Below are 71,013 nucleotides of genomic sequence, written 5' to 3'. Positions count from 1 at the left end.
CAGGCGGAAGGCATGACCAGCCGTTGAGAAATGCTTGTTGAAGTTTTCGATAATCATGGATTTATCGGTGGTGACCGTGTTACCTAGCCTCATTGCAGTGGGCAGCTGGGAGGAGGTGCTCTTGTTCTCTATGGACTTCACAGTGTCCCAGAACCTTTTGGAGTTGGAGCTACAGGATGCAAACTTCTGCCTGAAGAAGCTGGCCTTAGCTTTCCTGACTGACTGCGTGTATTGGTTCCTGACTTACCTGAACAATTGCATATCGCGGGGACTATTCGATGCTATTGCAGTCCGCCACAGGATGTTTTTGTGCTGGTCGAGGGCAGTCAGGTCTGGAGTGAACCAAGGGCTATATCTGTTCTTAGTTTTGCATTTTTTGTACGGAGCATGCTTATCTAAAATGGTGAGGAAGTTACTTTTAAAGAATGACCAGGCATCCTCAACTGACGGGATGAGGTCAATGTCCTTCCAGGATACCCGGGCCAGGTCGATTAGAAAGGCCTGCTCACAGAAGTGTTTTAGGGAGCGTTTGACAGTGATGAGGGGTGGTCGTTTGACTGCAGGCAATGAGGCAGTGATTGCTGAGATCCTGGTTGAAGACAGCGGAGGTGTATTTGGAGGGCCAGTTGGTCAGGATGACATCTATGAGGCTGCCCTTGTTTACAGATTTAGGGTTGTACCTGGTGGGTTCCTTGATGATTTGTGTGAGATTGAGGGCATCTAGCTTAGATTGTAGGACTGCCGGGGTGTTAAGAATATCCCAGTTTAGGATGTATATAGAGCTATTTTTATTTCTATTGTTGTTGTTGTTGTTGTTTTATTACCCCTTTTATTGCTTTTTTTCCACATAGTCCTGCATGTTGGAGCTCGGAGGACAGGAGTTTCACTGTACCCTGAAAACACACCTGCAACCCTGTACATGTGAATCTGAGTGTGAAAAGAGGGGGAGATGAACACAGAGAGAAGCAGGAAGTTGTTTGAGGAAGATAGAGTTTAAATAGAGATACCAAATGAAAAGCTGCTTGTTGAAATGCTATCTGGGTAGCATCTTCACTCAATAATTACCACTCAGCCAGTCTCTCTTTCTCTTGTCTTTCCCCCTCTGTCTCTCTCTCTCTCTCTCTCCCTTTTCTCTCTCTGTCATTGTTTCTGTCTCTCTCTCTCTCTCTCTCTCTCCTTTTTCTCTCTGTCATTGTTTCTGTCTCTCTTTCACACGCACATACCACACAGACAGACAGACAGACACACACACACACAGATCATCGCCCTTTGCCTGCACGTCCTCACAGTAACGCTACCCTCACAGAAGCATGTGTGTGGCACACTCTCCATGAATCATTAACCATCTGCTGGCTAGGAGGAACAAGGGAGGGGAGGAGAGAGAGGAGGAGAGAGAGACAGGGAAGGAGAAGATAGTAACGAGAACAAAGTCTTCCTTTTGTTTGGCATGTCTTTGACCCATAACAAAGGGTATGTTACGCTGCCTGCAGGAGGACAGCACAGGGTGGCTGGGGGGGGGGAACTGCAACACAATTAGACTGAACCAAATCATGAGAAAACAAAAAGAGATTTACTTGACACATTGGAAAGAATGAACAAAAAATCAGAGCAAACTAGAATGCTATTTGAGAGTACGCAACGGCAGAATACCTGACCACTGTGACTGACCCAAACTTAAGGAAAGCTTAGACTATGTACAGACTCAGTGAGCAGAGCCTTGCTATTGAGAAAGGCCACCGTAGGCAGACCTGGCTTTCAAGAGAAGACAGGCTATGTGCTCACTGCCCACAAAATGAGGTGGAAACTGAGCTGCACTTCCTAGCCTCCTGCCCAATGTATGACCATACTAGAGACACATATTTCCCTCAGATTACACAGATCCACAAAGAATTCGAAAACAAATCCAATTTTGATAAACTCCCATATCTACTGGGTGAAATTCCACAGTGTGCCATCACAGCAGCAAGATTTGTGACCTGTTGCCACAAGAAAAGGTCAACCAGTGAAGGACAAACACCATTATAAATACAACCCATATTTATTTTCCCTTTTGTACTTTAACCATTTGTACATCGTTGCAACACTGCAAATATATACATAATATGACATTTGAAATGTCTTTATTTTTTAGGAACATATGTGAGTGTAATGTTTACTGTTAATTTGTTTTGTTTATTTCACTTTTGTATATTATCTACTTCACTGCTTTGGCAATGTTAACGCATGTTTCCCATAATAATAATGATAATAAAGCACAGTAAGCACATCCATCCAGTGGATACAGCTGCTCTCCTTGGCCTGGCCACTCGTCCTTGCCATCAGGGATCCTTGGAACACCCAAGTCTGACGTCACCCAATTCGAGTTGACATTTAAAATGGTTACGGTAAGGGTTTGTTAAGGGTTTAGGGTAAGGATGTCCCAAGGATACTCAATAGCACTAACCCTGGCCACTCCCCACTGACCACCCAAGGCCTGGCCCTCACAATCTGCCAAACAGCTGTTTCAATTACCCACCAGGTTAGTCAGCACAACCAGCACACACACACACACACACGCACACACACACACCAGTGGCGGTCAGTGCCGTTTATGATGAGGAAGGACAATGTTTTGTTCATGAGCATGGCCTTATTTCTATTACAGCATGTTGGATGACTGTCATTCATATTCCATTCACCCAGTTCAATGTAACATCGGTAGGTTTAGGCTACTACATGATACTCTAATTTTCCCTACACCCATCATGAAGTTGATACAACCTAGCCTATGAATGAAAGTTTGCAACGTAGGTGCACACAGGTAGAGACGAATTTGAGGTGACAGTGACACATGGACAGACAGTGACATTCAATACTGTCTTGCACACTCTTGCCTACATCTAGCTGATATAGGGTGTAATCATTAGTCCAACAGTTGCAAACAAGAGTTTCTATTGTACAAATTCAGGTATGTTTAGCCCCGTTTTGTTCTGTTTGCTTCCGTTTAAGAAACGTTTTTCAACAGATTCGTCAGAATGAATACACCCCTGATCACGAGTAAACACAGTTCACTTTCATAGCAGCCACATTGTATTAATTCTCGCATCTATGAGTCTCCTCCTCTCACCTCTTCCCTTCGCTTGTGGACTTCAATGCACAACACATCAGCTGTATGTGACCAGGCAAAAAAAAATATTTTCAAGCCAAACCTCTACAAACAACCTACATCATTGTCACCATATTAGCTAAAGTAATGCCATAGTCAGCATAGCTAATTGAACTAATGTGTTAGTAAAACCACTACTTTCATACAGTAACGTTACAGGGTACAGTCAGTAAGTGGTTACACCGGCCGTCCCCGGTGGCATTAAATTAGTCAAGTCAAAAGCTTACCTTGACATGGAAGAGTTCCAGTGTTGTGTTGGAAGTCATAGCCAGCTGGCTAACATCGCATCCCTCTGTTTGACCAGGGTGTTCCAGTAGGCTAAACTAGCTAGCTGCATTTGCTAGCTAAGTAACGTTAAATGAAACTGAAGGTGAAAAAAAGAGGAAATCTCTCTCTTTATTTCTCTCTTGCTTCTTTTTCATTTTGGAAGAAATTAATTTGTTAAAAACTGTTCATCTACTGTCTTTCTCTCTCTTTGAGTCAACTACTCACCACACGTTATGCACTACTGCAGTGCTAGCTAGCTGTAGCTTATGATTTCAGTACTAGATTCATTCTCTGATCCTTTGATTGGGTGGACAACTGTCAGTTCATGCTGCAAGAGCTCTGATAGATTGGAGGATGTCCTCCGGACGTTGTCATAATTACTGTGTAAGTCCATGAAAGGGGGTGAGAACAATGAGCCTCTTAGGATTTGTATTGAAGTAAATGTACCCAGAGGAGGATGGAAGATAGCTGTCCTCCGGCTACACCATGGTGCTGCCCTACAGAGTGCTGCTAAGACTACTGCTGAGACTACTCTTTGCAAAATAGTGTGTTTTAATCAATTATTTGGTCATATGTGATTGTATTTAGCATAGTTTTATCTAAAAATAATAACTTTTTAAATGTTGAACCATTTAAAAAAATCATTCCATAACGAGGATGGTCCTCCCCTTCCTCCTCTAAGGAGCATCCACTGACACAAGAAGGCTGGCTGGCGGTCAAACCCAGCCAGTCCTGACAGCCTAAGTTGGTTGACCACGTTCATAGTTCACTATGGCTGGCCACAGGCAAGTTGTATTCTGGTTAATTGTTGGCTAAAACCGAGAGTCTAATGAATGGTGTTTTAAACTATTATTCTATGCATGTGTGCTGGTGTTATTATACCCTCGAATATTATCTAAGGATTTATCTAAACTCATGAGGAGTCCATGGCGAGTCTATGGCAATGTGTTACAATGTGTCATTGTGAACCCGCAAATAAAGCTTTGAGCTGAGTGTGTGAGGCAGTGTGTGACAGTGTGTGGCAGTATGTTTAGTGGTGGGGGGTAGAGGCTGGTGCATAGCTGCAAGCTGTTACACTCCTGGCTTAAAGAAGCAGCCTGCGGACTCCTTCCAACAACACACAGCGGCACACACTCACACTCTCACACACTCTTACACACTCACACACATACTCACACACACAGTGGCTGAAGGAGCCCATTGTTGCAGCAGGCAGCCAGTCTGGGTGGAAGGAAAAGCACACACACACACACACACACACACATCCTCCAATGGAGTCCATTGTCGAGGGAAGAGAGACAAACACAACAAAGAAAGACTGGGACAAAGAGAGGAGCGGAGAGGGCCACTGAGAAAGCAGAAGAAAAGAGAATGGAGAGAATTAGAAAGCGAGAGATGAGAAAGAGAACAGAGGGGGTGTTGTGATGGACAGGTGGAAGGATGCAGGGAGGGAGGGAGGGGTGAAGCAGTCTGTGTACTATGTGTACTGTGTACTGGTATATTGAATGAATGTCTGGCTATGTGTCTTTCTCTGCTTTATAAGTGGAGAGGGCTTTCATATGTTGTCATTTAGCATATATGTAATGGACCACTGATCCTTACTAATGTGATGTATTTCTATAGTGATGTATTGACTGTCTATAGATTGATCACTTGCAGCTTGGGATCAGGGTTAAGAAACGGTTCTACACCTATATCCTCATGACACCCCCCAGAACAGTATTGCGGATGGCTAATACTTCCCCATGCACTCTCAGATACCTAGGCTGGCCTATGGGCGCTGGTCAAAGTAGCTGACTAATAGAATAGGGTGTTGTTTGGCACGCAGCCCTATTGTAGTCATAGGAAAGCAGCAGCTGGGGGTAGCACAGGATTAGAGCTATTTAAGGACCTGCACGTCTGGCTATCTGACTCCAGGCCCAGGCACTTTGTAAAGCACACGCACACGCATGAACGCACGCACTCATAAACACAAACACACACAAACGACAAACACACACACGACACACGACACACACACAACCATCCCCCCCTCCTATAGCTGTAGTGTTCATAGAAGAAGAGGTCAGTGAGTGCAGTAGCCCAAGGCCCAGATGATTCTACTTCCCTCTACCATGGAGGATGATGTTATATAACCTAGCCCAGAAGACCAGGCCTGTCTGTCTTCCTGCCTAGCCTAGATAGAGAATAGAAAGTGAAGGACACAGAGAGAGAGAGAGAGAGAGAGAGAGAGAGAGAGAGAGAGAGAGAGAGAGAGAGAGAGAGAGAGAGAGAGAGAGAGAGAGAGAGAGAGAGAGAGAGAGAGAGAGAGAGAGAGAGAGAGAGAGAGAGAGAGAGAGAATGAGAGGAGGAGAAGAGTGAGTTCCACAGGCAGGGGAGGGAGAGAGAGAGAGAAAGAGACAGAGAGAGCTTTAATTCCATAAGTGTTTCAGTCTCACAAATCACCTGTAAGCGATGATGAGGTAGAATTGCTGGACATGTTCTCACGAAATATCCCAAATCCTGTTTAACTACAGGAATTCTCCTCGGCACATCTGGTTGGGGTGGGGAGAGGGAGAGAGGGGGAGAGAGGGAGAGGGAGAGAGGGGGAGAGGGGGAGAGGGAGAGAGGGGAGGGAAAGAGGGGGATGGGTACTATTGAGTAATGGAGGGATGACAGTCTGATGTGTGTCCTTGTATCGAGGTTAACACAATGTCTGTTGGACATAAGCTGTAGTTCTGACTGAAGCATGCAGAATGGAGATGTCTGTCTGTCTGGTCTGTCTGCTTCTCTCTGTTTAAAAGAAACACACTGCACAGCAGACACGTACACTGTGCTTGATTGAGCTTGTCTGGCCCAATGAGCCAATGGAATAGTACCAAAATTGCAAACCCAGCTCATCGAGCTCACCAGGGCAGGTTCAAGCAAACTCGCAGTATTTGACAGAGTTGGAATAGGGAACTCAGGTCTGCCACACAGCCTTCCTCCCATGGGACCCTGGCTCTTCCTTTCCCTGACACCCAAGTTAATTATGTAGCTTAGAGGGTTTCTCCCTTTGGGGATTCAAACCTCTTTCAACATGCTTTTAAAAAGACTTCACTTGCAGAACTTCACTTGCAGGATGAGAAGCAGACTGTGCGTGTATCTCTCCATCTTTCAATTTATCTCTGCTACATATGAGCTGGGGTTTGACAGTTTGACAGGTCTGATCTGTGAAAGGGGTCACGGCGTAGCCTTGCTGTGTTTTGATGCTGTCATCCTGCCTGCCGCCTCACGCTGCTACGGCTTCAGACCATCACCAGTGAGACTCCTGCTATGTTTCTATAGCAGGCAGCTTTTCTGTTGGGGCCATTGAGCACCTAAAGCTGGAGAGCTGCTGGTAGGAAAATAGCCTTGTAGAAAGCAGTGTGAGTGCAAAGGACTCTTCATTTGTGCCTTCCAGTCCTGTCTCTCCCAGTAATTACCTAACCACAACGCCACAGAGACTGGGGCTGAGACTGTGCATTATGCAAAACGTTTTGCTACATTTAGATTTTTGCTACACTATTTGCTTGCCCTAATGAACACAACCATGCTCTGTTTGGTAGCAGGACTGAGGAAGAACACATTCAGCCTGGCCCAGGGCTGAGGCCCATCATTAATGACCTCCCTCCCTTCTTCAGCCTGGCCGAGGCCTGGCCCAGGGAAGGGAGCTGGGAGCTGACACTGAGGCAATCTGTCGCTTGTTTGTGCCTGTGACATCTGCTCCCATGGGGACCAGGATTAGTTCTCTCCCTGAGAGAGAGAGAGACAGCGAGAGAGACAGAGAGAGAGAGCGCACAGGCACATAAACAGCGACAGTGTACACAAACAGGCATGTACACATACATACAGTGCCTTGCGAAAGTATTCGGCCCCCTTGAACTTTGCGACCTTTTGCCACATTTCAGGCTTCAAACATAAATATATAAAACTGTATTTTTTTTGTGAAGAATCAACAACAAGTGGGACACAATCATGAAGTGGAACGACATTTATTGGATATTTCAAACTTTTTTAACAAATCAAAAACTGAAAAATTGGGCGTGCAAAATTATTCAGCCCCCTTAAGTTAATACTTTGTAGCGCCACCTTTTGCTTGGGGTATGTCTCTATCAGTTTTGCACATAGAGAGACTGAAATGTTTTCCCATTCCTCCTTGCAAAACAGCTCGAGCTCAGTGAGGTTGGATGGAGAGAATTTGTGAACAGCAGTTTTCAGTTCTTTCCACAGATTCTCGATTGGATTCAGGTCTGGACTTTGACTTGGCCATTCTAACACCTGGATATGTTTATTTTTGAACCATTCCATTGTAGATTTTGCTTTATGTTTTGGATCATTGTCTTGTTGGAAGACAAATCTCCATCCCAGTCTCAGGTCTTTTGCAGACTCCATCAGGTTTTCTTACAGAATGGTCCTGTATTTGGCTCCATCCATCTTCCCATCAATTTGAACCATCTTCCCTGTCCCTGCTGAAGAAAAGCAGGCCCAAACCATGATGCTGTCACCACCATGTTTGACAGTGGGGATGGTGTGTTCAAGGTGATGCGCTGTGTTGCTTTTACGCCAAACATAACGTTTTGCATTGTTGCCAAAAAGTTCAATTTTGGTTTCATCTGACCAGAGCACCTTCTTCCACATGTTTGGTGTGTCTCCCAGGTGGCTTGTGGCAAACTTTAAACAACACTTTTTATGGGTATCTTTAAGAAATGGCTTTCTTCTTGCCACTCTTCCATAAAGGCCAGATTTGTGCAATCTACGACTGATTGTTGTCCTATGGACAGAGTCTCCCACCTCGGCTGTAGATCTCTGCAGTTCATCCAGAGTGATCATGGGCCTCTTGGCTGCATCTCTGATCAGTCTTCTCCTTGTATGAGCTGAAAGTTTAGAGGGACGGCCAGGTCTTGGTAGATTTGCAGTGGTCTGATACTCCTTCCAAAGTAAAGGGGCTGAATAATTTTGCACGCCCAATTTTTCAGTTTTTGATTTGTTAAAAAAGTTTGAAATATCCAATAAATGTTGTTCCACTTCATGATTATGTCCCACTTGTTGTTGATTCTTCACAAAGAAATACCTGAAAAAATGCCTGAAATGTGGCAAAAGGTCGCAAAGTTCAAGGGGGCCGAATACTTTCGCAAGGCACTTTACTCACACCAACATATTGTATGTATTCGTTGGAGAGGTTGATATCCTTATGGCCTCTGTAAAGGTCTTGTGGAGACCTGATCATTCATAACAAGGCACAACACCACACAGGGACAGTGCAGTTTGCCATGTATAGCAGCTCTGAGAGAGAGGAGTAGAGGGAGAAAGAGAGAGAGAGAGAGAGAGAGAGAGAGAGAGAGAGAGAGAGAGAGAGAGAGAGAGAGAGAGAGAGAGAGAGAATGAGAGGAGGAGAAGAGTGAGTTCCACAGGCAGGGGAATATGTGTTTTTCCTGAGTTAAAAAGGTTAGCGTGCATATTGGTTTTTCAGTATTCATCACACGTCGACACAGCAGTTCTATGTCCTTAATCACGACTTAAACACAGTCAGCTATATAACACTGTCATGGCTACCCATCCATAGAGAGACAGAGACCGAGAGAGAGAGAGACCTAGAAAGAGATAGAGGGGGGAGAGTTTGATAGAGAGAGAAAGAGGAGGGAGAGAGAGGGAGAGAAATGCTATGTCATGATAGCATAGGAAGACCCTACTGCTGGTTATGATGAGACCAAACCATTGCCTCACTTCCCATTGATGTGAAACACATCAGCTCTCCAAACAGACTGGTCAGTTCTGGAGCTGTCCAGTGTCCCTTGGCCTGCTTGCTGAGTCCCAGCTTGCTGGGTGCATGTTAAGCTGCTCAGAACAGCTCTGATGACACACAAGATACAGGACTGTGTCACGATGCTGAGAGGGAGTTGAGTAAGGGGCATGTCTCTCTCACACACACGTAAAAGACGTCACGCTGCTTGCTTAGCAAGCACCACATGCTCCTGATTCGGCTCACACCAAGACTTGAACAGAGGACCTCTGCTGTGCTAGCACACGTAACCACCCTCCTGAAGCACCTTACCAGTCACGCCACGTGAAAAGCTAGCGACTCACTGGCACAAGTGGTGCCACTTCAGGCTGAGGAGAACGTTTTACATCTCCCCATGTGCTACACACACACTTATCTCTCTCTCTCTGTCTTGTTTTTCCTAGCAAGCAGAATACATTTTGTTCCACGGTGTTGTGCTACGTTCGTAAGACTTGCCACTAGTTCTTAGAACTGAAACAAACAGACTTAGGACACAGATATTGTGTTCTCCCTTTTTCATCTCTTTCTCCCCTCCTCTGGCTCTATTTTCTCTTGCTGTTAGCTCTGAGAGAAACAAAACATTCTCAACATTCCAGACGTTCTGATTGGACAGTGTGGACGCAGCTGGCCTCATTCATAACTATCCCAATCTTCATCACAATCATCATCATTGTCATCATAATTTCTAAAACATAACACCCTGAACTGAAAAAACAACACAATACACCCTACTAACCGTAATGGTTCTGGAAGTATAAACAATATCAGGTGTGTTGCAAGATCCCGAGTAACCTTCACTCCGACGAGTGTCGGAGCCGGTGTAGTATGATTCAATCTTAGCGTCAATACAGGGCTAAGATTAAATCATACTACACCGGCTCCGATGCTTGTCGGATGTGGCAGGGCTTGCAAACTATTACAGACTACAAAGGGAAGGACAGCCACGAGCTGCCCAGTGACACGAGCCTACCAGACAAGCTAAATCCCTTCTATGCTCACTTCGAGGCAAGCAACACTGAGGCATGCATGAGAGCATCAGCTGTTCCGGATGACTGTGTGCTCACGCTGTCCGTAGCTGACGTGAGTAAGACCTTTAAACAGGTCAACATACACAAGGCTGCCACACACATCTGCCACACTGATCCTCAACACTGGAGCTCCCCAGGGGTGCGTGCACAGTCCCCTCCTGTACTCCCTGTTCACCCACGACTGCATGGCCAGGCGCGACTCCAACACCATCATAAAGTTTGCAGACGACACAACAGTGGTAGGCCTGATTACCGACAACATTGAGACAGCCTATAGGGAGGAGGTCAGAGACCTGGCCGGGTGGTGCCAGAATAACAGCCTATCCCTCAACGTAACCAAGACTAAGGAGATGGTTGTGGACTACAGGAAAAGGAGCACCGAGCACGTCCCCATTCTCATCGACGGGGCTGTAGTGGAGCAGGTTGAGAGCTTCAAATTCCTTGGTGTCTACATCAACAACAAACTAGAATGGTCCAAACACACCAAGACAGTCGTAAAGAGGGCATGACGAAGCCTATTCCCCTCAGGAAACTAATAAGATTTGGCATGGGTCCTGAGATCCTCAAAAGGTTCTACAGCTGCAACATTGTGAGCATCCTGACCGGTTGCATCACTGCCTGGTACAGCAATTGTTCGGCCTCTGACCGCAAGGCACTTCAGATGGTCGTGTGTACGGCCCAATACATCACTGGGGCAAAGCTGCCTGCCACCCAGGACCTCTACACCAGGCAATGTCAGAGGAAGGCCCTAAAAATTGTCAAAGACCCCAGCCACCCCAGTCATAGACTGTTCTCTCTACTACCGCATGGCAAGTGATACCGGAGTGCCAAGTCTAGGACAAAAAGGCTTCTCAACAGTTTTTACCCCCAAGCCATAAGACTTCTGAACACGGACTATCTGCATTGTGTCCCACCTCCCGCCAACCCCTCCTTTTACGCTACTTTTACTCTCTGTTCATCATATATGCATAGTCAATTTAACCATACCTACATGTACAGTGGGGCAAAAAAGTATTTAGTCAGCCACCAATTGTGCAAGTTCTCCCACTTAAAAAGATGAGAGAGACCTGTAATTTTCATCATAGGTACACATCAACTATGACAGACAAAATGAGGGAAAAAAATCCAGAAAATCACATTGTAGGATTTTTATGAATTTATTTGCAAATTATGGTGGGAAAAAAGTATTGTGGTGGGAGAACTTGCACAATTGGTGGCTGACTAAATACTTTTTTGCCCCACTGTACATACTACCTCAATAAGCCTGACTAACCGGTGTCTGTATATAGCCTTGCTTCTCTTATTTTCAAATGTATTTTTACTGTTGTTTTATTTCTTTACTTACCTACACACACACAGACACACATACATACCTTATTTTCCGCACTATTGGTTAGAGCCTGTAAGTAAGCATTTCACTCTACACCTGTTGTATTCGGCGCACGTGACAAATAAACTTGGATTTTATTTTATTTGAACTCCAGTTATATTCCAGCTATTTGACTTGGCATATTGCGTTCTCGACTGCCGGGTGACAAAAAAGTGAGTTACTGCATCTTTATTCGATGTACACAAAGGTCCATAGAAGGTTGACTTTTTTTGTCACAAACAAGATTGAAGTCCGGCAACATGGCAGTACCCGTGAAGTGTTGAGTCTACATGGTTACTACATACTACACGCCTGTCCCACACAGCCAACCGATTACTGTAGAAAGGCACAGATCATATGGGTTGTGAACTGTAGATGTAGCTTAGACCTTACACAAGAGTACAATTTTACCTCATTCAATGAAACGTTTTGTAATGTTAAGCATGTACTATGGCGCAAAGTGTTCATGAATCTGTCAGATAGCTTATGTTTCATGAGGCTTCTAAGGATTCATGTCACTTGTTCTTCAGTACAGCTGTGACTCATTGTTACCATTGTGCCTATGCAAACATCCTTCTCCGTCTCTCTTGCCCACTCTCTTTAAAACACACACACACACACACACACACACACACACACACACACACACACACACACACACACACACACACACACACACACACACACACACACACACACACACACACACACACACACAGTGAAGCTAGAACACTCCCCCCACTGCTGCCCTTGTTTGAAACATATATCCTGCCTAATTCACTGTTATATAAGACACAATTATACAAGCAATTCACGGGGCTCCTCAAAGACCCCGCCCGCCTAGCGTCACAAGGGCACTTCAAACACATAGCAGGGAAAGGAAGGGGGCAGGGGAGAGAGAGAGATATAGGAGATAGAGTGTGGGGGGAGAGCAAGAGAGAGAGGGGATAAACTATATTGAGGAAAAAAATGGTGGGGGGGTAGGGATTCAAACCATTAAAGAAATGGAATAGAGCTAGAGATCCCTCACAGAGAAAAGGGAAACAAGGGAGGAGAGGGAGGTGGATATAGGGTGCTAGACTAGTAACCATTAATCATTACAGTTTATGGAATATTTTTCTTCTCTATATAGCTGCACTCTTCCATTCCTCTCCTGCTCCTCCAGATATGAGTGTCTACATAGTGGCAAGGCAGCAATGCTGTGTCCAAAAGGCTTTTGCTTCCTCTTTGCAATTCTGTACACTGATGACTGTGTGTCCGGCCTTCTCACACCAGCCTAACATTCCAGTAAACATGTGACTGATCCTCCTCTCCCTAGTACCTTCCCTACCCCCGACCATGTGACCGCAAGCCTCAGCTAGCCATCGACAAAGTTGATAAGGAATCGGATATAAGCAAATGAGTTAGGGCAGTGCCAAAACTATTATTATGAATCATAGCTACCACCGCCTGCCTGCCTGCCCACACACACACACACACACACACACACACACACACACACACACACACACACACACACACACACACACACACACACACACACACACATCCCCAAATGGACAGACATATTGGTTTGCATGTCTGTCACCACTAAAGACAGCAAATCAAACATCTGTTGAAGACTGTCCAATCATCTGGCCTGGCCATCATGTCTAGGAAGGTCACTAATACAGCCAGCGGTTGGAATTTACCCACACACACATCTGCCTCTCACAGAGAAATAGTAGTCCTGTGTGGGTCAATTGGTAAAAGTGTGATGCTATCAACGCCAAGGTTGTGGGTTTGATTCCTACAAGAGTCATATACAAAATGGATGCACATACTGTAGCCTACTATAAGACCTCTATACCAGGTGGTGTTAGAGGAAGGCCATAAATTGTCAAAGACTCCAGCCACCCAAGTCACAGACTGTTCTCTCCAGTACTGAGGCGCCAAGTCTTGGACAAAAAGGCTTCTAGACATAAGACTGCTGAACAGTTCATCAAATGGCCACCTACTTGCATTGACCCCCTTATTTATTACTATTTTTTGCACTGACTCTCTTGCACAGGCTCGGTGTACACTCACTGGACTCTACCCACACACTCATAAATACTACACTGACACTCCAACACACACACACACACACACACACACACACACACACTCACATTCCTTCACATACGCTGCTGCTACTCTCTGTTTATTATCTATGCATAGTCACTGCCCCTACCTACATATACATATTACCTAAATTACCTGGACTAACCCATATCCTGCACACTGACTCAGTACCGGTAGCCCTTGTATATCGTCTCGTTATTATTCTTTAATGTGTTACTATTGTTCTTTCAGTTTAGCAACATTTTCTTACATTTTTAAACTCTGCATTGTTGGTTAGGGGCTCGTACAAGTACAATTTGATTTGTATGTTGCTTTGTATAAATGTCTCTGCTAAATGGCATATATCAGGAAGATACATCAACCAACCAGTAGATATACAGTAGAACCAATAGGATTTACACTATGTAAGTTCAACAGGGAATGACATGAAGGATACATTGGGATAGTATAATACAATATGTGAAACCTGCAGCTCGTGTATGCACCATTATACTGTACTGCCAAGGTCATAGTGGAATATATAGGTTAGGAAGATCTCACACAAAGTAACATCCTAGAAGATTTTATGGGATTTGTTTTTCAGCATGAATATGTTTTTGTCCCTCTCTTTTCCTTTCCCCTCACCAGCTGTATCATGTTGTTCTGTTGGACCAGGAAGACACCCAACCAGCTGTATCATGTTGTTCTGTTGGGCCAGGAAGACACCCAACCAGCTGTATCATGTTGTTCTGTTGGGCCAGGAAGACACCCAACCAGCTGTATCATGTTGTTCTGTTGGGCCAGGAAGACACCCAACCAGCTGTATCATGTTGTTCTGTTGGGCCAGGAAGACACCCAACCAGCTGTATCATGTTGTTCTGTTGGGCCAGGAAGACACCCAACCAGCTGTATCATGTTGTTCTGTTGGGCCAGGAAGACACCCAACCAGCTGCATCATGCTGTTCTGTTGGGCCAGGAAGACACCCAACCAGCTGCATCACATTGTTCTGTTGGGCCAGGAAGACACCCAACCAGCTGCATCATGTTGTTCTGTTGGACCAGGAAGACACCCAACCAGCTGCATCACATTGTTCTGTTGGGCCAGGAAGACACCCAACCAGCTGCATCACGTTGTTCTGTTGGGCCAGGAAGACACCCAACCAGCTGCATCACGTTGTTTTGTTGGGCCAGGAAGACACCCAACCAGCTGCATCACATTGTTCTGTTGGGCCAGGAAGACACCCAACCAGCTGCATCACATTGTTCTGTTGGACCAGGAAGACACCCAACCAGCTGTATCACATTGTTCTGTTGGGCCAGGAAGACACCCAACCAGCTGCATCACATTGTTCTGTTGGGCCAGGAAGACACCCAACCAGCTGTATCATGTTGTTCTGTTGGGCCAGGAAGACACCCAACCAGCTGCATCATGCTGTTCTGTTGGGCCAGAAAGACACCCAACCAGCTGCATCACATTGTTCTGTTGGACCAGGAAGACACCCAACCAGCTGTATCACATTGTTCTGTTGGGCCAGGAAGACACCCAACCAGCTGCATCACGTTGTTCTGTTGGGCCAGGAAGACACCCAACCAGCTGTATCACGTTGTTCTGTTGGGCCAGGAAGACACCTAACCAGCTGCATCACGTTGTTCTGTTGGGCCAGGAAGACACCCAACCAGCTGCATTACGTTGTTCTGTTGGGCCAGGAATACACCCAACCAGCTGCATCACGTTGTTCTGTTGGGCCAGGAAGACACCCAACCAGCTGCATCACATTGTTCTGTTGGGCCAGGAAGACACCCAACCAGCTGCATCACGTTGTTCTGTTGGGCCAGGAAGACACCCAACCAGTTGCATCATGTTGTTCTGTTGGGCCAGGAAGACACCCAACCAGCTGCATCACGTTGTTCTGTTGGGCCAGGAAGACACCCAACCAGCTGCATCATGTTGTTCTGTTGGGCCAGGAAGACACCCAACCAGCTGCATCATGTTGTTCTGTTGGACCAGGAAGACAGCCAACCAGCTGCATCACGTTGTTCTGACCATGAAACAGTCATATGCTGGCCTTTCCATCCCCCTCTTTTCAGCCTGTGATATAGATATGAATGAGATGTGTGGGGGATGAGGCTTTAAATATTATCACTGTGTCCTTGTCCTCTCTCTCTCCCCACTCCTCTCCCTCTCATCGCTCCCCACCCTCACTGCCTCTCTCTCCATGGCAGCAACAGTAGTTTGATTCATGATTTGTGTTATCTGTTCTCCAGGAACCACCAAGCCCAGCTGTTCCAACAGTCACCGTGGAGCAGAAGGCTAAATGTAATTAGCCAATGGATGGGAGAGTGGGAGACGGGGCCTGGGTTTGGCTGTGTGTGTGTGTGTGTGTGTGTGTGTGTGTGTGTGTGTGTGTGACACTCCAACATGACAGCGCGATATCGCACCATGTATAAACCCCCTGGTCGAATGTCATCCTCTCAGAATAATCAAATGAGATAAAAGTCACAGTGAGTGGAGGAGAACAGCCCCAAACACCCACACACACACCCTTAACACACACACACACACACACACACACACACACACACACACACACACACACACACACACACACAGCCATGACTATTAACTGGGTTTTGGTTGTTCTGATGTTGATGAGATAACATGTGTGGATACATGTGGCTGTCCTCCTGACTTGGGACCCTAGGGAGATAGCTGTAGATTAGAAAGTGAGAGAAAGATTGAAAGAGAGAGAGAAAGACAGTGAGAGAGAGCAAGAACACATAGTCTTCACTACCCTTCCCCCCTCACACACATACTCACTCCATCAGCCTGGTCAGTGGTATGCTCTGAGCATGCCAAGGTAATCCACACCAACATTAAAGAGCCTCCACTAGGTCTGACCCCTACCTTTATTACAACCCAGCCTGACCCGAAGATATTACTCTCTTTTCCCACCCCCTATGTTGTTACCTGCACTTTCCAGTCTCCAGCCTCATATATCAGGCAGGGAGGTTTTCATGAATGATTGAGAAAGGGATGAAACCCTGTTCTTTTCTTTTATCACACAAGGCATATGGGACTTAGGCCTAGTACACCATGTGGTTAATCAGCTGCCATGCTGCTTTTCCATTTCTAACCAGAGGAAATGGCTTGTGGAGGAGGCAGGCAGCCAATCAGCCAGTCACACTGTGGGAGTTTAATGAGATCATTGCCATGGTCAGATTCCATATTAAAATGGACTCATTAGGCGTTACTTCCCAGAGACAGGGGCCTGATGATAATATTCACTATCGTGGGATGACTGTTTCTGGACTAAAGGAATCATTTAGCCCTAGGAAGTGCTGTGGTCGTCACCCCTCTGGTCCGGTCGTCAGTCAGACACTCTAATACTCAATGCCCAGGGTTGTGTTCAATATAGATTAACGTTCCAAAACGGGGAGGTATTACCTGAACACATATTTTCATTGTCTGTTGCTAAATGTTTTCCTACTGTGTGCCATATTGGAATATTGAAGATAACCCTGCTCTCCTGTATATTGGCCAGTGGCGACCCGTCATTCAGGGCAGGTGGGACAGAGTCCCACCTATTTTGAGCTCCACCTGTTAGCAAAAAATTAATGGAAATGTCATGTAATTCTGGCATTATTACGTGTCACATATCAGTTTGCAAACAACGTATTTTTTTTTAGTAATAATTGAGTTAAATAAAGCTGCATACCAACATGGTCTCTTTTTTGCTTTCTTCAATAAGGCAGCTCCAAAATGCAGGTGTTTGAGCCTAGCTCCGTGTTTTCTGTGGTAGTGGGGCAGCCAGCGGAAAATACAGCGCGTAGGGGTTGGTAATGTTCTCTAGTTGTGCCATGATTGGCTCAGTGTTCGGTCACTCATGGGGACGCTACGTCACCGCAAATTCTACGGGGAGAGCTAAAAAATTCAAGCACCTAGGTTGCTGCCATAGAAGTGCCCATCCATGAAGGCTCAAGGTCATTGGCCAGATAAAATTATGTTCACGTTATATATCACGTTATATCTACCATAGCTTTGATTGGTCAGATCATATCAACATCATACTTTCAGAATCTTAGCTAGCAAGCATGCAATCATCATCATGAATCAAGTCGGCTATCTACTGGCAAATTCTTTTCAATCCTTGTCATTTGAAGAGAAATTATAGATCAAACATATCGGTGCTCATCGACCATAAACGTCACACAATAAGTTAGAAATCACAAATTCAACAATGAGTGGTTTGGAAGGAATCAGTGACTAACTGCAAGTATTGCAAAACAATCACTAGCCTACTATTCAGTGGAGTGGCTGTGTGGTCCAAATCTGGGTTTAAAGGTTTATTTTCAATCCAGCATGACTTCTGCCACGTTAAAAACAACTGGAAACTTCAAACTGGGAAACCTCAGACTTCAGTGAGTTCAAGACAACTTGGAACTCTGAAAAAACTAGCTCTGACTGGGAAAATACGTTTTCAAAAGTCATCCAACTTGGAATTGCAAGTTGGGAACTCGAGCCTCTTTCTAGAGCTCTGACCTGAAGATCACTGATGTCATGATTCAACCTTGTTTCTTTTCAGAGTTCCCAGTTGTTTTGAAAGCACCATAATTCCAGAGAATGCCAGACTTTGATGACAAAGTCTGATGACAGAATTTGCCCATGAAGGACCGCCATACCCCCTTCCTGTTCAAGTGAGCACAGCACAACAAGGTGAGTACAACAATGTATTGTATGTTGCTGCATAAATGATATGCTGTACCTAAGAAAGTAATACTAAGCGTATGTTGTGTAAGCTGCTGGTAGCCCATGTGCCTCACCCTAATCATTTGGTCCTAACAGTCCATGTGCCTCACCCTATAATTTAGTCCCTTTTCCTTTCATAATTTAGCCTACTGTTCTGACTTGGTGGTGGACATGTAGCCTTTAGCCTGTTTTAGAGAAATTTCATAAAATATTTAAAAATATTGTCAGCTTATATGCCCCCTTTACTTATCCTAACGTTCTGACTTGGTGTACAGGGAAAATACTGTAAGAATGGCTCATGTTCTGAATTCTGTCTCTGTACATTTCAAAAGAGCTGAACAAATAGTTACAATGCATTCGGAAAGTATTCAGACCCCTTGACTTTTTCCACACTTTGTTAAGTTACAGCCATATTTTTTTATTTATTTAACAAATGTTTTCCTCATTGATCTACACACAATACCCCATAATGACAAAGCGAAAACAGGTTTTTAGAAATGTTTGCAAATAAAGCACTAAGCCTAATTTATTTACTTCAAGTGACTGATTTCGTTGTATGAACTGAAACTCAGTTAAATCTTTGAAACTGTTAGATGTTTATATTTTTGTTCAGTAACATTCCCCCATAGTAGAACGGTGTACGTATTCTATTGGTCAGTATGTCGAAAAAGAAATAACTCAAACAGACTATGGGACAGTGGTGGGAAGATAGATCCCAAATTCATATAACCAGTAGGCCTAGGCTACATAAAAACATGTTTAAAATGATTAAATCTGATGCAACAGATCAGAACGTTTAGCTTAACATTTTGAGAAACTATTATTTCTTAACATTGTTAGCACATCAATGCGCACACGGCAGTAGGCTACGCGCAAATCTGCATTTGGCTACCGGACAATGAAAGAAAGTTGAAAACCAAAGAACATGAGAGAAATAGGCTACTGGTTCCAATGCATGTGGAAGTCTTACAAAATAATTGCCTCTTCTGATATGGACGAATTTTGTCTAGGCTACCTTGAGGCAAGGTAAAACATGCCTCATCATTTGTAGTAAAACATTCAGGTTACAAACAATTAAGTAGCTATATGTTTTCAAAATGCGAACTGCCTCCAGATCATTGCAAAGTGGTGTGTGAAGCGCGGATGAAGTCTGCCTTCCGTTGTCTATTCATTTGAACGGCGAATGGGAAGCTTGCTTCAATTAATTACCAGTTGTGAAATAAAAAGAGTAGCTCTTTTGAATCTTGCATTTAGAACTGTTGCGCAATGATTGGGCTTATAAAAGCGCTGTCGGACAGGCTCTGTATCTGTATGCTGTGAAAGTGTGATAAATAAGATACATAACGAATATACGCACGCACCAATTGAATTCCACTGAATTATGCAAATTAACTCATAGACCAACTTCCACTTCTATTTCCATCAATGAATAGGCTGAAAAGCATTATTTCTAAATTGTTTTTTTTTTTCCTTCTCCCAGTGTGAATTTTATTTATCTGCATTTGAACAACATAAAATGTACCTGCTAAGGGAAATGCACACACACACACACACACACACACACACACACACGGAGCCCGTGCGTTGGAGTGGAGGACAGCATGTAAGTGTAGTGCTCCTATGAATTACTATGAGTCAGAAGGAGATCGTGTAAGATGCACCACTCTGTCCTACGCAGGAAGCTCTACAAGTGGACGGTTTGTTTTGGAGTTTGCTACATGAGGGTGACCTTTGTCTGTTCAACTACACTGAACTGAAACTCACCCTAAAACATGTGCTTTTACTTCCCCCATAAATTATATTAGCCACTCCTGCTGTACCCTGATAAACTGCCTGCATGCTTGGAAGCACATCAACATGTCACTGGCAAGAAACCATATTGATATACTGTAGCAATGCTCCAAGAAACACACAAACTCCAAAAGGACTCACATAGAATAGAGAACTATTTGTTCAAACTGGCTGCTTGTTCATCAGCCCCATACAAAACTAAGGGTGTAATCATACTGATACATAAGAAACTCAAAATCACCATCCTTGGCAAAGGTAGAATCACTTTCCTAAAATATATCCAAAATGGAACAAAAATGGCCTTTATTAATGTGTATGTTCCAAGTTTTTTGAGTCTCTGAAGAGCATATTGTTAGAATTAATTGAATTCCAGCTGGATATTGGGACAGACATGAATGCCATTTTGGACATGTGGGACAAATCTAATAAGACCAACTACAATACATAGGCAACTAAGGCTCTCCAACATATACTCTCTGATTACAACCTCATTGATGCCAGGCGAACTCATAACCCTAAAGCCAAAGAGTACACTTTCCATTCAAAAAGGCACAAAACATTCTCCCAAACCCATTTCAAAACGATTATCTACTACTCTATTTTCTTCAATCACAAAAATAGAAATTTGGCATATGAGCCTATCTGATCATCATGCATACTACTTACTGCCTGTTACACATTTCAGAATTTCCTAAAAGAGCCACAAGATGGTGCTTTAATGTTTCCTTACTACAAAATCATTACTTTTTGTGAAGAATTTGAAACTGAATTGAATGAATTCATATTAATTAACAAAAATTCAGTCGATGACCCCTGGATTCTATGGGATGCCACCAAAGGCTTTATTAAAAAATAATGCAACTGCATTTGCATCTAGGTTGAATAAATCACAATTAAAGAAGATATCATAATTTTAAAGGTTGTTAACTGTGATAGAGCGTTCTCAACAAACACTCATTTCAGACCTTGGTAGCTGTTACTCTTTCCAAAGTCAGGACAGAAGAATTAAGAACTCCTCTTTCAACAGAGGTAGCCACCTCGCTGGGAGACCAAATCTTCACTCTCAATGAACTCAAAAGGACATCGGATAGCATGAATAAAGGCAAATCACCTGGATGGGACAGTATTCCTCCTGAAGTCTATTTAAAATGTTTGAAGTTAAATAAAGGTTAAATAAAAAATAAATAACGTTTTTAAATCAATTAGGTCCACTATTGCACAAAATGATTAACAAAGCCGTACACTATCTTCCACTATCTTTGATGAACACAGATATTAAACTGTTTTACAAAATGTTGTGGTTCTGTCTAGACATTTACTTACGCAAATTGTTCCACACGGACCAGAGCTGGTTTGTTTAAAAAAATACCTTTATCCCCGGATTACCTCAATTGACTATTACATATCTTAAATGCTTCATCAGAAACAACTGCTTATTTCTCGATACAGAAAAAGGTTTTGACAGACAAGAATGGCCATATCTCTGGTCTGTCTTGGAACATATGGGAATTGGCTCCAATTTCATGAATATGATTCAAATGCTTTAATCCCTCAACCAAAGTTATAAGAGACAATATCTTCTCTACTCCGTTCAGAATCACGAGAAGCAGCATACAAGGCGATCCAAAATTCATAATGCCGTTTTCTAAATTCATATGGCAAGGTAGGCTAAATGATCCCGGGAACAAATGAACAAACCTACAAAAAGGGAAAGACGTAGGAGGACTATCCGTACCAAACATAAATAGTATTTCCAAGCATTAGCATTTCACCCAATCCTAAATTGGTTTAGACATGGTTTACCCCGACTGAGTATAGAGAGAAATATGGTGTCTCCTATTGCCCTGGAAAAGGTGGTCTTCACTGATATACAGTGGGGCAAAAAAGTATTTAGTCAGCCACCAATTGTGCAAGTTCTCCCACTTAAAAAGATGAGAGAGGCCTGACATTTTCATCATAGGTACACTTCAACAATGACAGATAAAATCACATTGTAGGATTTTTTTATGAATTTATTTGCAAATTATGGTGGAAAATAAGTATTTGGTCAGTAACAAAAGTTTATCTCAATACTTAGTTCTATACCCATTGTTGGCAATGACAGAGGTCAAACGTTTTCTGTAAGTCTTTCATACACTGTTGCTGGTAATTTGTCCCATTCCTCCATGTAGATCTCCTCTAGAGCAGTGATGTTTTGGGGCTGTTGCTGGGCAACACGGACTTTCAACTCCCTCCAAAGATTTTCTATGGGGTTGAGATCTGGAGACTGGCTAGGCCACTCCAGGACCTTGAAATGCTTCTTACGAAGCCACTGCATTACGAAGCCACTTCATTGTCATGCTGAAAGACCCAGCCACATTTCATCTTCAATGTCCTTGCTGATGGAAGGAGGTTTTCACTCAAAATCTCACGATACATGGCCCCATTCATTCTTTCCTTTACACGGATCAGTCGTCCTGGTCCCTTTGTAGAAAAACATCCCCAAAGCATGATGTTTCCACCCCCATGCTTCACAGTAGGTATGGTGTTCTTTGGATGCAACTCAGCATTCTTTGTCCTCCAAACACAACGAGTTGAGTGTGTTACTGATGGTAGGCTGTGTTACTTTGGTCCCAGCAGGTCATTCACTAGGTCCCCCCGTGTGGTTCTGGGATTTTTGCTCACCGTTCTTGTGATCATTTTGACCCCACGGGGTGAGATCTTGCATGGAGCCCCAGATCGAGGGAGATTATCAGTGGTCTTGTATGTCTTCCATTTCCTAATAATTGCTCCCTCAGTTGATTTCTTCAAACCAAGCTGCTTACCTATTGCAGATTCAGTCTTCCCAGCCTGGTGCAGGTCTACAATTTTGTTTCTGGTGTCCTTTGACAGCTCTTTGGTCTTGGCCATAGTGGAGTTTGGAGTGTGACTGTTTGAGGTTGTGGACAGGTATCTTTTATACTGATAACAAGTTCAAACAGGTGCCATTAACAGGTGACAGGTAACGAGTGGAGGACAGAGGAGCCTCTTAAAGAAGGTCTGTGAGAGCCAGAAATCTTGCTTGTTTGTAGGTGACCAAATACTTATTTTCCACCATAATTTGCAAATAAATTCATTAAAAATCCTACAATGTGATTTTCTGGATTTTTTCCCCCTCATTTTGTCTGTCATAGTTGAAGTGTACCTATGATGACAATTACAGGCCTCTCTCATCTTTTTAAGTGGTATAACTTGCCCAATTGGTGGCTGACTAAGGTTACTTCCGGCGCCGACAGAGATGGCCGCCTCGCTTCACGTTCCTAGGAAACTATGCAGTTTTTTGTTTTTTTCCGTGTTATTTCTTACATTAGTACCCCAGGTCATCTTAGGTTTCATTACATACAGTCGAGAAGAACTACTGAATATAAGATCAGCGTCAACTCACCATCAGTACGACCAAGAATATGTTTTTCGCGACGCGGATCCTGTGTTCTGCCTTACAAACAGGACAACGGAAGGGATCCCTTGCAGCGACCCAAAAAAACGACTCCGAAAAAGAGGGAAACGAGGCGGTCTTCTGGTCAGACTCCGGAGACAGGCACACCGTGCACCACTCCCTAGCATTCTTCTTGCCAATGTCCAGTCTCTTGACAACAAGGTTGATGAAATCCGAGCAAGGGTAGCATTCCAGAGGGACATCAGAGACTGTAATGTTCTTTGCTTCACGGAAACATGGCTCACTGGAGATCCAACGGGTTTCTCCACGCATCGCGCCGACAGAAACAAACATCTTTCTGATAAGAAGAGGAGCGGGGGCGTATGCCTTATGGTTAACGATACATGGTGTGATGAAAGAAACATACAGGAACTCAAATCCTTCTGTTCACCTGATTTAGAATTCCTCACAATCAAATGTAGACCGCATTATCTACCAAGAGAATTCTCTTCGATTATAATCACAGCCGTATATATCCCCCCCCCAAGCAGACACATCGATGGCTCTGAACAAACTTTATTTAACTCTTTGCAAACTGGAAGCTATTTATCCGGAGGCTGCATTCATTGTAGCTGGGGATTTTAACAAGGCTAATCTGAAAACAAGACTCCCTAAATTTTATCAGCATATCGATTGCGCAACCAGGGGTGGAAAAACCTTGGATCATTGTTACTCTAACTTCCGTGACGCATATAAGGCCCTGCCCCGCCCCCCTTTCGGAAAAGCTGACCACGACTCCATTTTGTTGATCCCTGCCTACAGACAGAAACTAAAACAAGAGGCTCCCACGCTGAGGTCTGTCCAACGCTGGTCCGACCAAGCTGACTCCACACTCCAAGACTGCTTCCATCACGTGGACTGGGATATGTTTTGTATTGCGTCAGATAACAATATTGACGAATACGCTGATTCGGTGTGCGAGTTCATTAGAACGTGCGTTGAAGATGTCGTTCCCATAGCAATGATTAAATCATTCCCTAACCAGAAACCGTGGATTGATGGCAGCATTCGAGTGAAACTGAAAGCGTGAACCACTGCTTTTAATCAGGGCAAGGTGTCTGGTAACATGACCGAATACAAACAGTGCAGCTATTCCCTCCGCAAGGCTATCAAACAAGCTAAGCGTCAGTACAGAGACAAAGTAGAATCTCAATTCAACGGCTCAGACACAAGAGGCATGTGGCAGGGTCTACAGTCAATCACAGACTACAGGAAGAAATCCAGCCCAGTCACGGACCAGGATGTCTTGTTCCCAGGCAGACTTAAATAACTTTTTTGCCCGCTTTGAGGACAATACAGTGCCACTGACACGGCCTGCAACGGAAACATGCGGCCTCTCCTTCACTGCAGCCGAGGTGAGTAAGACATTTAAACGTGTTAATCCTCGCAAGGCTGCAGGCCCAGACGGCATCCCCAGCCGCGCCCTCAGAGCATGCGCAGACCAGCTGGCCGGTGTGTTTACGGACATATTCAATCAATCCCTATACCAGTCTGCTGTCCCCACATGCTTCAAGAGGGCCACCATTGTTCCTGTTCCCAAGAAAGCTAAGGTAACTGAGCTAAACGACTACTACTGCTTTGAGAGACTAGTCAAGGACCATATCACCTCCACTCTACCTGACACCTTAGACCCACTCCAATTTGCTTACCGCCCAAATAGGTCCACAGACGATGCAATCTCAACCACACTGCCCTAACCCATCTGGACAAGAGGAATACCTATGTGAGAATGCTGTTCATCGACGACAGCTCGGCATTCAACACCATAGTACCCTCCAAGCTCGTCATCAAGCTCGAGACCCTGGGTCTCGACCCCGCCCTGTGCAACTGGGTACTGGACTTCTTGACGGGCCGCCCCCAGGTGGTGAGGGTAGGCAACAACATCTCCTCCCCGCTGATCCTTAACACTGGTGCCCCACAAGGGTGCGTTCTGAGCCCTCTCCTGTACTCCCTGTTCACCCACGACTGCGTGGCCACGCACGCCTCCAACTCAATCATCAAGTTTGCGGACGACACAACAGTGGTAGGCTTGATTACCAACAACGACGAGACGGCCTACAGGGAGGAGGTGAGGGCCCTCGGAGTGTGGTGTCAGGAAAATAACCTCACACTCAACGTCAACAAAACTAAGGAGATGATTATGGACTTCAGGAAACAGCAGAGGGAACACCCCCCTATCCACATCAATGGAACAGTAGTGGAGAGGGTAGCAAGTTTTAAGTTCCTCGGCATACACATCACAGACAAACTGAATTGGTCCACTCACACAGACAGCATCGTGAAGAAGGCGCAGCAGCGCCTCTTCAACCTCAGGAGGCTGAAGAAATTTGGCTTGTCACCAAAAGCACTCACAAACTTCTACAGATGCACAATCGAGAGCATCCTAGCGGGCTGTATCACCGCCTGGTACGGCAACTGCTCCGCCCTCAACCGTAAGGCTCTCCAGAGGGTAGTGAAGTCTGCACAACGCATCACCGGGGGCAAACTACCTGCCCTCCAGGACACCTGCACCACCCGATGTTACAGGAAGGCCATAAAGATCATCAAGGACATCAACCACCCGAGCCACTGCCTGTTCACCCCGCTATCATCCAGAAGGCGAGGTCAGTACAGGTGCATCAAAGCTGGGACCGAGAGACTGAAAAACAGCTTCTATCTCAAGGCCATCAGACTGTTAAACAGCCACCACTAACATTGAGTAGCTGCTGCCAACACACTGACACTGACTCAACTCCAGCCACTTTAATAATGGGAATTGATGGGAAATTATGTAAATATATCACTAGCCACTTTAAACAATGCTACCTTATATAATGTTACTTAACCTACATTATTCATCTCATATGCACGTATATACGTATATACTGTACTCTATATCATCGACTGCATCCTTATGTAATACATGTATCACTAGCCACTTTAACTATGCCACTTTGTTTACATACTCATCTCATATGTATATACTGTACTCGATACCATCTACTGTATCTTGCCTATGCTGCTCTGTACCATCACTCATTCATATATCCTTATGTACATATTCTTTATCCCCTTACACTGTGTATAAGACAGTAGTTTTGGAATTGTTAGTTAGATTACTTGTTGGTTATTACTGCATTGTCGGAACTAGAAGCACAAGCATTTCGCTACACTCGTATTAACATCTGCTAACCATGTGTATGTGACAAATACAATTTGATTTGATTTGATTTGACTAAATACTTTTTTGCCCCACTGTATCCCTTAATGCAAACTATGCTTTGGTCCTATTATTGCTCCCAGAATTTCTATTTGCCGCAACATTTTAAAACAATGTAACTGGGAATCAAAATGGCATGCTCCTACTCAAATATTTCACAATAATGACTTGCGATCTGGAGGACCACCTTTTGCATCCCCCTAATGGTTTAAATGTGTAATCCATACCCATGTCAATATCATGGACAGTAATGGTTTGAGAACATTCCGTGATTTGAAAGATACATACACATTACCAGGCAAATCCTTTTTTCTATATTTACAATTTATGTCAACTATGCTGCTTATGGAGTCCCTTGGGAAACCCAACTACCGAACTAGCTGATGATGGTATTTATAAATAAATGATCTGGTCAACTTTTGGAAAGCTCATAGTCTGAGCTAGCCATTAAAAAAGTATGGTCCACAGATCTATGTTGAATCTGAACACCCCTTTATCTGGAACAGAATATGGAAAAATATGTCCTTGGCATCCCGTAAACAGAACCATCAACCATTTGCTCACAAACTGTTTTTAACACCAAGGAAACAGTTTATGATGAAATTGGCCCCAACTCCCATCTTTTCACTGTTCCCAGAGTTTTTATTTAACTAGGCAAGTAAGTTCAGAACAAATTCTTAGTTACAATTACAGCCTACCCCAGATGAAGCTGGGCCAATTGTGCAACGCCCTATGGGACCGCCAATCACTGACAGATGTGATACAGCCTGAACTTGAACCAGGGACTGTAGTGACACCTCTTGCACTGAGAAGTAGTGCTTTAGACCTCTGCACCACACAGAAGCCCTGAATTTAGGTATGCACATTCCTCCATTTGATGTGGGAGTGCCCTGCAGTTAAATACTTATAGGGTAAAGTTTTTATTCGTGCATGAATGTAAATATTCAATTATTTGCATCTATTGTGTTACCTAACAATGATAGCTCCTTGAATCTCTCCATAAATCAGAGACGATTACTGCTGGCAGGCAGCACTGCAGCAAGAAACATGTTGGCTCTTAGAAGGCAATCACCTCACTCTCTCCCAATTTGCCAGCGGATAAAGTTACTATTAGAAGTTATAAAATTCAACAGTGAGAAGGAATGGTGCTAGTCAAAGAACAATTGAGGCCTGGACAAATATACTTGACTTTAAAGTCAAGTATATTCGGTTCCTGCATAGCGCAGTGGTCTAAGGCACTACATCACAGTGGAAGAGGCATCACTACAGTCTCTGGTTAAAATCCAGGCTCTATCACATCCAGCTGTGATCGGGAGTCCCATAGGGTGGTGCACAATTGGCCCAGTGTTGGCTGTCATTGTAAATAAGAATTTGTTCTGAACTTACTTGCCTAGTTAAAGAATTATCTCAGCAAAAGCCCAACACTTACAAATGAGCCATTCATAAAGCCCAACACAAGCATGTAAGGGATCATGGATTCCACTGGTCAGTCTATGTCATGGAAAGAGCATGTGCTTCTATTATTTTATACACTCAGTATATATACTATATTTGAATCTTTTTTACTTTCTTTGCTTTCAGGCCCATGAGAAAGGGTTGATATGGGGATGGTTTTCTCTGATCTGAGGGAGGGTGGGGGTTGCCTGATGAGCAACCGTAGTTGCTAGGGGGTGGGAAGGTTTCCGTGGGGGACACATGAGGTTGGGGGTTGAGGCCCACTTCTTTTTGTTTTCTTTGCCTGTTTATACTGAAAGTAGTATTACTTAAACTCTGTATTTTTTTCTTCTTCTTCTTTTGAGTGGCAGCCTACTAGTACATGTTTTATAAATATATAATTTGAAATTGATAATGTACCCGTGACACCCCCCTGTGATCTTGTGTGTTTGCATGTAAACATAATTATAAAGGCCTAGGTACCAGGGGTAGAACGAAGATGCATTGCACCACTATTGTACTCCCTCCATTGAAGAATATATTATATACTTTTCAAAATATGTCTATGCATTAAAGACAACGTTTATTGTTTCTAGTTTATTCATTGCATTTTTCTGCCATGTACAGCCCGTCAAAGCAGCCAACAAGAATTTTAGATGGAGCAATACTGTCACCTGCCGGTTGTCCCACTAATGATCAGTTGTAAACACTTACCCCTGCCATCATGTGGACTGTGCTTCTACACCTGCATCGCTTGCTGTTTGGGGTTGTAGGCTGGGTTTCTGTACAGCACTTTGAGATATCAGCTGATGTACGAAGGGCTATATAAATAAATTCGATTTTGATTCGATTTGCTCGGAGTATTTTTTGTCTGTTTATTTAACTAGTCAGTTAAATAACATATTCTTGTTTACAATGACGGCCCACCAAAAGGCAAAATACCCCCTGTAGTATTTTGGGGGCTGGGATAAAAATAAATAACATAAATATAGTACAAAACACACATAATGACAAGAGACAACACTACATAAAGAGAGAGAGACCTAAGACAGACAACAACATAGCAAGGCAGTAACACATGACAACAACATGGTAGCAACGCAACATGGGAGCAGCACAAAACATGGTACAAACATTATTGTCGTATGCTGGTTTGTATCGGACATCGTTTGACTATTTTACTCACAATAATGCAATTAGTATGAAAGTGTAGACAAAAAATTGCAATAACGATTGGCATATTGATATAGCTCCCCTTAAAAAAATACAATAGTTACATTTCCAGCGTGGTGAATGCGCAAGACGCTACGCAACCTTGGCGTCCTCGACCACAAGGCTACTCTGGCTTAGTCGCGCGTAGTTTTCTGTACTGCTCTGATACAAGATTTGGCCAGTGAACACGTGTTGGAACTTGGAGTGGATTGGATAGTCAATTCTAATTAAGTCACCTTTTTTAAAAGTATTATTCAAGATTTGAAGGAAGAATTTAAATGTGTATATATATCGACAATTTAAAATCAATCAAGTCCAAATATTTACCATTTGACCGCCTTACACTATTTCGTTTTGGTGAGTTGAAAAACATGCTTCCTTTGTGAACTTCACCGCAGCCCTGAGGTAGCCTAGCCTGCGGTTAGCTTGTTAGCTCAATTGACGCGATGGAGTCAAATATTTTTTATATATATTTTTTAAAATATTATTCATACTACAAAAATCAACTTTATGGAGTCAAATATTTGTAGAGCTCGTTGTTCTATCTATGACGGAGTCCTCGGGCCTGTTTCCCGTGGAGTCCGCGTGTTATACATCCCCTGTACTGTATTATGACAGGTTTGGGCGCGTGGTACATCAATGCATTGTCCTAGGTTAGGATTCAGTTTAGCTAGCTATCCGGCTAGTGTGGCTCAAAGTTATTGATAATGGAATAGGATATTAAGCTAACTAGCTAGTAAAGCTAACTGTTCTGTAGATAACGTTACTTTATATGTTGCAAGACCTTTACTGTTAGGTAACTTGTGTTACAACCTTTGTACCTGGCTAACTGCAATGTTTATCAACGAGCTCCGTTGTTGTACATTGTTGCATTTACTTGGTGGTTGTAACCGCTGAGAGTGGCTAGATTTACTTTTTTTTCTAAAATCGGAACGTTTATGCCTTAGATGCGCGCGCCCTCTTTGTTCTTTATTTCTCTGACCAATGTAACGTTAGCCACCACGCAGGTACCACTGTACGGTCTTTGCATGTACTGTACTATTGAACGATAGGAATCAGCAAGACCCCTCCCATCCTGAGGGGAAGAAATGTTGATTACGGTACAAAAAAACTCTTGTGCAATTTTTCCACCATTTCAGAGGGGTAGACCTGCTTGGTTGAGCAACACCACATGAAAAAGACAGGGCTAATGTGTATTGCTTAAGGTCACAACAGCAGGAGATGGCATCTAGGTGTAGGATACCTAGAATCCTCCCAGTCGGACTTGGGATTCAAACCAGAAATGTTCCAGTTTTTGGTGCACTTCTCTAGCTTCTAGGCTACCTGCTGCCTCAAGTAGCTACTAGAATCAATTAACTACGTTACTGTAATCCGTATTATTGTCTCCTACCCAGTGCCACAATGAAGTACATCCTGGTCACTGGTGGTGTCATCTCAGGCATCGGGAAGGGCATCATAGCCTCCAGTGTGGGAACTATCCTCAAGTCATGTGGTCTGCGTGTCACCGCCATCAAGATTGACCCCTACATCAACATAGATGCAGGGACCTTCTCTCCGTACGAGCATGGTGAGTTCAGGAAATGTTCTGTATTATAGAAATAGTGATTTTAAGATCTGTCTTGTGTGTATGCTGTGTAACCTGGTTCACAATGGTGAGTCCAGGGTCATGAAACAGAAGAAAATGCTAACTAACTATTATAGGTAGAAACGACACTGTCAATGCAGTTATATGCCATGATGAGGCCTCCTAAGTACTATTCTCTGTTTGTTATGGAATTACTTTCTTTGCTCAAGCACAGTTGTCAGAATCAGAAAATGTTATTGCCATACAATAAATGTTACTAGGAATGTGTGTTGGTGTCCTGTGTACACAGAAGGGTACCTCAACATCAATAGTCTTGATCCCTCAAACTCAACTCTGGACCTTGAAGTCAGTTCCCCTCCCCTCTAATCAGGGACTGATTTTGACATGGGGCTCCAGGTGTGTGTAATTAATTATCAGGACAAACAGAGAACCAGCAGGCTCTGGACCTCAGGGTAAGAGTTGAATACCCCTGGTCTAGATCAACATCGATACAGATGGAGACATGAAAACCTATTCAAATATACAGAATCCTGTCCCTCGCTCTTTCTCTATGTGACATGTTTGCGTGTTGGCTAGGGTTTTAACCATACCACTCGACTTCTTCCAGGTGAGGTGTTTTAACGCTGTTCCTCTGCTCTCCCTCCAGGTGAGGTGTTTGTGCTGGACGACGGGGGTGAGGTGGATCTGGACCTGGGGAACTACGAGAGGTTCCTGGACATCAGGCTGACCAAAGACAACAACCTGACCACTGGCAAGATCTACCAGTCTGTCATCAACAAGGAGAGGAAAGGAGACTACCTGGGAAAGACCGTACAGGGTAAGATTAACTATAAGACAGTGCGGGACAAGGGCTGGGATGACTTGTAGAAACTTGTGTGTATATACAGGGGTTAAAGGAAGAGCTACCAATCTGTCATCAACAGGAAGAAGAGGCTACCTGGGAAAGATAGTCGTGCTGGGAGAGAGACTGGGTATACAGGAGTTCAGACCCTTGTTGAATAGTTGATGTGCATTTGATTTAGCTTGTGTGACATGGCAGTTCTGACCTCAGTCCAATATCCTATGAAGAACCAATGACAAAAAGGAAGGATATGAGCTATCAAGTTCTCGTCACTTTCTCTGCATCTCTAGACTAACTGTCCCTGTTTGGTGTATCCTTGCAGTGGTGCCCCACATCACTGATGCGATCCAGGAGTGGGTGATGCGTCAGGCCAGAGTACCTGTTGACGATGATGGTGTGGAGCCTCAGATCTGTGTCATCGAGGTAAAAGATTATGGTTAACACTGGTAGATCAATGACTTCCAGAGAACCTTTATTGGTTTGATAATAGTGTGACATGTGTACTTGAGGAGCCATTTCAGGCTGGGTAGTTACTAGTTGTATTCCTGTGTAATTGTGTTTCCCGGTATGTCGTGTTTCATGTGTGCAGCTAGGAGGCACTGTGGGAGACATCGAGAGCATGCCTTTCATCGAAGCCTTCAGGCAGTTCCAGTTCAAGGTGAAGAGGGAGAACTTCTGTAACATCCACGTCAGCCTGGTCCCACAGCCCAGTGCCACAGGAGAGCAGAAGACCAAACCCACTCAGAACAGTGTCAGAGAGCTCAGAGGACTCGGCCTGTCTCCTGATCTGGTGAGTTTAAATGAACCCAAGTTTTTTTCTAATCCTAGCAAGCCATCATAACCACTTCTGTCCATTTGTACATTTAGTGCAAGGATTGACTGTTAGCTAATTGTGTTTGTTGTCAATTCCCTCCAGATCATGTGTCGCTGTTCCACTTCCCTGGAGAACTCTGTTAAAGAGAAGATCTCCATGTTCTGTCATGTAGAACCTGAACAGGTAAGACCTGATCGTACAGTCACAGACTAGGATGAAATGACACTGGCTCAATAAATCTTCCCAGTGATTCCTCACATCCTACCTTGTCACCTCCTTCTCAATTGTATTAGAGAAGGTCCAATAAATCTCCCCTTGGTTGATGTGAGGAATCAAGGAAAGATGAATAAAGAACCACTGAAGCCTCTAGTTGTGACTGAGTGTTAGTTCTCCCCTCCTCTCCCAGGTGATCTGCGTGGCAGACGTGTCGTCCATCTACAGAGTGCCTCTGCTACTAGAGAACCAGGGGGTGGTGGGCTACTTCTGTCAGAGATTAGATCTTCCTATAGAGACACGCCCCAGGAAGATGCTCACTAAGTGGAAGGAGATGTCTGACAGGTGGGTGTGTCTGACAGGCATGCGGGCAGGCAGTCTCTGGGACTGGTAGTGCTCGATTATTTTGACCAGGGCTCAGTTTCCCGTGATTAAGATGCTTTTGGGAAACCGGGCCCTGGGCTGTTAATTGTGGGTCCTAATAAGGGACCGATTCAGACCTGGGACACCGGGTGAGTGCAATTAACTACCAGGTAGAAACAAAAAACAAGTGTGTCGACCCTCCAGGACCAGAATTGAACAGCCCATATTTAGACCCACCGAGTTTGAGTTTGACCTCTGGATAAAGAATTACAGAGGCATGTAATGATGCTGTTTGATTGCTCTGCCTATTCACCTGTTGTATTGCAGCACTATGGAGTGACCTGTATTCAGATGATTGGTGCTTTAAGCCAACTGGGAACTCTGAAAAAGGGGGTCAAATCATGACAGCGGTTATCTTCAAGTCGGGAGCTCTAGAAAAAATGTCATAGTTTCCGAGTTCCCAGTTGTCTTAAACACTGAAGTTGGAGATTTCAGAGGTCTCAGTTTTGAACACGGCATATAACTTTGCCTGTGGTGTTTTTGAATCCCAGGTCAGACAGGCTCCTAGAGCAGTGTTCTATAGCCCTGGTGGGGAAATACACCAAGTTCACAGACTCCTACGCGTCAGTCATCAAAGCGCTAGAACACTCTGCCTTAGCCATCTGCCACAAACTGGATATCAAGGTAAAACGCACACAGCCAGGCTAAAACACATGTACAAACTACACATTTGGAAAGGCACTACTGGCTGGTTTCCTGGACATATAATAAGACTAGTCCTGGACTAAGAAAGACTTTCAAGGAAGAAAGCGCATTCTAGTCCAGGATTAGGCTTAATCGGTGTCTGGGAAACCAGCCCAACATCCACAAGCATCTTAACCTGTGCATGACAGTGCATCTTTTTCTATTTAGTTTATTTCACAGCAAGGCTAAATTATACTGTTCTTCTGGCTTGGATGTCCTCAGGAATAGGTTTTATTTTGAAGAAGATTGCTGCTATAATGTGTGATTTCATGTTTAAGTCTTACTTGTTTGTGCAGTCATGTCAACGATACCGAACAAAAATATAAACGCAACATTTAAAGCCTTGGTCCCGTTTTTCAAGAGCTGAAATAAAAGATCCCAGGAATGTTTCATATGCACAAAAGGCTTATTTTGCTCAAATTTGTTTACATTTCTGTTAGTGAGCCTGTATCCTTTGCATAGATAATCGATCCACCTTGACAGGTGTGGCGTATCAAGAAGCTGATTTAATATCATGATTATTACACAGGTGTGCTGGGGACAATTAAAAGGCCACTCAAAAATGTGCAGTTTTGTCACGACACAATGTCACAGATGTCAAGTTTTGAGGGAGCGTGCAAATTGGCATGCTGACAGCTGGAATGTCCAACAGAGCGGTTGCCAGAGAATTGAAGGGTAATTTCTCTACCATCAGCTGCCTCCAACGTTGTTTTAGAGAATTTGGCAGTACATCCAACCGGCTTCAACTGCAGACCACATGTAACCACGCCAGTCCAGGACCTCCATATCCGGCTTATTCACCGGGGGGGCTGCTGAGGAGTGTTTTGTCTTTAAAGCTTTTTGTGGGGGAAAAACTCATTCTGATTGACTTGGCCTGGCTCCCCAGTGGGTGACCCTATGCCTACCCATGGCTGTGCCCCTACCCAGTTATGTGAAATTCATAGATTATGGCCGAATGAATTTGATTTAAATTGACTGATTTCCTTCTATGAACTTTAACTCCGTAAAATCGTTTGACATGTATTGGATAAGCTACGTCCGATCAAGTCAATAGCAACCCATTCTCATGTCTCCCCCTCGTCTATTTTTTTTTTTCTCAGTATATTGACTCAGCAGACCTGGAGCCAAACACACTGAAGGAGGAGCCTGTGAAGTACCATGAGGCGTGGCAAAAACTCTGCAGTGCTGAGTAAGTATGGTAGGGTCCGGGGTAGAAGGTCTAGCGGTGGGATGTGGCATCTTTTATGGTATTGTTCTCCAATCCTCTTGTACCCCCAGACAGTTCTACTTATTTTATGTACGATAGTCCAGTACCAGCACAGCTGATTCATCCAGTTGAATGAACTTGCCTGAACTTAAATACATCAATTAAGTAGAAGTGGCTGGGGGGGACACGGGGAGAAACACTGGGATATGGCATCACGGGGGGTCAGTTGGACTGGTAGAGAACAGGGTCAATATTGTGACTATGTTCATGATAATGGTGTTTCCCTCCCTCCACAGTGGCATCCTGGTACCTGGAGGGTTTGGAGTCAGAGGGACAGAGGGGAAGATCCACGCCATCAACTGGGCACGCAAACAGAAGAAACCCTTCCTAGGTACAGAATTGTCTGGGTTGGTGGCAGGCAGCCATGAGGATGCAGTCTTTACATCAAGGAACAAATTACACCTAAGGGTGGAATTAAAGCTTTCCATTCACATTCCTTCATGTATGTGCAGCGTTAACCTGACTTCTATGGGTTTGCAGGTGTGTGTCTAGGGATGCAGCTGGCTGTGTGTGAATTTGCCAGGAATGTGCTAGAATGGGAAGATGCCAACTCTACAGAGTTTCATCCCGAATCAAAGCATCCTGTTGTAGGTTCCACCTTCATAAGATCTCGCCTCCCTTTTTTTTTTTTACTGGTCGTGAAGGCCAACAAAAATAAATCTGATTCCTTACTGGTTCTTTCTAGGTGATTGACATGCCAGAACACAATCCTGGGCAGATGGGTGGGACCATGAGGCTGGGAAAGAGACGGACCATTTTCAAGACCACCGACAGTATACTAAGTAAGAGACCAAACTTTGAGAGTAAAGTCACTGTTGTAATCACACACTATACAGTGCATTCGGAAAGTATTCAGACCCCTTGACTTTTTCAACGTTTTGTTATGTTAGACTGTTGAACTTGTAGAAAGGGTACCAAAACATTTGTGCAGCATTGAAAGGTCCCTAACAACACAGTGGCATCCATCAATCTTAAATGGAAGGAGTTTGGAACCACCACGACTCTAGAGCTGGCCTCCCGGCCAAGCTGAGCAATCTGGGGAAAAGGGCCTTGGTCAGGGAGGTGACCAAGAACCCAATGGTCACTGGCAGAGATTCAGAGTTCCTCTGTGGAGATGGGAGAACCTTCCAGAAGGACAACCATCTCTGCAGCACTCCATCAATCAGGCCTTCATGGTAGTGGCCAGACAAAGCCACTATTCAGTAAATGGTACATTACAGCCCGCTTGGAGTTTGCCAAAGGGCCCCTAAAGAATCTGACCATGATAAAAAAGATTCTCTGGTCTGATGAAACCATTTGAACTCTTTGGCCTGAATGCCAAGCTTTACGTATGGAGGAAACCAGGCACCATCCCTGCGTTGAAGCATGGTGGTGGCAGCATCATGCTGTGGGGATGTTTTTCAGCGGCAGGGACTGGAAGACTAGTCAGGATCGAGGGAATGGTGAACGGAGTTAAGTATAGAGAGAGATCCTTGATGAAAACCTACTCAGGACCTCAGACTGGGTGCGAAGGTTCACCTTCCAACAGGACAACGACCTTAAGCACAAAGCCAAGACGATGCAGGAATGGCTTCGGGACAAGTCTCTGAATGTCTGTGACCCAGCCAGAGCACGGAATCGAACCCGATCCAACCTGACAGGGCTTGAGAGGATCTGCAGAGAAGAATGGGAGAAACTCCCCAAATATAGCCATGCCAAGCGTGTAGCGTCATACCCAAGAAGACTCGATGCTGCCGGATGTGATTCAACTAAGTATGGTGTAAAGGGTCTGAATACTTGTGTAAATATATTTGTTTAGTTTAAATTAATTTGCAAAAACTTCAAACCCTTTGCTTCATTATAGGGAACAGATTTGTAGATTGATTAGGGGAAAACTTTCATCCATTTTACAGTAAGTCTAAGGTAACGATGTGGAAAAAGCTTCACCTGCTGTGTTTTATACTTGTTTCATTGCAGGAAGACTTTACGGAGATGCCGAGTACGTGGATGAGAGACACCGACATCGCTTTGAGGTTCATGTTCATGTCACTTTCTCTCTATATACTTTCTCTACGTGTCAGTTTTTCAGTGTACTTACCTTGTTTCCGATCTCAGGTGAACCCAGAGCTGAAGGATCACTTTGAAGGGAAAGGCTTCCACTTCGTAGGTCAAGACGTAGAAGGCGAGCGAATGGAAGTCATTGAGTTAGACGGTAAGAGTGTGTCCGGGATCATGTGTATGAGTGGACAAAATGTTTTCTGGTTTGCACGTACCTTTTATACCTACAGCTCTTAACCCCTCTGCTTTTATTTTTAGATCATCCGTATTTCATAGGAGTGCAGTATCATCCAGAGTTCACCTCTCGCCCCATCAAACCATCGCCTCCCTACTTTGGCCTCCTGCTGGCATCAGCCGGGAAACTACAGAGCTACCTACAGAAGGGCCGCTGTCTGTCTCCACGGTAACCGAATATTCACTCAGTATGATTCCTAAACCAGTGTTGAATGTTACAGGCATAGTTACGAGAACTGGCTAAATGAAAGTGTTGTGGAACTTCCATTGTATAGTAACAATATGCCGTTTGAATACCATCTCTGTAGGGACACATACAGTGATCAGAGCGGCAGCAGCACCCCAGACTCAGAAATAGTTGAGTCCTCCATCTCACAGGAATGTGTAACTGGTAAGCAACAATTTCATTCTGACTCTTTTAAAGCCTGGAATTGAAATGGAGCATATTTGGCTGGAACCATTCATCCCACACCATTTTTCTTGCAGAGGGAAAGGAACAATGAAGTGTTGAAAAGGAAATCCCTTTCTAAACAGAGGACCAAGACAAGGGCTAAATTAGCTTGTAAGACATTTTTCCTGACCTGAATGGATTGTTTGGCATGTCTACATGCTCCCGACAACAGGATGTCAAATGGAACTGACATTGGGTCAAACATGCAGTACTGAAGATGTGACGGTTTCTTTACCCAAGGATAACTCCCTTGAGATGAAATCAATGGATGGCGAATGTCTTAAGGAGCCCCCCCCTAATATTTGACAAGAAATTTAATCTGTACATTGCAGGGTTAATTCATCTTTATTGCAGTAAAAGGGTTTTACAAGTGGAGAGGATTGTTTTTCACTCAACCTGGCTCATGGGGCGTGAGTGATGCACCAAGGCACAGATAATATGGTATTATTTAGCTTCACTCATTAGGATGTAGGCCTTATCCATTTTTCGAGCAGCAGCTCGTTAGTGGAATTCCCACATCAATGTGATTGGATGTTATGATGCATGACAGGCCTCAATCATTTTTCACAAGACCTGAGAATAAAGTAATGTTTTAGTGGCTGGAGACAATTTGTATCATATACACTTTGAAGGTGCCGTTCTGATCTCAGTCCCATATCCGCATGTTTCATCCATCAGTCACATTTTAAAAAGGTATCAATCATTGATCAGAACACACCAGACCCTGCACAGATGACTGATTAGCACGAGGCAAAACAGAAGTACCTTAAAACCCATATTACGGGTATATCAACTTTGAAGTGTAGTAGGTCAATGCCAGTCATAAGACCTGCAAATGAAATAAAGTTTAGCTTCTTGATATATACACACATTATATCCAAGGATTTATTCTGATCTTTAGTCCCATATCGACATCATTCATCCAGTAGTCACATAAAAGGTATCAGCATTGATCAGAACATACCAGGCCCTCTGAAGATAAATAAAGTGTGATTTATCCACCCCAAAATGAAAGTTCAGGATATACCTACAGATTGACATTCCCATCAAGGGACCTAGATTGGGCCATTTCATCTTAAGTTTGGCACACTTGTACCCCCATACCTGCAGAAATACCGAGTCAGACATTAGAAATTCAGCCGTGCACAAATTAAGCGCTAACGGCAGGGTTTACATTTGTGGAACTATCAAAGCAACATTACTATGGTTCAAAGATGCAGCTAAATATCTGTAGGACAGTAGAGTGACTACCTCAGGCACAGAGAGGCTAGGACAGTCAAAGACTCCCCATTTCTCTGGCATGAACTTGGAGAACCAGAGGCTACAGACAGAGCCCGGGTCCTTAGGATAGCATGCGACCAGATAACTTTGTTTTTAAAAAAATCCTTACCGGCTGTTCAATCACAAGGTGATTGGGTCATCACCCCTGCCATTTCATTCAGTTGGTACGAGACCTAATGAGAAACAAAGTGACCTTAGTGGGATGATCAATCTAGGTTAATTTCCATTCCAAAACATTGATGGTGAATTCATTACTACTTTCAATAAACAGGCTCAGAAGTAGAATACTGGAATGTCCTCATCTATCATTTCACCTTAATTAATTTAACCAGGTAGATTAAATTACCAAGGCAATGAGAACAAGTGTGTCAGTCTGAATGAAAGGCAGACATTTTGATTTACCTTCAGAATGTTCCGTGGTTAATTCTCAAGTCATCCTAGGTTATAAGCCTATATAGAAAATTTAGTCAGGTGAGACAGCTGCATGTGTTTTGTTTTATATACATGGTAAAAACCACACAATTTGCTATCATTACAATATTTTGGCTCAGACGAGTACTATAAATCCTCATCAACGAGGTACTCCTCTAAGTGAGGGCAAGTTTGTCATCACAGCCTAAACAGATTTATAAAATATAAAAATCAGTTTTACCTCCAATTAAAACATCCACTGGTTCATTCGAATCCCATTTTTTAGAGTCTTCAGATTGACTACTCCTGTAGAGAGCATTAGAAGATAAGGATCAGGTATAGAGGAGATACGTTGTTGTATAGTCAAAACCACACAATTTACATTCAGTTTAAATCTATGATATATTTGGGCTCAGACGAGTACTAAGAAGTTCTCAGCATCGAGGCAGTCCTCTAAGTGAGGGCAAGTGTCTCATCACAGCCAGAATGAAGGATGGTCAAACGTCACGAAATCATCCTGCATAAACGTACCTTCTGCATATCCATTCGTTATTCCGCCGTCTGGGATCTGCTCAGAAGATACCATTGAGCTTAAAGGGCATAGAGAAGCAATCCAATTAGAAAACTTCATCCATCACATGACCAATACATCAACATTTTCTAGGTACAATGGTGCATGGAATGTCCTTCCCCTTAATGTTGCTGCGTCAGTTACTTTCAAACTGGACAGCGACCGTCGGTGAAAGTATTGTTTTTGGCATCCTGTTGACCATGTCTGCTACAATAATGCAGGAACGGCTTCGATAGGTGCCTGGGTTTTGGAATGGGTTGTACAGAGTTATTTGACACTGCTCACCTATTCTGCAGTAGCAATGCAGCCATATTGGGCTGAGCAGGGTTTATCGTATGCCGTTTGTCCACCTAGAAGCAGAGATCAATGAGGTATACTCAGTAGGGCTAACCTTAACCAACGAACGTTAGCTGTGTAGGCCTACACTCACTGCACAAAATGTGACAATTGTTAGCATAACCATCTACTCAATGTTTGACATGATTAGCCATAGTTGCTGGCTCACTAAAAAAGTTCTAGCCCACTGTTCTTTTCGGTAAAAACCATAACTCCTTTGTTCGAGTCAGCCGGAAGAGTGTACTGACTCGGCTTCAATAAGGGCCGCGAGCAGCAGCCGCCACGTGGAAATCACAGGCCAACATAGCTGGCTAACAATGAGTATCGAACTAGCGTATGTAAGCATTTTCGAAATGGTACATGCAACTTCACGATTAACATAAGTTTGTCCACAGAAACTACTTTAGTTGCTAGCTATATAGCCAACGAGAGCACAGGAAGGTGCAGATCCCGACGGAAGTTGGTCTACCCGTCCTAGGAACCGATAGCATATCGACAGAAAACCCATTTTAACATTAAAGTAAATGCTTTTCCCAAAACATGTGATATTGGCAAATAAGTTAAATAGCTTTCACTTGAATTTAAAGGGTGATGTCAGGCGATAACTCTTTTGCTGGTACTCACCTTTTGCATTTAGCTTGAACTGAAGAGAGAGAAAACGCACCCTCTATTGCTTTATATAGTGTGGGAGAACCTGGCGATTGGTCCACATGTGTCACATGGACGAGATGTATGACGGTATATGACGTTCGCCATAAATCAGAGACCGCTATCAACATAGCTACTAATGCTAGAATGTGGCATAAATTAGATAGCTAATGCATGAATTGGTTACTCATAAGATTAACAATAAAAATGAACAAATAATACAACGAAAATAGACGGGATTAAAAAAATGAAAATCCAAACAGAAATACCTGAAATACAAAAACATTTTCACTTGAAGCTATTACTAATTTATTACGCCTGGTCAATGTAGTTCTGAACAAGACAAATCAATGGATTGCTGCACTTTGTGATTTTTGGATTAAGGAATCTGAGATTGATCAAACCCACACACTAGTATTTATTCCAGACGTCCTATGCCTATACGAATTGGCAACAATGGGAAATTACACTTCCGGATTTGAAAATAGATGTGTAGGTCTGTAGGACATCTATGCAATCGAGGTGTATATTTGTAGTAGGCCAATAGTGTTGAAAGTGGTTACTTTAATCAATGATGTTAGGCAAGCCTAAGTGAAAACTATATTTAAACTGATCAAAGTCAACAACCCAACAAACGCACGCACTGACTGACGCCAAAAACCCGTCTCAACATTTCAGCACCAGGGACAGTTCCATGACTGCTGCGACCACAGTTTCATTGAAACGCCAGGATTTAATTGCCTTTCGAACGGACATAACACAACAAACACAAGAATATCATGCAACGCATTTCACAATTCGTGTACAGCGCAGGAAATAGTTTCGCCTACAGCTCATGGTACGCCGTCATGGCCATCTCAAGTCAATAAGCAATTTATAGACGGACCAGGCATAGGCTCCATGGAATTTCACACCAATTTAAGAGTCAGATAACATCTTGCCTTATCATCTGCTATCTAACTATATTTTCACACTGTATAGGCTTCACGTACGATTCATATTTTCATTATCGAAATTACGCTTCGTAGCCTTGGCCCATAGGCTAGAATAAAATACAATAAGGCTGTAGAGTTGTCATAACATAAATGTGACGCTGTATTCTTTTTATGGTGATGTTCTGAAGCAATAGGCCCTATAATAAAGCCCGTGCATTGACCTGGGTAGGTAGCCTATCACATGACTGCAGCACTATCGCTCTTTGCTCGCTGGCGCTCCCATCTCTGTTTTACCAGAAGGCAGTAGGCAGCAGCAGTCACTGGCTTTGTAAACACAACGTGCTGCGCAGCTTTGTTTCGGAACCACCACCATTGTGGGTCTCTCTCTAGCCATGTCATGGATATTTTGTGGCAATATCAGTTCAGGATCATTTTGCTCGGAGACTCGACGGTAGGGAAATCGTCTTTGCTGAAACGGTTTACAGATGGAATTTACAGCGATGTAGCGGATCCAACGGTCGGTGTGGATTTTTATGCCCGTTCGCTAGACATTGAGCAAGGGATTAAAATCAAGCTTCAACTGTGGGACACGGCTGGACAGGAACGATTCAGGTGAGATGTCGACAATAAATGTTATCCTAGGCCTATATCTGTTATCAATAATCTGTTGACAAGATCATGTAATTCATTATTTCCATCAGTATAAATTAACCGATTTGTAACAAATAAGTAACACGCACCAGCCCTCACGATATCTATTGTGATTGGTTTACAATTGTTGGTGAATAACAGTGGAGAAAAATATTTGTTTTTATTGTCTCTCTAGTAACCCACAGAGAAACGAGGTCAGTCATCGTCAGTCATGTTTTACCCTGTGACTGTAATAACGGAGGCCCCTTACGCCAATCTCCATTATAAACAGTCACCAAATTGTGGCGCATCATCAGTTACATTCATTCACTGATGATGGGCAACAACCTCGCCTTGATATTGTTTTGTGTAATACACTAATTAAATATCCTTTTATAATACAATGATAAGAAGGTTTTGTCTTTGGATGGAGTACACTCAAATCCAGTTATTCTGTAAGTGTCGTTTGTTGCTGCTGAGATGGCCTGTAAATCCGCAGGCATGTCTCTCTCTCTCTATTACATACATGTTGTAATGTGCCTCATTGTAGCCTAGTCTGCAATGCCCGGACATGTACAGTAGCCATCCAGGAGCCAGTATATTGTAGTTGAAAAGAACATGTAAACAACATAATTCATTCTCCACTGATGCCTGTAGTCTCAGATACAATTCCTCTAAGATCATTATGTTTGCAGACTGCTCTCAGATCTCCCTTTCCTCTTGAAGCCAAACCTGCATGTCTCTGACAGAATATTATGGAAGAAAGACCGTTTTCCCTTAGGAGGTTCACAGTACACACCTAAAATAGATTCTCAGTGGCATGAATGAACTGTCTCTACAGGTCTGTACTGTTAGTTATCGTTCCTTTGTAAGCCACAAGTTATGTTTTTCCCTGGACCTGCAAGGAGTCGTGGATTTTGTTATGCTGTTTTGCCAACTCCTATATGGCTATTGTCATGCTATGAGTGTAGTTCGGTTCAGAGTTACACTGAGATTCAAGTCAGCATTGTTTAAATTCACGTTTTACTATGGGTCAGAGCTGAATTGTAACATCTCCTACTCCATCTTCCAGGTCCATCACTACTTCCTACTACCGTAACTCAGTGGGCGGGCTCCTCGTGTTCGACCTGACCAATCGCAAGACCTTCGACCACGTGAGAGAGTGGCACAAGGAAGTGAGCGAGCACATTCTGCCGCACCACATGGTCTACATTCTGATTGGCCACAAAAGCGACCTAAACAAGGACCGGAAGGTGACGCGGGACGAGGCTGAGCAGCTGGCGGCAGAGATGGGGATCCGCTATGTGGAGACATCGGCTAAGTGCAACAGCAACGTGGACCGGGCCTTCCAGCTGCTCAGCAGGGACATCTATGAGCTGATGAAGATGGGGGAGATCACCACGAGGGACGGATGGGATGGGGTGAAGAGCGGCCTCACCACCGGGGTCCTGTACCCGGGCGAAGAGGACATTGAGGTGGAGCCAAGGGAGAAGAGCTGCAACTGCTGAGAGACTGAGCCTCAATCTCTGACACCTGACCTCATCCATGGTCATATTCATTAGGCACCAAATGGAAGAAAACTGACTGAAAAAGAGAGGGACTACTTGGAATTGTCCAATAAGATTTTTATTTTCCATTGCGAAACGTTTTAGAAAACGTGTTCCAATATGTGCCCTAATAAACACGACTCATGTCTCCACTGTTGTTCCCCCTCTCTTATCTCCACAGTTTAGTCAGTTTAGTCAGTTTCCCATCGAAATTAAGCCACAGTCTAAAGTGAGGCCCTTGTCCTATGACATCATCATCATCACACGTCCATGTGTCACCTTATGCTTAGTGTAGATAGGATGCCAGTCCCCTCTGTATCAGTTCCTACAGAGGTCAGGATGGGGCTGTTTTCTGATGGGAGTACACAATACACATCCTGTAGTATACATCTTGATGTGACAAAAGCTTCTCTACAAACACAAAAGTCTGAGTCTTTAGGCCAAACACTAGTGTAAATCCTTGCAGTGGAAAAGCATCATACATGTACATGCTAAACGTACAAACATTTGCATCACCTGGGTAGCTTTGGGCCCAGTTAGGTAAGACAGACACAGAGGCTGCATTTTCACAGGCAGACAATTCTGTTATTTTGCCCAATTATTGTTCATTTGGCCAATGAGAAAAGGCCTTTTGCCAATAAGTGGGCAAAAGATCAGAATTTGGCTGCAGCCAGAGACACCTGTATGAGAGCGATCAGGCCTTGAGTTATTCCAGTACATACCCTATTCATTCCTGGATGCCCTTTGCTGCGGAGTCTCAAGGAAGCGAGGTCAGGACTTGCGGACAATGCATTATTGTGGTCTGGCATCACTCCCATTACGTTGTTGTTGGTTGGCTGTGTGTGTGTGTGTGTGTGTGTGTGTGTGTGTGTGTGTGTGTGTGTGTGTGTGTGTGTGTGTGTGTGTGTGTATGCATATGTCGTTGCTCTGCCTGCAGTCCCCTGAGACTGTACATCATGTTCGGTATGGTTAGCTCTGGTGTTAAAAGGTCACTGATAATAGGCAGGGAGAATAAACTGTACTCTATGTTTCACCACGACCCCCCATCCGCTGCTAATCAATATGGTCCTGTAGACTACTAATCTATGTAAGTGCACATAAGCCAAATCATTTTCATGTTGTGGACTTCCTACTTCAGAGTAGATGAGTAATGTTTTCAACATTTTTAAAAACATATCTATCATTTGTAGTACATTGCTGAAGCCACAAACAATTTGGTAGTCACTCTTTGTATTTGAATACTATATGGCATATTAAAAACAAAACAAACCTTCCAAGGTGGGTCTTCAAGGGGGAAAACCACACCAAACAATTTTCCTTTAATTGGAGAGAGGTATTGGCTGACTTTAAGACTGCTCACATGGGGCTTTTGTAGCCATAATAACAATTCATTGGCATTATTACATTATCTGGTTGAGAACATGACATTTTGGCCCTAATGGCTTCCATGCTCCATCAGAATGGTTCCGATATCAAGACAGACAGAATTTTGCACTGCTCTGTCTATAGTCCCTTTCTGCTTGCAGAGAGTGTCCTTTCGCTACTACCTCTATACAGCAAACCCCAGTGCAGATAACAGTTGCGCTGAGACTTGGCTGTAGATTCTGGTGTTACCATAGGAGTGTACAGCCATGGCTCAGGGCCTAGATAACAGCTCACTTTGCCTGGTTCCTCCTACCTCCCTCCTTCCTTCCCCTCAGCTCACCTTGTCCACCTCTCACCAGCACCACACCTCACCAGACATTTTACACACTGTAGATGACAGGAGAGACATTGTGCATTCAGCAACAGTGGCTTTATAGGATATTGTGTTCTATGTTGGTCATTGGGCAAGGTCCAGGAGCATCCGGGCTGTATCATGGCCATGCGACTTGACTTGTTGAAAGGAATGTCTAACTAACTAACTTTTGTAAGCCTTTACATACATTCTGGAAAACAACAATTTCTTAACAACAGTATGTGTTTGTCTACATACAGTCCTTATGTTTTGCCTCTTGCTTTACAAAGTCTGATGCAAACATAGTTTAGTTGTTCCCGCACTCATGGGTTTAACCAGGTTTATAGTTATGCCGTGGTCAGTTTTTTCAGCTCCAGTGAACATTCACAGACTTTGATTAAACCTCTGTTATCACAGGTCATAACCCATGTCTCATTTCTTTCAAAGTTAAATCAGTTGGCTAACTAATATCTATGACACTCTGTATTGATCCCATGTTCTTGTTACGGTAAGGAAGGACACATCCACAAAGAGAAGGCAATACCGAGGCCTAGGGAGAAGAGACACCCTTTAAATGAACAAAAACAGAATGTATAGAAATGGAGAATTATATTTTTCAGACATGGTTTCAGAGGTATGATCATGTAGGCTGCTGTCTGTTTGGTCATCGCAATTCAACTCCTTTTGAAAAGCAGCAAATGTTTCCATTCTAATCCACAAAGGAAGTTAAAGTCAAATCATGTTCCTTATAGTACGTACCTCTTTCATTTTTCAGCTTTGTGTGTAATTTATAACAGTTTTTTTTGTACAGCTGTATTTTTAATGCTTATAATAATGATAATTTGTGCTGTAATACAGCTGCTTGTCAGTGAATGCAACATATTCCTGATCACTGAATTTGATACGGATTCTTATTCTATTGTTACATGAGATATGAAGAAAACAGGAAATAGCAAGCTGTGGTGATGATGATGCCGATGACGGTCTATGAAAAAGGTGTATCTGGAGAAATGCCCATGTCACTGAGATGGAGCACCAGCTATATTCAACAGATCAGGCTCAAGGACTTGAAAGAAGAGATTGAGCTTGGTTCTTGGATCTTGACACATTGCCAGTCGAACTAGAATAGTTTAGATTTTAGATTTTAATAATTTATATTTTAGAAAGTGTTCATTATAAGTAATAAGTGGCAATTTTCATTGTGATGATAGTTATATCATAATACTGTAACTCGAATATCAATCGACAAAACAATCTATTTAGGTCCATGATCGTACAACAACATATGACAAATCACTAATGCATTTTTCTTGCAAATTCTGTTTTTTGGCAAGCTTAGAACTAGACATAGCATCACAGCAGTGCAGTTGATGCCTCTATTTTGCCTCTGACTAAGTCTGATCACAGTTCACAGCTTGATGGAATAAATGTTATTTATTTTCTATTCTAAATGTTCTGGGCAAGGTACTCTACTGTTAAAGGGGTATTCAGTCAATAAACAACATTATGTCCATGGTGCCATATTATGATTGACCAGCTCCATGCCAGGGTTGTGGCGTCCTCTTTTGGTAACAACAGAACTGCATACCTGACCCACTTAGCTGAATCACAGTGCAAATAAAATACTAAACTTCAACTAATAAACATAAAACTGTGTATGGTAATAACAGTGATGGTGTGTTTTAATTTTCATATGCCTCTGTTGAAAATCAAAAGTGTTAATTGGTATAACTAATCAATATCAACAATAACAGATTAATATCACTTGTGGAAATGAAGCTGTTCACTGATATTGCTTTCATTTGCACCCTCCACTGTTGTCCAAGCTCACCTTTAGAAACCATATATAGACTTATGGTAGAAACAACCGTGGTTCTCAATTAAACATCTGGAGTGAGGAAATGCAGATACACACAAGCTAAAGGTGCAAATTCATTAAAATGACAGTGCAAATCTCTCTGTGCAATTTCTAATGTACGTTTAGTTTAGCTGAGGTGTATCATATGGTTTGGTAAGCTGCCAAAATGTGTGATTATTTGATAGGTGGTGAAAGATCAAATAAATGTCATGTTAAATTAAAGAAAGACTTGATTCATTTATATGATCATATCTTTTTAAAGTTAATTATTTTATTAAAGTGACAGTAACGGTATTTTGTAAGCCTACTGAGCATGGATTTTGGCCTGGTACCGAGTCTAGGTCTAGATCAGAGATGGGAAATCTGCAGACCAATAATAGCACAATTAAATCAATTGATGAGATCCGTTTTTTTGTGGACCCCAATCAAAGTTTCCCATTCCGGAATGATTGACCCCTAGAGGTGTGTCCCAACAATCTCACATTTTTTTCTGAAGTGTGCATTTGTTCCCTTCATGGATTTGAAATAAATTAATGGTATATGGATGGAAACGCCAGTACATCGATCCAATATTTGTACATTTGCGGGGGAGTCGTGAACAAGTACACACTTCAGGCGGAATGGGACGTAGCGGGTAGGTGGTAGTGTCGATTTGGAATAAAATTGTAAGGTCAGCCTATCTATCCCATGATGCTTTGTGTCAGGAAAAATGACAGAAAAATTAAATTAATTCTGTTTGATTCAATGCTATCTCTTGTTTTGTCATCTAAAATATTATTTACATATTTAACCCAAATGAAAATCACAAACAGAACATGTTTCGTAAAATAAAGTGAATTATATTCTCTACCCTGACTGAAGTCCCTGTGTTCAGAGAGCAGATTGTAGAACTGTGTGTTTTAACGTAAAAAGGGCTTCTGCTATGTTTAGCACAGGGAAGGTAGGGATTCACCACTTTTCCTGCGGAATCTATATCAAGAGATTTCGGAAGCATAATTTTTAACTTCTGGGGTTGCGAATGAACGTGAATCTTTGCGCCCCAATTTATTGTACAAATAAAGTAGTGATTAATTCTTGTGCGACGCCTGTACAAACACAGACAGGTCTGTGCCACTGGTCCACAAAATTAAATATTCAATTGTTAAAGCAGGTCGTAACCTGAACGTCTGTGAAATAAGTGATGATTGCTGTCAAAACATTTTTTTACAGTGACTGATTGTCAACAGGCTTGTGTTTTATGTTTGACCTATTTTGGGGGAAGCAGCATGCATGACTGGCGAGCCGCGCTATATCTCAGGAAGTGTAACTGCTCGAAGTGCGCATGCCCAGCAGCTTGTAGGGATGTATTCGACTTCGTAAAAACGGTAAGGAAAATCAGAACGATGGTTTTGTAATTTTAGGTTTATTCGGATTATAAGGGCTAACTGATTTATATGCTCGGCAACGTCTATCTCCACGTAGAGTTTGGTATTTGTAAAGGGGCAACACCCCGGGCTCACTCCGAATGGCGGGGCAACGCCGTCGCCGCGTTGTTGTTTTCGTGTACGTGCTGCCGCACAGGGACGTAATTTTGAGGGAGCGGAGAAAAGGAAATAGTTGAACGAACGGGCGCACGCTTGTTCAGAAAAAAGCGTCACGTAACCGCCGTCACTATGTAAATATCCAAGGTGGCTAGTAACAGCTCAGCCTTCGGTTGCTTAAGCTCCAAACCTCTGCCCAAAGTCTATTACGTTAGTTAGCCTAGCCATCTTGCTAGCAAGATAGTACATTGTCATTGCAAGGGCGTTAGCCGTTCATATATACCTCACTGGTGTAGGCTATTCGGGAAAATGGTGCATTAGCAGCTAGCTATCAATGTTAGACCTGATCTTATGACTAACTAATGCACAACACTGCCCATACCCATATAAACGTTGTGAGTAGAAAAATAGTGAAAACTTGCCGTGCATAAAGCTTAACTCGTAGCTAGCTAACGCAACGTTTCTGTGGGTATGGGCAGTGCAGTACACTAGTTTCAGTTGGGAGATCCGGTGTAACAATAGCTAGCTACTAGTTAAAAGTTATGCACAGCAAGTTAGCAACCATGATGTGCCCCCTTTTCTAAATATGACAGAATAACTGAGTAACACTTTGGAGGTTAAAATGCTGAAAAGCCATAGTCATTGGCTGGAACTTTGAGGCAATTGAATCTGTTTATGGGCACGGTCAGCCCTAAGAGCATCTTATCCAGATTCTGCCTTGTCGAGTCTGTCCTCCTGTAGTCTTTGTCTTTGTCTCTTTCTCTCTCACACACACACACACACACACACACACACACACACACACACACACACACACACACACACACACACACTATTCTAATCTACTGTATTTGTAACCATTGTGTTCTTCTTCCCTATACTCACCTGGGCATTCAGTAGGCTACTCTGGGAGGATGGCACAAACCGAGGTGACAACGGTCTCTATGGGGGACCTAGTGGTGGTGAAGGCTACTGATGAAGAGAATGGTGATGATGAGGACAGCAACACACAGGTCATCCTCCAGCTACAACCAATCACAGCAGGGTAGGTACACACTGATGTTTACTTGGACCTGATAGGGGAAAAGGGGACAAGACTAGTGTAACAGTTGGTTCGGTGAACCATGCTCACATGATAGCTTCCCAATCTAATTGCCCAGGCTTTAGGTTAGTGAGCTAACATAGTCAGACCCTGCTTTGTTTTTTGCCAACATTTTCATTTGATGTTTCACTTTCCCTTGCAGTATGGATGAGTCAGGAGAGACAGACACAGCTGTGGAGGCACACCCAGGTAATTGACATATACACATATATAAATAAACACACTCATAAATAAACAAACAAAGTATATCATAAAAAATGTTCCTTCAGAAGAAGCCACAGTTGATGGGGAGGAGGTAGAGCTGGGTTATCCCATCACATGTGGAGAGTGTAAAGCTGTGCTGCTGGTCAAGAGGTTTGTCTGTCCTGGAATAAACGTCAAATGTGTCAAGGTTAGTCATGGTCATTGTATTTTCTACAGAAATCATCAAGTTTTTCAAATGTTGGTATGCAGAGAAGGAACAGCTCAGCCTGCCAGCTATTGATATTACTTGTAAGTCGCTCTGGATAAGAGCGTCTGCTAAATGACTTAAATGTAAATGTAAATAATCCTGTTTGTACAATGTCAGCAGAAGAGATTGTCACATACCATTTAATATATGCCATTTAGCAGACATTTTCATCCAAAGCCACTTAGTCTTGTGTGGATACATTTTACTTCTGAGTGGCCCCAGGAATCAAACCCACAACCATGGCATTGCTAACACCATGCTCTACCAACTGAGCCATACAGGACCAGTTGTTTGCTTTAACAATGCCTTAGACATCGGTTGAATGTTTCTCATTGGCTAGTTGTTTCTTTGCTGTCTCCTTTCTAATAAGGTGGTGTAGGTATATGATTGTAATCCCAGTGAACAGGTATGGTTCCTTTCTAAACTCTCACAATAACGTCTGCCCCATACAGTATGAAGACCAACTGATCAGTCCCAAGCAGTTTGTCCACATGTCTGGGAAGGCTACACTGAAGGACTGGAAAAGAGCTATCCGGATGGGAGGGGTCATGCTCAGGTGAAGAGTAGAGTTGACCAGTCCCAAATTAACCCCTGCCCTCTAGCCCCTAAGCACTTGTGCAGAGATCTGAGATAATTTGATAGACAGACATAATCTAGAGGTAGTTTGAAGTTAGAGAGGTGGACCAGAAACTGGAGGGTTGCCAGTTAGTATCCCAGGTCTGAGGGGAAAATCAACCCGAGGTGATTGATGTAGACAATGTGTCCCTTCTCTTCCCTCTGTCTTTCTTCACTCTTGTCCTTTATCTCATAATCTCTCTTCTTCAGGAAGATGATGGACTCGGGGCAGCTAGACTTCTATGAACACAGCACTCTGTGCACCAACACGTGTCGTAGCACCAAGTTTGACCTGCTGATCAACAACACACGCTTCCCCCCTGACGGCAGCGGACTCACCACGCCCATCTCCTCACAAGGTGAGACCAGGCACACCCCTCACTGAGGGCTGTAAAGATCTCAGGTTGTCTGTAGCAAAACAATTTAAAAGTTTGTCAGGCAGTTATTTTCTGTAAGGGACCTTTTAATCCTATTTTCTCCCATTTTAACTTATTTTTTAATTGGTGATATCGTACACATGTCCATTAACTTGACATTTTCATTGGGATATATACACAAGTTTGGAATACAGTATCAGTCAATAAGCATCCAGGACCAGAACCATCTGTTTTATTTTGTGTATTGAATATTGTAAGTAGTGTAGCTGACCATGTCTCTCCCCTGTTGGACATGTAGCCCAGGTGGTGATAGGTAATGGTGGCCAGGTTGCCATGACAACAGAGAAGAGGTCAGATGTTCTGACTGGAACAATGGAGTGGAGTTCAGGGGCTGTAGCCATGGAGACAGAGAAGAAGGAAACCAGTGAGATATCAGGTGTGTTCTTCACCCAAACAGCTCCCACTAGTGACTATTTACAGTAGTTGCACTCACAACTCTGATGTCAAATATATTGAACAAAAATATAAATGCGACATGCAACAATTTCATTGATTTTACTGAGTTACGGTTCATATGAGAAAATCAGTCAGTTTAAATTAATTAATTCGGCCCTAATCTGGCGCTCGAGTGGTGCAGCGGTCTAAGGCACTGCATCTCAGTGCTACAGGCGTCACTACAGACCGGTTTGATCCCGGGCTGTATCACAACCGGCCGTGATCGGGAGTCCCATAGGCCGGCGCACAATCGCACCCAGTGTCGTCCGGGTTAGGGGAGAGTTTGGCCGGAGTAGACCGTCATTGTAAAATAAGAATTTGTTCTTTTAATTAATTAATTCATTTCACCTTTATTTAACCAGGTAGGCTAGTTGAGAACAAGTACTCATTTGCAACTGCGACCTGGCCAAGATAAAACATAGCAATTCGACACATACAACAACACAGAGTTACACATAGTCAATAATACAGTAGAACAAAAGAAAACAAAAAGTCTATATACAGTGAGTGCAAATGAGGTAAGATAAGGGAGTTAAGGCAATAAATGGGCCATAGTGGCGAAGTAATTACAATATAGTAATTAAACACTGGAATGGTAGATGTGCAGAAAATGAATGTGCAAGTAGAGATACTGGGGTGCAAAGGAGCAAGATAAATAAATAAATAAATAAATACTGTATGGGGGATGAGGTAGGTAGAAAGATGGGCTATGTACAGGTGCAGTGATCTGTGAGCTGCTCTGACAGCTGCTGCTTAAAGCTAGTGGGGGAGATATGAGTCTCCAGCTTCAGAGATTTTTAACTGACTTGCCTAGTTAAGTAAAGGTTAAATAAATAAAAAATATCCATAAAAAATATATGGATTTCACATGACTGAGAACACAGATATGCATCTGTTGGTCACATATACCTTTAAAAAAACTCACAATATTTTTATGTATTCATATTGCCATTGATAAAATACAATTGTGTTTGTTCGTAACTTATGCCTGCGCATAACATAACTCCACCGCCACCATGGGGCACTCTGTTCACGACGTTGACAATAGCAAACTCCTCGCACACACCAGGGGTCTGCGCTTTGAAGCCGGTTGGCCGTACTGCCAAATCCTCTAAAAAGATGTTGGAGGTGGCTTATGGTAGAGAAATAAACAATTATTTGGCAACAGCTCTGGTGGACATTCCTGCTGTCAGCATTTATTGTCCCCAGCACAAGGGGCACCTGTGTAATGATTATGCTGTTTAATCAGCTTCTTGATATGCCACACCTGTTCGCTGGATGGATTATCTTGGCAAAGGAGAAATGCTCAGTAACAGGTATGTAAACAAATTTGTGCTCAAAACCTGAGAGAAAGTTTTGCATATGGAACATTTCTGGGATCTTTTATTTAAGTTCATGAAACATGGGACCAATACTTTACATGTTGCATTTATATTTTTGTTCAATGTAGTTTTCTGGTCATTAGTCTTGTATCAATCTAAGGTTCGTACCTGGGTCAAATACATTATGTCAGATACTTGCTATTGGGTGCCATTGGATTAGCTCGACCGGTAAAATGGAACCAATGGAATAATCCCCAAAGTGCAAACTCTGCCCACCCTATATGCCGGTCAAGCTAAACCAACCACATCGCAAGTATTTGAAAGTATGTGACATGTAATTGACTTAAGATCTTTCTCATCTCTCTCTACCTTGTTACTCAAATGGCATATAAACTACTTTGAACTCTGCTGTGTCCTTTGTTCCCCCAGAAGAGACATTGAACTTCTGGAAAGGCATAGCTGACGTGGGCCTGATGGGGGAGGTGGTAGACAACATCAGGACAGAGCTGTTGGAGATGCTGAGAGGAGTGCAGCTACGCAGCGAGCAGGCTGCCCTGCAGGACGCGGGTGGGTACTGGCACCTAAGACACAGGGAATAGGGTACTTTCTAAGGGTATATGCATGGTGTCACACAGGTGCAATGTTGGTTTCTGTTGATCAAGTCTGGGGATTAAATAAAGTAAAGTCTACATTATGGGTCTTTTGTGGGGCATCCCCCAAAATAGGGGACACATTTTATGTCTTGTTTAATTGTCTTACTTTAGTAAGTGAATAACGTTTACACTTCTTTGCTTTGATTTAATTGATTGACTGATGATGTGTTGTTACAGACGATGTGAGGGGGGTGGTGGATGGATGTGTTGTAAGCCACCCTGTGATTGGTTGATGGATGTGTTGTTACTGACCATGTGATTGGTTGCCCACTGATGGTTCTCAGATTCCTGTCTGGTAGAGGTGGCAGTGTTGAGTAACCTGGCCCAGGTGTTTGGCCTGCTGGACTCAGTCAAACACATCCTAAATGTAAGGAGAGAACAGACTGACCCTGGAGAGGAGCAGGTCATTAGCACACTGACCAGTGAGTAATGTTCAATTCAGTAACTTCAGGCAGAGGAAGGGAGATTGAGATATGTATATAAATATTCCTATGATGTTTTGGATCATTTCCATTTTAGTCATATTATTTAATGTCAATGGTCAGGAAACAAAAAAAACAAGTCTACATTCAATAGTAAATATGGACCTGTATTGGATCTGGACTCAAACTTGCTAATTGGTACGGTTGATTACTGTAGAGCTCAATCTGAGTCATTTCTGACCTCTGACTGATCTCCACAGACCTGGAGCTGCAGCTGGAGGAACAGAGACGACAGCAGCACTTCAGAGCTCAGCTCTGCCACCCCCAGCCCGACAACAACATCAGTCACACCCCAGGAGGCAAACCCACCAAGCCCAAGGCCAAACGACCTCGCTTGCAACGGCCAGCCTCCACCACCCCCCTCACCTCTTCCCTCTCCCAGCCCCAGACAGCCACCCTGCAGCCCCAGCAGTTCACTGTACTTTCCCCCATTTCATTCTCTTCCATGGGCCAGCCCTTCTCCCTGACTGGCTTGTCTGGCCTGTCAGGCCTCCCCATGGCCACGCTGGGTCAACAGAACAACACGGTGACCCTCCACACCCTACCCGCTGGCACCCAGACCTTCACCCAATACATCACCACCATGGTTGGGGCCGACGGCAAGACAGAGACTGTGACCCTCCAACCATCCCAAGGGCTGACGCTGGTGGGCACCACCCTCCAGGACCCAAGTCAGCTGGGAGGAACCATGATGAGTCCCTTGGAGCTGGTCCAACTCACCCAGGGAGGGGTGACCGTCAGTGGGGAGACGATGGTTGAGCAGCCCATGGGCCAAGTTGTGGAAAGTGGGCCAATGGTACTCCACCAGGAAGGGATGATACAGGAGGGATTGGTGGAGGGAGTAGAGGACAAGAGCCAGGCACAAACGATAGTGACCGAGATTGACCCTGCCCCGGTTGACCAGACCATGGGGGTGGTGATGGAGCTACAGCTGGCCCAAGAAGGAAAGGCTGAGGTTGGGGAGGAGGGTTCCGCCATGGTCGTCCATGGTGGGATGGATGTCACCATTGTCTCGGAGGAGGGGAAGGGAGGGGAGGGAATGGTGGTTCAGGGGGAGGTTCTTGAAGCTGGGCAGCAGAGCCAGGTAGAAGGGGTAGAGATGGATGCTAACGGGCAGATCTCATGCCTAAGGATAATGGTGATCGAGGAGGAGACTCGGGAAGAGGACCAGGCCAAATGACCCAGCTCTGCAGACAGAGACAATACCCTCTCCTCTCAATGTTACCATGTGAGACAGTAGTGATGGACTAGCCTGGTTCCAGATCTGTTTGTGCTGTCTTGCCAACTCTCTGTGACAATGATCATAAGAGCTGGAAAAACAGCACAAACAGAGGGTGGACTCATTGACAGAACATAAAAGAGCATGCAGGCAGACTTGTGGTGTGAGTAAGTGTTTGGAGTATGCTTGGAGTATGCTATTTACACAGAGAGATGCCAAAGACCTTGCCTTCTTAGAGGAGCTGTGGTCCTTAGCAGCTAGGCCAGGGTGTCCATTATTTTCATTGTTGTTTCGGTCATTTTTATCAAAACGACAACACAGCCAGGCACGGTATCTTATGTTGTTTGCTTTGTAACACGTGTGTTACCCTTTTTGTGTGTGTGTGTGTGTGTGTGTGTGTGTGTGTGGGGCTAGAGGTCTACTGTGGGATGACAGCAACAGTTCTAAAACAATAAAGTCTGCTCTATATTTCTTTCATTAAATAGAAAGCATACCACTCCTCCTCTGTGCAGCTTTTGGGATTAAGTCTTTTCTGCATTTTTTGTAAAACAAAACAAAGATAATATGTTGAGCTCACTGTTGTCAGTTCTGTGAATCGACACGTTGTATTCTTCACTGGAAGCCTTTTCTTTTCAAGATTTGCATAATGTTTCGCATGATTGTCTGTATGGCGATAAATGCAGTACATGTACAGTATCAGTCAAAAGTTTGGACACACCTACTCATTCAAAGGTTTTTCTTTATTTTGACTATTTTCTACATTGTAGAATAATAGTGAATACATCAAAACTATGAAATAACACAAAGCACCATCACACCTCCTCCATGCTTCGTAGTGGGAACCACACATGCAGAGATCATCTGTTGACCTACTGTGCTTCTCACAAAGACACGTCGATTGGAACTAAAAATCTAAAATCTGGACTCATCAGACCAAAGGACAGATTTCCACTGGTGTAATGTCAATTGTTTGTGTTTCTTGGCCCAAGCAAGTCTCTTATTATTATTTAGTAGTGGTTTCTTTGCAGCAATTCAACCATGAAGGGCTGATTCACACAGTCTCCTCTGAACAGTTGATGTTGAGATGTGTCTGTTATTTGAACCTATCCTCTGCTGCAGAGGTAACTCTGGGTCTTGGTATTTTACCAAATAAGGCTATCTTCTGTATACCACCCCTACTTTGTAACAATACAACTGATTGGCTCAGACACATTAAGAAGGAAAGAAATTCTACAATTAACTTTTAACAAGGCACATCTATTATTTGAAATGCATTCCAGGTGACTACCTCATGAAGCTGGTTGAGAGAATGCCAAGAGTGTGTAAAGCTGTCATCAAGGCAAAGGATGGCTACTTTGAAGAATTGTTAAACACTTTTTTGGTTGCTACATGATTCCATATGTGTTATTTCATAGTTTTAATGTCTTCACTATTAGTCTCCAATGTAGAAAATAGTTTTAAAAAATTAAGAAAAATCCTTGAATGAGTAGGTGTGTCCAAACCTTTAACTGGTACTGTATATGGAAGTTCCATAGAGAACAACACATTTCTCTCCATTGCATTTTCTTTCTCTGTTTATGATTTTTAGTGTGTGGTTATTTTGCCTCACAAGTTTAATAGATATAAATGGACCTAAAGTTAAAGTATGACTAAGATGGTTATTTATGTAAGTCAAAGTAGAATCACAGGGACTCCAATGTCAAGCTGAACAAAATGCTGTTAACACTTTAGGAAGGGGGTATACATACGGCATTCATAACACCTTTATGAAACCATTCATAACAATTCACTAGCCTACGGATATTGTTGCACTCGTTTTGTCTAGGGGTCCTAGGCGTAGTTACATGGTCTGTAACCTGAATTAATATTTGCATTTATGTGAGAAATCAGTGTTTGAGGCGGCAGGTAGCCTAGCTGTTGAAGGCGTTCGGACAGTAACAGAATGGACGCTGGTTCAAATCCCTCAGCCAACAAGGTGAAAAATATGCCGATGTGCCCTTGAGTAAGGCACTTAACCATAATTGCTCCTGTAAGTTGCTTTGCATAAGAGCGTCTGTTAAAAGACTAAAATGTAAAGCTTGCAGTATCATTCATAACAACCGTCAGAAAGTTTTACCCAAACCGCTGCCCAGCCTAGAACAAAAAACAGAAGTTCTTACTTTGTTTTCTTTACTCATAATAACATGCAAAGTTCCATGATCCTGATTGCTGTCAGACACTGAAGTGCAGTGTTGAGACAGAAATTAATACATCCATTCAATTATTTTGGTCAATGAATGTGAACATACTTGCAGGGTATTTGAAGTTAACTAATATATATGTAATGACCTGTTCTATAGTTAACCTCTGTTTACTCAAGGCTTGAAAAGTTATTTCCATAATGACTTTGTAATGTGTTTTAATATTAAAATTAAAAGACAAAAAAATTGATGGTGGTTGGTGGTTGGTGTGGGTGTGGTGGTTGGTGTGGGTGTGGTGGTTGGTAGTGGTGTGGTGGTGGTTGGTAGTGGTTGGTGGGTGGTGGTGTGGTGGTTGGTGTGGTGTGGGTGTGGTGGTGGTGTGGTGGTTGGTAGTGGGTGTGGTGGTGGGTGTGGTGGTTGGTGTGGTGGTTGGTGGTGGTTGGTGTGGGTGTGGTGGTTGGTGTGGTGGTAGTGGTGTGGTGGTGGTTGGTAGTGGTTGGTGGGTGGTGGTGTGGTGTGGGTGTGGTGGTGGTGTGGTGGTTGGTAGTGGGTGGTGGTTGGTGTGGGTGTGGTGGTGGGTGTGGTGGTTGGTGGTGGTTGGTAGTGGTTGGTGGGTGGTGGTTGGTGTGGGTGTGGTGGTTGGTGTGGGTGTGGTGGTTCTTAGGTGGTGGTTGGTGTGGGTGTGGTGGTTGGTAGTGGTGTGGTGGTTGGTAGTGGTGTGGTGGTGTGGTGGTTGGTAGTGGTGTGGTGGTTGGTGGTGGTGTGATGGTTGGTAGTGGTGTGGTGATTGTTGTGGGTGTGGTGGTTGGGAGCGCACCAGTCACGTTCTGTGGAGGAGGAGATCCAAAGGAGATGGAGATGGATGGATTGGCCACACCCTCTTAAAGCCACCCTCCAACATCACCAGGCAAGCTCTGTACTGGATCCAGCTCGGGACCTCAAACTCAACTCTGGACCTCGAAGTTCAACAGAGCTTTTTAACTGTTCCCTTATAATCAGAGATTGATTTAGACCTGGGACACTAGGTGGGTACAATAAATTATCAGGTATAACAGAATCAGTAGGCACCGGACCTCATGGGGTAAGAGTTGAATACCTCTGCGCTAGGGAAATAGAAGAGAGGGCATCCACAAAACACCTGGAGGTGAGCGCTTGAAGCAGATACCAAAAGATCTGGCAGGGGGTGGAATGAGCTGGAGAAGCCCAGAACAGAGTGTTATAGAGAGGAGTTGTCGATTGCCTGCGTAGGGTATTCAACAGAGGTGTGGACTTGAGTCACATGACTAGGACTTGAGTCACAGATATGATGACTTGCAACTCGACTTTGACTTTAACACCACTGACTCGTGACTTCGACTTGAGCCTTTTGATTCAACTTGACTTGACAAAGTAATAAAAATATAGATATTTTGAAAAGCATTCATGATTTGTGTAAATGTAATATATTAACTATTACTCTTGTTAAAAATATAAAATGGTATTACATTTGGTGAAGAGCACATTATGACTTGTTAAGGACTCGAAACTCAAGCCCGTCCTCCCTAATTTAAGTCCCACCAACCTCCTGTGGTGGAACTGGCTTCGAGGTCCAGAGTTGAGTTTGAGGGGCCTGCTGTATGCTCCTAAAGAAAGGAAGGAAGAAAGTCATGTCATTATATCACCACTAGAGAGGAGTAAAGATCTATTTAATTGTCGGTTGCAGAGTTTGAGTCAAGGATTGCTTCTGCCCTGTCCTTCATTAATATAGACAGCACGCATAAACTGTCTGGATTCTGGATTCTCTCTATCACGCCCACTGCTCTGCAGGGTTTAATCCGCCCTGTCATGTGATGTATCCATGAAGGGTGTGGGGCTGGTCGCAGTGCATTGCTGACATGGTACCTGGGCCCAGCTGGTTATTATATGGGATGTTTTCCTTACACTGAACAGTCAGAGTGTCTGAGGGCTGGGCATGTAGGCAGGAGGAGTAGCACAGGTGGCATATTGACGTTAGGGAGAGGCATGTGTAGCCGAGTGATCATAGGGTCCAGTGAGTAGCTAGGCGAGCTGGAGGCACGGCGATTCAGACAGCTAGCAGGCCGAGGCTAGCAGCAGGCTTGCAGATGGGCCTCAGGGGGACGTTGCAACAAGGGTCTGTTGAAACCCCCCTCGGACGGTTAAGTCGTCAGACCAGTTGTGATGGATCGGTGGGGCTCCGTGTTGGCAGCAAAGGGTCCAGGCCAATTGGCAGAAGAGGTATTGAAGCCCAGGAATTATCTGATGAAATTCTTTGGCTAGCCGGGAGAAGGGCCTAGCTCGAGGTTAGCTCCAGGCTAACTGGTGCTTGCTTCGGGACAGAAACCCCCTTGGACGGATACGTCGGTAGACCAGTCATGATTGATTGGAGAGGCTCTGTGTCGGCAGCAAAGGGTCCAGGCCAATTGGTAAAAGAGGTAATTGAAGCCCAGGGATTGCTTGATGGAATCACTTCAGCTAGCCGGGAGATGGGCCTAGTTTGAGGCTAGCTGCAGGCTAACTACTAGCTAGTTAGCGGGCTAGCTTCAGAAGGGTGTTCTGGTTCAAAAGTGTAAAAAGAGCAGATCCATACCACTTTGGGTGAGGTGGGTTGCAGGAGAGTATGTTAAATCCGTAGATGGAAAATGTGATTTAAAAAATACATAATAATACAAATATATATGAAATATATACAAAGAAAAACGATATATACAAGGGACGTGACAAGACAATCATAACAGACATCCCCACTGCTACGCCATCTTGTATGCATGCCACACACACACATGCAGGCCACAAACATTCTTCCTTTACAGACTCCATGAAATTATGACCTCTTCCTAAATATTTTGTCAAATTGTACATTTTGTGTATGGTTTCCAAGAAGCAAGTGTGGCTCAACATACCCACTTTGGCTCAAGTTACACCACTCTCCCCTACAGCAGAAATAACTATGGATCCAGGCTGGAGGAGCCAGACATAGACTTTACTGAATGATCCCCTTGGGGAAATCTGTCTTGTGTCAGAGTGTCTCCAATCAAACACACAAGCAAAGCATTACATGACATGACCACAACACAGAAGTTTCGCAACATACATTGCAGCCACTTAACACCATTGAAGTGGCCAAGTGGGTGGGGTTGGTGTAAACCAATCACAGGGTATTCTGTCATGAGGTGTCAAGCAACAACAGCACATGAGGGGATGTGACGTGCCCATCTCACCTGTGTCGGTGTCACCTGTGTCGGGTGAGTTACAGAGGTGTGTGAGTGGGTTTGTGAGTGTGTGTTAACCATCTTTAGCACGTCAGCAGGAGGATGTTGCTAATGCTAAACTAGCAATGATGTGATTGTTTGGAGGACACACACGCGCACACACACATGAGACTGTTTTGAGAGCACTCACACGTACAGTGAGGCAAAAAAGTATTTAGTCAGCCACCAATTGTGCAAGTTCTCCCACTTCTAGACTCCCTCCACCTACGCAAGGACGTCAGAGTACAAACATCAGTTAACCACCTAACTGAGGAACTCAATTTAACCTTGCGCAATACCCTAGATGCAGGTGCACCCCTAAAAACTAAAAACATTTGTCATAAGAAACTAGCTCCCTAGTATACAGAAAATACCCAAACTCTGAAGCAAGGTTCCAGAGAATTGGAGTGGAAATGGCGCCACACCAAACTGGAAGTCTTTCGACTAGCTTGCTATGCTCCATCATCCTATTCCCCAAGAGAGGATGTCTTTCACTTTAGCAGTGATAAATTCATGAACGTCTTTGAGGAAAAGATCATGATCATTAGAAAGCAAATTACGGACTCCTCTTTAAATCTGAGTATTCCTCCAAAGCTCAGTTGTCCTGAGTCTGCACAACTCTGCCAGGACCTAGGATCAAGGGAGACACTCAAGTTTTTTAGTACTATATCTCTTGACACATTGATTAAATTAATCATGGCCTCCAAAACTTCAAGCTGTATACTGGACCCTATTCCAACTAAACTACTGAAAGAGCTGCTTTCTGTGCTTGGCCCTGCTCTGTTGAACATAATAAACGGCTCTCTATCTACCGGATGTGTACCAAACTCACTAAAAGTAGCAGTAATAAAGAATCTCTTGAAAAAGCCAAACTTTGAAAATATTTAAAAAATATCAGCCTATACTCTCATTCCTCTCCAAAATTTTAGCAAAAGCTGTTGCGCAGAAACTCACTGCCTTCCTGAAGACAAACAATGTATACGAAACGCTTCAGTCTAGTTTTAGACCCCATCATAGCACTGAGACTGCAAATTACCTTCTAATGGAGTCAGAACCGAGGCTCTGCATCTGTCCTCGTGCTCCTAGACCTTAGTGCTGCTTTTGATACCATCAATCACCACATTCTTTTGGAGAGATTGGAAACCCAAATTGGTCTACACGGACAAGTTCTGGCCTAAATTAGATCTTATCTGTCAGAAAGATATCAGTTTGTCTCTGTGAATGGTTTGTCCTCTGACAAATCAACTGTAAATTTCGGTGTTCCTCAAGGCTCCGTTTTAGGACCACTATTGTTTTCACTATATATTTTACCTCTTGGTGAAACATAATGTTAACTTTCACTGCTATGCGGATGACACACAGCTGTATATTTCGATGAAACATAGTGAAGCCCCAAAATTGCCCTCCCTGGAAGCCTGTGTTGCAGACATAAGTGGATGGCTGCAAATGTTCAACTTTTAAACTCGGTCCCAAGAAACAAAGAGATCTTCTGTTGAATCTGACAATTAATCTTGATGGTTGTACAGTCGTCTCAAAAAAACTGTGAAGGACCTCGGCGTTACTCTGGACCCTTATCTCTCTTTTGACGAACATATCAAGACTGTTTCAAGGATAGCTTTTTTCCATCTACTTAGCATTGCAAAAATCTGAAACTTTCTGTCCAAAAATGATGCAGAAAAATTAATACATGCTTTTGTCACTTCAAGGTTAGACTACTGCAATGCTCTACTTTCCAGCTACCCGGATAAAGCACTAAATAAACTTCAGTTAGTGCTAAACACGGCTGCTAGAATCTTGACTAGAACCCCAAAATTTGATCATATTACTCCAGTGTTAGACTCTCTACACTGGTTTCCTGTCAAGGCAAGGGCTGATTTCAAGGTTTTACTGCTAACCTACAAAGCATTACATGGGCTTGCTCCTACCTATCTTTCTGATTTGGTTTTGCCGTACATACCTACACGTACACTACGGTCACAAGACGCAGGCCTCCTTACTGTCCCTAGAATTTCTAAGCAAACAGCTGGAGGCAGGGCTTTCTCCTATAGAGCTCCATTTTTATGGAATGGTCTGCCTATTCATGTGAGAGACTCAGACTCGGTCTCAACCTTTACCTTTAAGTCTTTATTGAAGACTCATCTCTTCATTAGGTCCTATGATTGAGTGTTGTCTGGCCCAGGAGTGTGAAGGTGAACGGAAAGGCACTGGAGCAACAAACCACCCTTGCTGTCTCTGCCTGGCCGGTTCCCCTCTCTTCACTGGGTTTCTCTGCCTCTAACCCTATTACAGGAGCTGAGCCACTGGCTTACTGGTGCTCTTCCATAGCGCCCCTAGGGGGAGTGCATCACTTGAGTGGGTTGAGTAACTGACGTGATCTTCCTGTCCGGGTTGGCGCCCATGGGGGAGTGCCGAGGGGGAGACCTTTGTGGGCTATACTCGGCCTTGTCTCACGATGGTAAGTTGGTGGTTGAAGATATCCTTCAAGTCAAAGTGGGTGGGGTTATATCCTGCCTGCTTGGCCCTGTCCGGGGGTATCATCGGATGGGGCCACAGTGTTCTCCGACCCCTCCTGTCTCAGCCTCCAGTATTTATGCTGCAGTAGTTTATGTGTCGGGGGGCTAGGGTCAGTCTGTTATATCTGGAGTATTTCTCCTGTTTTATCCGGTGTCCTATGTGAATTGAAGTATGCTCTCTCTAATTCTCTCTTCTCTTTTTCTCTTCTTTCTTTCTTTCTTTCTTTCTTTCTTTCTTTCTTTCTTTCTTTCTTTCTTTCTCTCTCTCGGAGGACATGAGCCCTAGGACCATGCCTCAGGACTACCTGGCCTGATGACTCCTTACTGTCCCCAGTCCACCTGGTTGTGCTGCTGTTCCAGTTTCAAATGTTCTATGGAACCCTGACCTGGTGTTTTCAACTTTCTAGAGTCAGCAGGAGCGGTAGAGATACTCTGAATGATCGGCTTTGAAAAGCCAACTGACAATTACTCCTGACGTGCTGACCTGTTGCACCCTCGGCAACTACTGTCATTATTATTATTTGACTCTGCTGGTTATCTATGAACATTTGAACATCTTGGCCATGTTCTGTTATAATCTCCACCTGGCACAGCCAGAAGAGGACTGGCCACCCCTCATAGCCTGGTTCCTCTTTAGGTTTTTTCCTAGGATCTGGCCTTTCTAGGGAGTTTTTCCTGGCCACCATGCCATGGAATTGGTACATCGAAAATATCTACCCATTTATTTTGCAACCTGTGTGGCGCAGCTGTCATGCGTATGTGACATAACTCCTCAATTTCTATTCATAATATCATTCATAAATATAATACCATGAATTTTAACCATAACATTTGTTATAATATTTGTTCTATCTTTTCTGGTTGATAAAACTGAAATTGTAACCAGCTTTGTATGGCTTGTTTAAGAAAGGTCCATACTTTAAACAACATTTCATTTTCAATTAGTTGGAAATGAGAAGTAGTAATCTGTTTAATGGCACAAAGGCCATTTTGAACAAAGGATTCTTATTCATCTACTGGAAAACCATTTTGGGTATATTTTATGTATGAGTGAAGCTTTTAGTGAGAGGTTTAAAGTTTTAATATTTAATCATTTTAGCCACCCAAACTCATGCATTATATAAATAGGCATGTTTAATTTTGTAAAATTAAATATTTTTTGCTCATATGATTTAAAAAACAAGTTGTGTGGAGTAGGCAGTGCCATTAGCAAGTAAGAAAACTGTGATAGGAACAAATAGTTTATCAATGTGATTTTTCCATAAATAGACAAGTATTTACCTCTCCCTGGTTGCAGAATCTTCTCTATTTTTGCTAATTTTCTATTGAAATTGATTGCGGTAAGTTCATTTATATTTTTTGAGATGTGAATACCAAGAATGTCTACATCCCCATCCGCCCATTTTATTGGTAAACTACAAGGTAGTGTTTTTTAACGATCCAATGCGTGGTATGGTGCACTTGTCATGATTACATTTTAGTCCAGAGAAGCTAGAAAAGAGATCAAGATCTTCAATGAGACTGTGCAGGGATCCAAATTGCAGACTTAAGAAAATAAAAAACTTGAGTCATCAGTATACAGTGACACTTTTGTTTTTATCCCCTGGATATCTAACCCCTTGATGTTCTTGTTGGATCTAATTTTAATCGCATTTCAAGGGCCAAAATAAATAGATATGGAGACAACAGACTGCCTTGTTTAACTCCTGTTTGAAGCTAAATACTTTAAAGAGTTGCAAAGAAAAAGCCATATCTCAGACTGGCCAATAAAAAAAAGATTAAGATGGGCAAAAGAACACAGACACTGGACAGAGTAACTATACCTAGATGGCCAGCATCCCGGAGTTGCCTCTTCACTGTTGATGTTTAGGCTGGCGTTTTGCGGGTACTATTTAATGAAGCTACCAGTTGAGAATTTGTGAGGCATCTGTTTCTCAAACTAGACACTCTAATGTAGTTGTCCTCTTGCTAAGTTGTGTACCGGGGCCACCCACTCTTTCTATTCTAGTTAGAGAGTTTGCGCTGTTCTGTGAAGGGAGTAATACACAGCGTTGTATGAGTTTCTTGGCAATATCTCGCATGGAATAGCCTTAATTTCTCAGAACAAGAATAAACTGATGAGTTTCAGAAGCAAGGTCTTTGTTCCTAGCCATTTTGAGCCTGTAATCAAACCCTCAAATGCTGATGCTACAGATACTCAACTAGTCTAAAGGTCAGTTTTATTCCTTCTTTAATCAGAACAACAGTTTCAACTGTGCTAAAATAATTGCAAAAGGGTTTTCTAATGATCAATAGAGGCTACTAATGATACTAGAGGCTGCATGGCCCTAGTCCTGGAGGCTGCATGGCCCTGATACTAGAGGCTGCATGGCCCTGATACTGGAGGCTGCATGGCCCTGATACTGGAGGCTGCATGGCCCTGATAGTAGAGGCTGCATGGCCCTGATACTGGAGGCTGCATGGACCTGATACTGGAGGGTGCATGGCCCTGATACTAGAGGCTGCATGGCCCTTATACTGGAGGCTGCATGGCCCTTATACTGGATGCTGCATAGCCCTGATACTAGAGGCTGCATGGCCCTTATACTGGAGGCTGCATGGCCCTTATACTGGAGGCTGCATGGCCCTTGTACTGGAGGCTGCATGGCCCTGATACTAGAGACTACTGTCTGCATTCAGACTGAGACTAGGGGGAGGCAGGTACCCTAGTTGTTAGAGCATTAGGCCAGTAACCAAAAGGATGCTGGGTTGATTCCCTGAGCTGACAAGGTAAACATATGTTGTTCTGCCCCTGAGCAAGGCAGTTAACCCACTGTTCCCCAGGTGCTGTGGATGTCGATTATGTCGATCTCTGATTCAGAGGTTGGGTTAAATGCGGAAGACACATTTCAGTTGTATAACTGATTAGGTATCCCCATCTAGCTAGCCAATTCAGAAACAATTAGGATTTTAAAAATACAACCAAACTTAAAATGTTTAGTACCACACACAGCACAAGGAAAATAGCTTGCTTGCCAGCTAAATTAGTAAATGTTAGTAGTTTGCTAGCTCTGATTATATAAAATTGTCAATTACTGAGGTAATATGTAATTATGATAGCTAGGTCATTTATTCCTAGCTTTTTTTGTTGGTCAGCTACAAAGCCTTGCCCATTTGCCTGTCTAAAAGTCATTCTACTCAGTGCCAGCTGCACTGTATGGCACACAGCTGCAACAATCCTCATTCACGAGCTTGCTGGATCACATTGATCTTCTACATTTGTGGGATAAATATGACTGGGTCATATCTCAATAACTCAACATCAATAACCCAGCATTAAGATCAGAACCTTGCTCTTGTTAAAGAAAACACAACTAAGTGACCCAATCCCTGCAAACCAGCATTTGTTGTTGTTGAGTGTATCTAGTCGTGTCAAACAATTGGGCATCATTACAGCACTCAGACAGAACAAGTCCTCCCTATGTCCGTTTGATTCTCTCTCTCTCTCTCTCTCTCTCTCTCTCTCTCTCTCTCTCTCTCTCTCTCTCTCTCTCTCTCTCTCTCTCTCTCTCTCTCTCTCTCTCTTTTCCCTCCTCAGAATATGTCCTCTCTACCTCTCTCTCCCTCCTTGACAAAAGGTAAGTTCACCCCCCCCCCACCAAAAAAAGAAATTGTATAATGAAAAAGGACAGTAGGCTCATTTAATGCTCTCAGATCCATAGACGACTTTATTGTTACATTATTGCAGGAAGAATGATCAAACAAGCACACACAATCCATACACTGAATTCACAGCACCCATCACTCCAACACAACAGGTGTCACATACTGGTTGACAGTAACCTTACCGTAATTTCAGTTATTAAGAGCCTCACATGACATAATAATATTTGTCACTATCAGCTATAACTATTTAATGATTGTATGAGACACAAATATTTTTATGATGAATGGAATGGTTATTACTTTATGCTATTTCTTTATAGTAAAAAAATATATATATTAAAAGGTATTACTCATGTTACTTTTCAATGTACTTTCATTTTAAACTGCATGAATTGTTTTACCCAAAAACATATCAATCAATCTATGAAACAATCAAAGGAAAATAAATGCACTGTGAATTAGCGGTAAAAGAGTAACACAGCTGACTCCAGCATCTGTTTTGATGCACTCCAGCCTACATTGGTCCCATAGCCGTTCCAGGCAAAGGAGGTGAAATCCCCACACTGAAGAGGGTTACCCTGAGGGAAAAACCCACCTCCACCAATACAGTATGCATCAACCTCACCGCCTTTGGGTTTGACCCCAGAGCAGATGGCTGTTGCTGCCCGTTCATGGTTTATGGCTCTGAAACTGATGAAGCCTCCCTCAGTCTCCCCTCTAGTGTTCGGGCCATAGAACATTTTGGTGGACTCTTTGTCCCCGAGGTCATATACTATGGGAATGGAGGGTCCATTGTCAGACAGGTGTTTTCCAACGTTGTACTCGACCGGGTAGCGGTGGAAGAGGTAGTACAGGTTTCCTCCGTACAGATGGAGGAAGCGCCTCTCAGTGTGGTAGCGCATGATGGCGGCCAGATTCCAGTGGTAAAAGGGCGTTTTGTTGGGAACGTGCCACACCGACATGTCTTCTGCATCTATGTCATAGTAGCCAGGATTCTTGAAGTCATCGTCCGTGGCTGCCTCCACTGTTCCGAAAGTCTTCCTGTTGGCCCAGTTGCCTTCCCCTTTTGGCCAATTGGCATTGTTTCCCTGCTGGCTGGTCCAACGATCACCAACTGTGCACTTCGCATAGATGTTGTCCTCGTGCACGCTTGCCACCAGAGTCCAGCCGCCACCCGCTGTGGTCATGTCACAGAAGGTCTGGTACACCACCCCAGTAGATGTGGTCAGGTAGTACAGACCGTCTTCAGCTTGACCATATCTGTCCTTAACTTCCTTGCAGCTTCTGCCAATGAATTTAGCCCTATTTCTTAGCTCATCAAGACGGCTCAAGCTAACTTTTGGAGCTCTTGCCTGCTCAATCGCTTTTACAGAATCAAGTGGTGAAGTGTTTATGCACGACGTCTGAAACGCCATCAGTAGAGGGATCGCCAGCAGAAAAGCCTGGTACATCATGTCTGTTGTAGTAAGGCTTCAGTGAGGATCTGTTGAACGTTGCTTCCTTGAGGTACTTATATGTTAAGTTTTGGCAATGTTCCAATATCAATGTTTGTTAAAGCACATAGCTATCAATACTATGGTAGTTATTAACAATGACACACCTGGCAAATGGGGTAATGTTGAAATAAAAAATCTTTGCAGACTTGGTAGAACATTTTTTACTTGGGAAACATTTTCCTCTCATGAAGACACCTGTCAGGTGGGAAATGTTGCCCTCAATTTTATGCTCCTCTACTTCTGAAATAATTAAAAGATAACTGCACGCTGATGAACGCCAATGTTGTTTTACTGTGCATTGTTAACAATGGGAGCATTCATCGCAGGTTGGCATTTATTGTCATGAATCCTGCCTTGGAGACAGCTCTGCAGAGTGGTCACTAGCTGGCACAGCCACAAAGTAGTAAAATATGATTTTAATCCTTAACCCTATCCTTAACCACACCGCTAACCCTAACCTAATTTTTCATGACTTTTTACGATATAGCCAATTTTGACATTGCAGCTGACCCATCTAGTGGAAATCACTTAGTCCTACAAGGCAAGATTCAGGAAAATAAATGTCTACCTGCACATTCATCCGTGTGTGGGTATTTATTCTATACTACATTATTGTTGAACACCCCTCCTATTTTCCTCTGTTTGCTGGTATATATACCAGTGGTGGTAAAAGGACCCAATTGTCATACTTGAGTAAAAGTCACTCAGTAAAATACTACTTGAGTTTCAAGTCTAAAAGTATATGGTTTTAAATGTACCTGCTAAAATATACTTAAGTATCAAAAAGAAAAGTATAAATATAAAAAGTATAAAAAATATAAATGCAACAAGTAAAGTGTTGGTCCCATGTTTCATGAGCTGAAATAAAAGATCACAGAAATGTTCCATACGCACAAAAGCTTATTTCTCTCAAATGTTGTGCACAAATTTGTTTACATTCCTGTTAGCGAGCATTTCTCCTTTACCAAGACAATCCATCCACCTGACAGGTGTGGCATATCAAGAAGCTGATTAAACAGCACAATCATTACACAGGTGCACCTTGAACAATAAAATAGAAAGGATATTTTCTCCAAACGATTTCCTGAGGGAGTGCGCACATGAGGCTATTCTTTGTTGAGTGGTTAACAAAGAAACACGTCCTTGTTAGTGGAATTCTAAATTCCTCTGTATTATTTCCCAATCAGAATTAATTACTCTGTCAATGCATTCTATGGGATTGTAAAACCCATATTATTATAGGAATGGACAGAGCCCCAGTCTTAAACTCAGGTAACAACGTTTATTTCATGAGAGTACTGACCAAAAATACAAAGAACATTACATTTTAAGGAGAGAACATAAAATGACGTCATCAGTTTCTCACACCCTCTCCGATCCACACAATAGCGCAGTGTCTTCAGGTCTGGAGATCTTCTTCTACTCCACTCATAAAACAAACATTCCAATCTGTCTAAAAGATCAACTTTTCTCCACTAATGGAACATCAAACAAACATTCTTATCTGTCTGAAAAGATATATGCCCTCCTTCTCCCTTTCCCGCAAGGTACAGACAATTCATTTGTTTTACTTACATTTTCAGTAACAGCTTAACCAAGAACCCATACATTTCATACCATAACATAATAGTATTAAAATAAATGGTTCTTAAATAAATGTATACATAATTAATCATTTCAACTATAATCTCCTCCAACAGTCCTC

At 43.3% G+C, this 71,013-nt stretch overlaps 4 protein-coding genes, 1 long non-coding RNA gene and 5 other non-coding genes across 18 annotated transcripts; 4 read left to right on the top strand and 6 right to left on the bottom strand.

The window, feature by feature from the left end:
* The first annotated feature begins 29,650 nt into the window (after positions 1–29,650).
* On the top strand, positions 29,651–38,656 carry LOC118399484 (CTP synthase 1-like). The gene is made up of 17 exons (XM_035795603.2): positions 29,651–29,864; positions 30,902–31,074; positions 31,739–31,909; positions 32,256–32,356; positions 32,523–32,723; positions 32,850–32,930; positions 33,154–33,305; positions 33,875–34,007; positions 35,168–35,256; positions 35,571–35,665; positions 35,815–35,921; positions 36,020–36,116; positions 37,291–37,346; positions 37,429–37,525; positions 37,630–37,774; positions 37,914–37,996; positions 38,092–38,656. The coding sequence occupies exons 2-17, from the start codon at positions 30,909–30,911 to the stop codon at positions 38,106–38,108; spliced, it is 1,791 nt and encodes a 596-aa protein (XP_035651496.1). The 5' UTR covers positions 29,651–29,864; positions 30,902–30,908; the 3' UTR covers positions 38,109–38,656.
* On the bottom strand, positions 38,383–41,354 carry LOC118399485 (uncharacterized). 4 transcript variants are annotated; one of them, XR_004828845.2, is made up of 9 exons: positions 41,280–41,354; positions 40,605–40,669; positions 40,280–40,338; positions 39,990–40,054; positions 39,740–39,787; positions 39,447–39,510; positions 39,084–39,160; positions 38,822–38,885; positions 38,383–38,629 (listed from the first exon to the last, which is right to left on the bottom strand). It is a non-coding gene; the product is annotated as an uncharacterized LOC118399485 (long non-coding RNA). The 4 variants fall into 4 exon arrangements; XR_004828844.2 differs by having other exon boundaries at positions 39,088–39,160; positions 41,280–41,353; XR_008072672.1 differs by having other exon boundaries at positions 38,383–38,885; positions 41,280–41,353.
* On the bottom strand, positions 38,695–38,768 carry LOC118399678 (small nucleolar RNA SNORD99). The gene has a single exon (XR_004828885.1). It is a non-coding gene; the product is annotated as a small nucleolar RNA SNORD99 (small nucleolar RNA).
* Positions 39,879–39,957, bottom strand: LOC118399680 (small nucleolar RNA SNORD103/SNORD85). Its single transcript, XR_004828887.1, has one exon. It is a non-coding gene; the product is annotated as a small nucleolar RNA SNORD103/SNORD85 (small nucleolar RNA).
* LOC118399681 (small nucleolar RNA SNORD103/SNORD85) lies at positions 40,155–40,234 on the bottom strand. The gene has a single exon (XR_004828888.1). It is a non-coding gene; the product is annotated as a small nucleolar RNA SNORD103/SNORD85 (small nucleolar RNA).
* LOC118399682 (small nucleolar RNA SNORA16B/SNORA16A family) lies at positions 40,428–40,563 on the bottom strand. The gene has a single exon (XR_004828889.1). It is a non-coding gene; the product is annotated as a small nucleolar RNA SNORA16B/SNORA16A family (small nucleolar RNA).
* Positions 41,355–42,488: 1,134 nt separating the features above from the next.
* Positions 42,489–44,567, top strand: LOC118399483 (ras-related protein Rab-39B-like). Its single transcript, XM_035795602.2, has 2 exons — positions 42,489–42,850; positions 43,941–44,567. Exons 1-2 carry the CDS (start codon positions 42,636–42,638, stop codon positions 44,374–44,376), a joined length of 651 nt encoding a protein of 216 aa, XP_035651495.1. The 5' UTR covers positions 42,489–42,635; the 3' UTR covers positions 44,377–44,567.
* A 4,329-nt stretch (positions 44,568–48,896) lies between these two features.
* Positions 48,897–49,032, top strand: LOC118399675 (U11 spliceosomal RNA). The gene has a single exon (XR_004828883.1). It is a non-coding gene; the product is annotated as a U11 spliceosomal RNA (small nuclear RNA).
* LOC118399481 (glucocorticoid modulatory element-binding protein 1-like) lies at positions 48,942–57,319 on the top strand. 6 transcript variants are annotated; one of them, XM_035795596.2, is made up of 10 exons: positions 48,942–49,354; positions 50,411–50,555; positions 50,755–50,801; positions 50,882–51,003; positions 51,516–51,619; positions 51,889–52,037; positions 52,354–52,491; positions 54,302–54,439; positions 54,810–54,947; positions 55,208–57,319. In XM_035795596.2, the coding sequence occupies exons 2-10, from the start codon at positions 50,425–50,427 to the stop codon at positions 56,185–56,187; spliced, it is 1,947 nt and encodes a 648-aa protein (XP_035651489.2). In that variant the 5' UTR covers positions 48,942–49,354; positions 50,411–50,424; the 3' UTR covers positions 56,188–57,319. The 6 variants fall into 6 exon arrangements, with proteins under 6 accessions (XP_035651489.2, XP_035651494.2, XP_035651488.2 ...); XM_035795601.2 differs by having other exon boundaries at positions 50,408–50,555; positions 50,885–51,003; XM_035795595.2 differs by having other exon boundaries at positions 48,943–49,354; positions 50,408–50,555.
* Positions 57,320–67,833: 10,514 nt separating this feature from the next.
* Positions 67,834–69,306, bottom strand: LOC118399066 (intelectin-like). The gene has a single exon (XM_035794821.2). It carries the CDS (start codon positions 69,264–69,266, stop codon positions 68,271–68,273), a length of 996 nt encoding a protein of 331 aa, XP_035650714.1. The 5' UTR covers positions 69,267–69,306; the 3' UTR covers positions 67,834–68,270.
* Positions 69,307–71,013: the final 1,707 nt, after the last annotated feature.

This window comes from Oncorhynchus keta, chromosome 20, assembly GCF_023373465.1.
Source record: "Oncorhynchus keta strain PuntledgeMale-10-30-2019 chromosome 20, Oket_V2, whole genome shotgun sequence".
Lineage (NCBI taxonomy): Eukaryota > Metazoa > Chordata > Actinopteri > Salmoniformes > Salmonidae > Oncorhynchus > Oncorhynchus keta.
Note: the sequence above shows the minus strand (reverse complement) of the source record. Positions and strands in the feature narration are given on the sequence as shown.

Coding starts and splice junctions, on each gene's coding strand:
- LOC118399481 (XM_035795596.2), top strand. CDS start 50,425: ATGGCACAAACCGAGGTGACAACGGTCTCTATGGGGGACCTAGTGGTG. Junction 51,004..51,515: donor TAAACGTCAAATGTGTCAAG/GTTAGTCATGGT, acceptor TGCCCCATACAG/TATGAAGACCAACTGATCAG. Junction 51,620..51,888: donor ATGGGAGGGGTCATGCTCAG/GTGAAGAGTAGA, acceptor TCTCTTCTTCAG/GAAGATGATGGACTCGGGGC.
- LOC118399066 (XM_035794821.2), bottom strand. CDS start 69,266: ATGATGTACCAGGCTTTTCTGCTGGCGATCCCTCTACTGATGGCGTTT.
- LOC118399484 (XM_035795603.2), top strand. CDS start 30,909: ATGAAGTACATCCTGGTCACTGGTGGTGTCATCTCAGGCATCGGGAAG. Junction 35,666..35,814: donor ACAGAAGAAACCCTTCCTAG/GTACAGAATTGT, acceptor ATGGGTTTGCAG/GTGTGTGTCTAGGGATGCAG. Junction 37,775..37,913: donor GGCCGCTGTCTGTCTCCACG/GTAACCGAATAT, acceptor CCATCTCTGTAG/GGACACATACAGTGATCAGA.
- LOC118399483 (XM_035795602.2), top strand. CDS start 42,636: ATGGATATTTTGTGGCAATATCAGTTCAGGATCATTTTGCTCGGAGAC. Junction 42,851..43,940: donor GCTGGACAGGAACGATTCAG/GTGAGATGTCGA, acceptor TCCATCTTCCAG/GTCCATCACTACTTCCTACT.